Source organism: Callospermophilus lateralis, chromosome 7 (genome assembly GCF_048772815.1).
Source record: "Callospermophilus lateralis isolate mCalLat2 chromosome 7, mCalLat2.hap1, whole genome shotgun sequence".
Taxonomy (NCBI): Eukaryota; Metazoa; Chordata; class Mammalia; order Rodentia; family Sciuridae; genus Callospermophilus; species Callospermophilus lateralis.
The window spans coordinates 101648664-101713923 of NC_135311.1; the positions used below are offsets into that span (position 1 = coordinate 101648664).

At 48.5% G+C, this 65260-nt stretch overlaps 2 protein-coding genes across 2 annotated transcripts; one reads left to right on the top strand and one right to left on the bottom strand.

Annotated features, from left to right (window-relative positions):
- Window positions 1-595: 595 nt before the first annotated feature.
- On the bottom strand, window positions 596-23480 carry Cimap2 (ciliary microtubule associated protein 2). Its single transcript, XM_076862586.2, has 10 exons — window positions 23428-23480; window positions 22523-22610; window positions 21900-22064; window positions 21596-21718; window positions 18300-18437; window positions 18038-18181; window positions 16265-16426; window positions 15161-15286; window positions 13028-13161; window positions 596-668 (listed from the first exon to the last, which is right to left on the bottom strand). Exons 1-10 carry the CDS (start codon window positions 23478-23480, stop codon window positions 596-598), a joined length of 1206 nt encoding a protein of 401 aa, XP_076718701.2.
- A 5837-nt stretch (window positions 23481-29317) lies between these two features.
- On the top strand, window positions 29318-48121 carry Ttc22 (tetratricopeptide repeat domain 22). Its single transcript, XM_076862587.2, has 7 exons — window positions 29318-29884; window positions 42291-42346; window positions 42535-42650; window positions 43310-43428; window positions 44239-44400; window positions 46904-47056; window positions 47585-48121. The coding sequence occupies exons 1-7, from the start codon at window positions 29318-29320 to the stop codon at window positions 48119-48121; spliced, it is 1710 nt and encodes a 569-aa protein (XP_076718702.2).
- The last annotated feature ends 17139 nt before the right edge of the window (window positions 48122-65260 follow it).

Genomic DNA, 65260 nt, shown 5'->3' on the forward strand with positions numbered 1-65260 from the left:
GGAATGTTGTCACCAGCCCCCAGACACAGCTTTGGACTAAACCAGGGTGCGCACAGGGGGCACCTCTAGGAGAGAAGCAGGTCGTCCCCAGTGGATGGACATTGCCTGAAGGTCAGCAATCTCCTCCTGGCATGAAGCCCTGCTGAGTTTCCAGAAGCATCCAGGGATGGAGATGGGGTGCTCCTGGAGGGAGCCCAGGGCAGCCATAAGATATATGCCACACTCTCCCACCTCCTTTTGGACTTTGAAGAGCAGGAACCAGCAGTCTGGCTTTAGAATAAAAGGGGCTTCAGGGTTCACCCACATCCCCTCCTGGGGTCATTCTGCTGTGTGGTTCCCATATTCCTGTTACTGGTTGATTGGCATTTTTCAGGACAATTGATCTCTTGTAACAAAAGATAACTGGCCCTTGCTGTCCCAAAAGACATTGGGATATGGCTCCAGTGAAGGAGATCCCACCAGACCTCTCCCTTCTCCCAGGCATTCTCGTGTACCCTTTCTCCAAGACCCCTGATCCCACTCCCATGCTCCCACCCACCATCTGTCTTCAGGCTTTGGGCCCTCCAGTCACCATAGCTGTTCTTCCCATGTGGCTTTAAGGAGTAGGATTTGAATTATAATCCACAGTTGGAGGGCACCTGCCCTTTGTAAAAGGTGTGATCCTTTCCCTTTAAAAAGACAGAGAAAGACATAATGCAGTAATCCCTTGAAAGGGAGTGGGCCCCCCATCCCTAGGGGGGCACCCCAAGAAATGAATAGGTCCCTGTCGGTTGTTCTTCCCCGAGATCCCACACTGGATGAGGGGCCAAAATTGATGACCTTGAGACCTGTACCAATGAAAGGACCTGATCCTCAGGAGTCCCTCCACTTTGCACCTATTGGACTCACAGAGCACCGAGGTCTGTTTGTAAGAACTTCAAATTTACATAACCAAAAAAAAAAAAACAAAAAACCACCTTCAAATTAAAAAATCCATAGCATCTGAAAGAACATCAAGGCCAACCCTGAGAGGGAGACTAAGGGCCAGAGAGAAGAGGGAATTTGCCTGAGGTCACCTGCAGATCAGAGGGAAGGTCAGAATCCCGGCCCAGGGCTCCTGACCTCAGTCCCACATTTCTTTTTCTGCTTGGATTCTGTCCTGGGAGTGAACCTCTGAGGACTCTGGTCCATTTCCCATGAACCAATAGGAAGATGGCGTTCCCCCAGGAACCCCTGGCTGTGTGTCAAAGAGCATCCCGAGTGAGCCTTACACATCTATGTCCCTGTCTATTATCTGTCTTCCCCATCCAGAGGCAAACTCTGTGAAGGAAGGATGTGGATTCCTCCTTGGTATTTCCCCATGCCTAGATCATCACCTGATGCTTAGTAAGTGCTCCACAGATATTTACCAAAGGCAGGAAGTGAGAGGGTGAGAAGGAGAGAAGGAGGGTTCACCGGGGTAAGGGGGGCCTTTCCTGCTATCCAGTGGGTCTCCATCTCTTTGTCTCTTCACTCCTCCCTGACATCCCCACTTCCCCTGGCCTGGCCCATCTCCCCTTCTCTCTATTTCTCCCCACTCCATTCTCCACCCAATAATGCCACAGAGTAAACTTATTAAAGCACAGTATTACTTCTCATTAAAATCCTTCTGAATGGGAGAAAATATTTGCAAAACACATATCTGAGAAAGGACGAGTGTCCTGAATCTATAAAGAACTCTCAAAGCTTAATACAATCAAGCAACCCAATTTTAAAATGTGCACAAGATTTTAAAACACTTGAACAAAGAAGAGATGGGGAAGTGCATGAAAAGATGTTTAACATCTTGTCATTGGAGAAATGCAAATTTAAACCATAATGAGGCACATTATTAGAATGGTTAAAATTAGAAAAAAAAACCTATCAATACCAAGTGATGACAAGATGCAGAGCAATTAAAACCTTCAGACATTGCTGGTACAAATACAAGACAGTACAGCCATTTCAAAACAGTTTGGCAGTTTCTCACAAAGCTAGATATACACTTACCAAATGACCTAGAAATCCTACTCTGAGATATTTGCCAAAGAGAAACAAAAACATGTCTACATAAGGACCTGTACATAGCTATTTATTATTGTATCAACTTTATTAAAAATTGCCCAAGCTGGAAACACTGCAAATTCCCCTCTACTTGAGAGCATATAAATAAACCATGGCATATCCATTCATTGGACTCCAACTCAGCATGGAAAATATAAGCTACTGACACACACAACCTGGGCCAATTTCAAGAGCATCATGAAAAATGAAAGGAAAAGATACAAATGTCTACGTATGAATGATTCTACTTACATGACACTCTGAAAAAGGCAAAAATCTCTGGATAATTATGCTAGTAGTTGCCAGGGGCTGGGATAGGAGTAGGCTGACCACAGACAGCACAAGGGAGCTTCCTTCCATGTGGTAATGACAGGGCTCAATGCATTTGTCAAAATTTATAGGATTATATACCTTAAAAGGATAAATTTTATTGTATGTGAGTTATACTACTATAAGTTTGACTTTTAAAAAAATCCCATGGCTTCCCACAAAATATGCAGGATGAAGCCCAGGCAGCTTACCTTACGTTCAGGGTCAGACCTAACCAACCTCTCCTGCCTTTCTCTCCACTCTAGCCCTTCACACCTTCCACACAGCATTTATAAGGAATCGGGGAGTGTGTCCCAATCCTGAGCTTTGTGCTTCCTTTCCTTTCCTCATGCTCTTCTCTATGTCCTAAATGTTCTCCTTCTCCCTGGAAGAAGTGAACCCTTTCAGAAAGAAAGCTTGGAGCCAACTAGACCAGGGACCAACCCTGTTCTGCTATTGTACTAGACAGAGATCAAAAATGGTGCAGCCTGTACACCTCGTTGCACCAGTGTGTCCTTGGCAATGTGACTTCGCAGCTGCTGCCACTGAGAGGTAGAGTCCACTTCCCTTTCTCTGGAATCTGGGCTGGCCTTGTAACTTGCTTTGGCCAACAGAATGTGGAAGAAGTAATGATGTGGCATTCTGAGCCTAGGCTGAAGAAGGCCTTGCATATTTCCTACCAAGCCTGGCCTCCTCCATGAGAGCAAGCCTGGGCTACCCTCTGGAGGATGGGAGTCCACGTGGAAGTCTAGGTGTTCCATCCAAGACCATCCCAGACCAACCGACCCCCAACTGTCTCATAGGTCCATGAACAATAACAAATAGCTATTGTTCTGAGCCACTGAGTTTTGGGCTGGTTTATGACGCAGCAATAGCTCATTGATACAGTTAGTAACTCATTATAGCTCTGGGAAAGTCACTCAGTCTACATAATAGAAGTAATAACACATACCTCGTGGGACTTTGTGAGGCCCACAAGAGATGATGTACATATTGCCAAGTTCAGTGCCTGGCACATAGTCAGTCTTTGATCAGTGGTTATTATTGCTTTTCCAAGTCCAGGTCTTACCCAGTTTTTGAGGGCCAGCTCACATGCTGCTTCTTCGAAGCCACCCTCCCTGAATCTCTAGACTGCACATAGTCTATCCCCTCTCTGAACTCCCCTAGTACTTTCTCCATTCCTCTCCAGTACATTTCGTCCTCAACTCTGAGTCCTTTGGAAACATGGTCATGGCCTGAAACACAGGTGTCTGGTCCAGACGTAGACTCCAATCAGAGAAAGATTAAATGATTTTTGCAATCGTGGGACAGAAAGTCTATTTTCCTGTCTCCAGGACAGTGGCTGCTTCTACCATACAAATATCTCTGCTTTCAAGTGCAAACCTAGAGTGCCTCCTTGTACATCCTTGGCACTCAACAAATGTATCTCAAATTGAAACAGCTAAAGAGAGTGGTGTTTGCTCTCCTTAGGGAGCATTGAAAATGTGTAAGAGTTTGGGGACTTTCACAAAGACTTGAAGCCACCAAAGTGCAGGCACCAGGAACTCCTACTCCTGCCCGTGGGTAGCAGAGTTTGGCTAACTAGGAAGAAGTGACCTCCCCATCCCTTGCTGAGGGGTGCTGGCTAGAGGGAAGGAGCTGGTGGCAAGTCTTATTTCTTAACAGACAGTGGCCTGAGGGCAGGCTTCATTATTCCCATTCTACAGCTAGGAAAAGAGAGAGCCTTACTTAGTAGCCCATGGTTATTACGCAGCTAGGAGATGGCAAAGCCAGGACTGGAACCTGCATTTTGAACCTGAAGCCCCGTGAATGTGTCAGAGTTCTAACAGGCCAGCCTGGGTAGGAAGTACAGGCTGATCTGAGTGGGAGTCCCTGGATAGAGCAGAATCCAGGCCGCCTGCTGGGTCCCTGGTATAAATGCTGAGCTCTACAGAGGAACAGGTGTGCCTTGGGAAGTCAGGTGACTTGTCCAATGTTACATGGCTTGAAGGCAACAGAACCCCATTTAACTCCCCAAATTCTTTTTTTAGGGTCTATCATTATGTTTTATAATCCCCTGAGGGTTCCCTACCTGTAATTCAGACTCAGTGAGGCAAAAGGCAAGTCACACTCTGTCATGGTTTGAATATTAAATGTCTCCCAAAGGCCAGGTGCTAAATGCTTGATCACCAGTCTGTGGTGCTATTGGGGAGGGGTGGGGTGGAACCTTCAGGAGGTGGAGCCTAGCGGAAGGACCTTAGGTCATGACGGGAGTGGACCCTGAAGGGGATATTGAGACGCTGCTTGCTCACCCTTGAGCGCTCTCTCTCTTTCTCTCTCTCTCTCTCTCTCTCTCTCTCTCTCTCTCTCTCTCTCTCTTTCCTGGCCACCATGAGGTGAGCAGTTCTGCACTGCCACATGCTCCCCATCATAATGGACCCCCCTCACCACAGGCCCAAAAGCCACATAGCCAACTGATCATAGACTGAAACTATGATTCAAAATAAACCTTTCTTCCTTTTAAGTTGATTTTCTCAAAGCTTTTTTTTTTTTTTTTTTTTTTTTTTTTTGGTGCTGAGGATTGAACCCAAGGCCTTGTGCATGCAAGGCAAGCACTCTACCAACTGAGATATATCCCCAGCCCAAGTTGATTTTCTCTGGTATTTTTGTCAGAGTAACAGGAAGCTGACTAACACACCCTAATGTTGCATATCCCAGGTGGCCCTGTCCAAAGACTCCTTCTGTGTCAACTGCAGTTTTATTTGCAGGTATGTGTTGGCAAAGAGTCCAGATTCCTACATCCAGACGGCTGATCCCACCCAACTAATCCATCTTTCTTCATTCTTCCACACCCCTTCCCATGCCCACCCCCAGCTATTCAGCCATGCCTCAACAGGCCAAGCTTGCTCACCCCTCCATGCCCACAAGGGCAGCCTGCAGCATCTTCCGTCTCTACACCTCCTTTCCAGGCAGAGTGGGCATTTTTTTCTCTGTACTCCCATCATGCACCTGATGCTAAATCAATCACTTCCCTTTGCCCTACTTGCCTGTGACCTTCTAAGGACAAGGACCCCTGCCTCTAGCAGTGTTTACTAAATTTAATTGAATTATCAACCTTTCTGTCTCCGATGCCTCCATCCAAGGCCACCATTTCTCCTGGTGCTGAGAGACCACCCCTCCAACCCATGCAAGGAGTGTGTTCCTCCATCTCAAGATGCAATCTCCCACTCCCTTGCCCATCAGCTCAAATCTCCACCTCCACCCACTCTCACAAGAAATACAGAAAGGAAGGTGGAAGAAAAGGAAAGGAGGGAGAACTAGAGGGAGGGAGGGAAGGAGGGAGGAAAGAAGCAAGGGAAGAAATATGGCCTTCTCTGCACTCCACCCTCCCTTGAAGCTAAAGCCCTATCTTTCAGTTGTCTCTATGGCAACCACCTGGCTTCTGTGCTGCATAGTAATTGTGTAGTGGGAGTTGAGGGGAGGAGGAGGGGCACTCTGCAGGTTGAGCTTCCTAAGAGTCCCCTTTCCTACCCAGACTTCCAAATTTCTCACCAAAACAGCATGCACAAACATCCAGGAGGAAAAAGGAAAGTGCCCGGGTGAGGGCAGGTGGGATGAGGACAGGAAGATGGGTTAGGATGGAGGCCAACTCTGCCTCAGCCTTCCTGGGTTCAAAAATCCTTCCCCCCGGTCTCATCTTCCAGAACAGCTTAGGGGAAAGAGAGGGGTAGTTGTTGTGGCCATCAGCAGACAAGTTCTGTGTCCCACCTGCCCTCATCCCTCCTCTTGTGCGTTTCCTGTAACTATGTGGAGGGAAGGAGTGCATTTCCCCATGAAGCTGGGAGCCACTCTGGGGCAGAGCTGCTGTCTCCTCTACAATGTCCCAGGTGCCAGCATGGTGCCTGACATAAGAAGCGCTCATTCAGTTTTGAGGAATGTGTACGCCAATGCCACGTACTGTACTGACAGTGACTTGGGTAGTGATGGTCTCTCTCCAAACTTCAGTTGTCCCAACTAAGAAACATTAAAATTAATACCTATCCTTTAAAGTTACTGCATAGAATACATACATACAAAACCACTACATGTTGGGGATGTGGCTCCGTGGTCGAATGCTTGCCTAGCATGTGTGAGGCCCTGAGTTCAATCCCAGGTTCTGCAAAACTAAATAGACTAAAAGTGATTTTTCAAAAATCACTACATATCCACTCCAAGAATATTAGAATATATTATTATTACAGAGAATGAACATAGATTTCATTTTCAGATTTTGGAATAAAGAATATGGATTTTAGATTGAAATGCTAAAAAGCCAGTCTGCATGCTGTAGTATTTAAGAAATGTACTGATGTCTTCCATTTGTTTTGAAATTTTTCAAAAATAAAAGATCTTTAATTGATGAATAGAGTCCCGGGGATGTAGCTCAGTGGTAGAGCACCTGCCTAGCAGGAGCAAGGCCACAGGTTCAGTCACCAGAACTGCAAACAAACAAACAAACAAAAAGATGGATAGAAGGACAGATAGAAAGATATGTCACAAAGCAGGAAGAGTAAAATGTGCCAGGCGTGATGGTGCATGCTGTAATCCCAACAGCTCTGGAGTCTGAGACAAGAGAATCGTGAGTTCAAAGCCAGCCTCAGCAACATAGCAAGGCCCTAACCAGCTCAGTGAGACCCTGTCCTCTAAATAAAATATAAAAAAGGTTGGGGGCGTGGGGCTGGAGATGTAGTTCAGTGGTTAAGTGCCCCTGGGTTCAATCCCTGGTACCAAAAAAAAAAAGAGTAAAATGTTAATAATATAATTTAAGAAAGGTTATGCAGGTATACATTATATAATCCTTTCAAGTCTTTTGTGTTTGAAATTTTTCATGATAAAACATCAGACCAAAGATTTTTTTAAAGGAAAAACAACCTTCTGCCAAATCAAACTGGAAGTTTCTTATGTGCTCCTTTCAGGATTATCCGGACCCCGTCCCGTTGCATTAACGAATGCACTGACACATCATCTAACAGATATTCATTGAGTTCCTTCTATGAATGCCAGAAAGACACTGGAGCTGGAGAAAAGAGAAGTTTTTTGTTTAATAGGGACCAAAGTCATGTGAAGAATATAAAGGATGTATAAAGTGAGCTTAGAATAAAGAGCCAGGGGAAGCTTCACATTTAAGCAGAGGCCTGGTGGATAAACAAGAGTTTTCCAAATAGTCACCAAAGGAAGGTTGTTTCAAGTACAGATCAGAGTGTGGCCAATGGCCCAATGAGCTAGAAGAGCCAGGGAGTGGTGCAGAGCATGGTCAGGCTGGAGCAGGCTCTCCTGTCCATGTGGCCAGAGAGTAGGCAAGCTAGGATTAAGAGGACCTGGCTGGAAGATCCAGAAGGTCCAGAGAGGTGACCAGATGGAACACTTGGTTTACTGGAATATTCAGGAAAAGTAATAACCCTTAGCGATTAAGAATGTAGAATTGAAAATTTCAGTGAGTGAATAAGAGAATATTTCCGCTCACCTAAAAACAATCACCAGCTCAGATGTGCCTAAGAATGAAGCAATGAGCACCTTTGGCAAATGAATCAGTCCTTGAAACAGTGTATAAGGGACTCCTTCACACGGTGCCACCACTTATCTTCTGGGCCTCTTGGCTCAGTCCTAACTCAGAAGCCCAAGTGAGGTCAGGGGTTGGTAGAAATGAGGAACTTGAGCCCCAGGGAGCATCATTCACCAGCCTGACAGTCTGACACCCACCGGACCTATTGATTGGTTCCTGCTCCGAGCATTCACAAACCTCGATTATGCTTTACGGTGTCCCTGCAGGGCACAATTTATTCCCCTTTCACAGATGGGAAACTGAGGACTGAAAAACAAAGGATGACCCTTGGCTGGAGATGAGAACACTTAATTTGTGTAGTCTGTCTCAAGAACTCTTGTCCTCCTCTTTCTGTTTGCATTTTTTCTTGATTTTAAAGGTAATAAATATTTATTCTGAAAAAAAAATCCAACAATTCAGAAATAAACAAGGTAGAATGTGAAAGAACCTGGTGACCCTCCCCTCCAGAGGTAATCATGGTCAACAGTTTGGAGTTTATCTTCCCTGTTATGATTTCTCTGCTCTTGCATTTTTAAATAGTATCATTTTTTTAACTACTCATAGTTATATACTCTTTCAGATGATGTTCATAATCAATTTATCCAGTTCCCTTCTGCCAAGCTCTTTGGGATTTGATTTTAAAGGCATTAAATGTGTAAACCAAAGGAAATAATATTTTCCCAATATCAAGTCTTTCTTTCCATGAAAATGATATTCTCCTTAGTTATCCGGGCTTCTTTAACATCCTTTAGTAAAGGTTTATATTTTTCTTCATATGTGCCTTAAATGGACCTTTTTAAGCTTATTCCAATGCATTTTATCATTTGTTTTGCTAATGAGAATGGAACTCTCTTTTTCTCTCAATTCAGTTTTCTATTCGCTGTGCCTGTGGCATAGGAGGGAACTATTCATTCATACATTTCACTGCTCTTGCCTTCTAAGCTTTACAGCTTTAAAATTAACTGTCTTGGAATTTTTTAGCAAACACATATATCATTACAAACTGCAATGATTTTGCTCTTCCCTCCCAATATTTATATTTCTTATTTATTTTTCTTGTCTTACTGCATTTGCTAGAACCTCCGAAGCAATGCTGAATAATAGTGATACAAGAATCCGTGTCTTATTTATGACTTCAGGAAGAAGTGTCTAGTTATATTCAATGGGTTCCTCCTTCTCTTTCAAAGCCCTCCCTCCTCCCTCAGGATTTAAATGTCCCCCTCCATTTTTCCCTCTATTAAAAAATCTCTAACTTTTCCTTAGGTCTTTGACAACAAGAATAAGTTAAACTGCTAGGCACGGTGGCACAAGCCTGTAATCCTAGCACTTGGGAGGCTGAGGCAGGAGGATTGAGAGTTCAAAGCCAGCCTCAGCAAAATCGAGGTGCTTAGCAACTCAGTGAGACTCTGTCTCTAAATAAAATACAAAATAGGGCTGGGGATGTGGCCCAGTGGACAAGTGCCCCTGAATTCAATACCTGGTACCAAAAAAAAAAAAAAAAAAGAGTTAAACCACTGCAATTTCTTTCCCTAAATAATGTGCATTTCCAGCATCTATAAAGAACTTACCCGTGGAGAAAAAGGCACACTCATACACCGCTGGTAGGACTGCAAATTGGTGCAGCCAATATGGAAAGCAGTATGGAGATTTCTTGGAAAATTGGGAATGGAACCATCATTTAACCCAGCTATCTCTCTCGGTCTATACCCAAAGGACTTAAAAACAGCATACTACAGGGACACAGCCACATCAATGTTTATAGCAGCACAATTCACAATAGCTAAACTGTGGAACCAACCTAGATGCCCTTCAATAGATGAATGGATAAAAAAATGTGATATATATGTACACAATGGAACATTACTCAGCAATAAAAGAGAATATAATCATGGCATTTGCAGGTAAATGGATGGAGTTAGAAAAGATAATGCTACTAAGTGAAGTTAGCCAATCCCCAAAAACCCAAATGCCGAATGTTTTCTCTGATATAAGGAGACTGGTTCATAGTGGGGTAGGGAGCGGGAGCATGGGAGGAATAGACAAACTCTAGATAGGGCAGAGGGGTGAGAGGGGAAGGGAGGAGGCATGGGGTTAGAAATGATGGAGGAATGTGATGGACATTATTATCCAAAGTACATGTATGAAGATATGAATTGGTGTGAATATACTTTGTATACAATCAGAGATATGAAAAATTGTGCTCTACATGTGTAATAAGAATCATAATGCATTCTGCTTCACATATAAATTTAAAAAATTTAAAAAAGAACTTACCCCTTACATAAATAAATAAAACAAAATTCTGCCAAAGCATCAGCTGCTAAGGGGAGAGTTAGCTGACATTTGCAACATCCCTACAAAGAGAATCCACAGGATGGAGCACATTCTCACAATCATCTCATCTAATCCTCATAACAGAGTCTGCAGAGTAGTTATGACCATCTTTTTTCTGATAAAGTCTGTTTGGGAGGTCACAGAGCTAAGTGGCAGATGGAATTCTAAGCCAAGTTGTAAAGAAGAGACTCTCAGATGCCTGAGTGTGAGAATAGTGGTGATGGAGAATTTTAGCCCCAAGGGGGAAGAAGACAGAGGCCCCAGTGGGACACAGCATCCTTCCCTTCCTTAGAGTCCTTTGCAAAGCAAATGCTATGTCACCTAGAGCTTTGCTGAAACAGTGGCTGGGAAGGGGTGGCCTGTGGACAGCTGGGCATGGCCTCTTCCTGGCTCCCCCAAATCTTCACATAGGCACTGGTGTGTGGGAAGACACTGCCCTGGAAAGGAAGGACTGGATTCTAGTCCCTGCTCTCTCTGTCGCCAAGTATGACTGGGCAGGTTGCTCCCCTTGTTCCCTTCTCTGGTGTTGGTTCAACATCCATAAAAATAAGGCTGACCACCTCGGCTAGGAAGGGGGAAAGATCCTTTTGCACACTAACAGTACTCCTTATGAATTACCGTCAAGCAAGGCAGGTGAATGTACACATTGATCTCTGTTCCCTCTTGCAACCCACTAAAAGATGTACAAAGGGATTTAAATAAAATAGATGACAGAGGAAGAGAGAGGAGATATCAGGGGACAAGGACATAAACATGCTTTGGGGAAGGATCAGCAGACCTGAGAAGGCCGCAGGGAAGAAAACAAGAAGCTGGTACTCCTGCTACAAAACCCAGGGCAGGCCCAGGCACTGGAGGCACCAGTGTCTCAAAACACAGGTACCAGATCAATAGGAGAGAGAGCAAGCTACACACGACCCCACCAATCCCTCGCCCCCTCTCAGGGACTGGAGGGTTAGTGCGTGGAGAGGTGCCCCGTGGCCTAGTGGAACTAGGCAGATGGGCACCACAGCAGGAGTAGAGGGGTGAGGGGAGGTGCACAGACGGCAGGAGGCCCCCCAACCCTTCCCAGGACCAGCAGCCACACCTATCCCGACCCAGGATGGAGAAGTCTTTTCTAGTGGAACCAAATAGATCCAGAGAAAATCCCTAAAAACATTAGAGTGAATGACCAGATCCCCAGCCAGGCTTCTGGTATTGTTATGGTGCTGTTCTCTGACACCTGAACCGATGATGGAGGAAAAGGAACTTAGAGGAACAGGACCCAATGCAGGGAGCAGGACACACTGCGTACATGACACAGAACAGGGTGTTATTGAAAGAAGGAAAAAAAAAAAAGAGCAACCTGCAAGAGCAAAAGATCTCCTGGAAATTTAAAAAATATGAGAGTCAAAATTTTAAAAGGCAAGAATAGGGTTGGAAAACAAAGACAAGGAAATTTTACCAGAAAGAAGTAGAACAGAAAAGGCAGGGATGGAAAATGAGAAGCCGTGCCCCCCGGTGGCACACACCTGTAATTTCAGCAGCTCGGGGAGGCTGAGGCAGAAGGATCACAAGTTCAAAGCCGGCTTCAGCAATTTAGCAAAACCCAGTCCCAAATAAAAAGGGATGGGAATGTGGCTCAGTGGTTAAGTCCCCAGAAGGGAAGGTGCTGAGTTTCCAGATGGAGGATACCCACTAAATACCCAGCACAGTGGGTAAGAGCCGACCACACCGAGTCACATCACCATGGAATTCCAGAACTCAAGAGAAGGCCCTGGAAACTTCTAGAGGGGAGAAATGCAAGTCACAGAAAGCCAGAATGGCATCAGCCTTCTCCACAGCCATGCTGAAAATCAGGAATCAGGGAGCGAAGCCTTCAAAGTCCCGGTTTAGGATTTTACTTTCATCCAAATTATAGATCAGCTGTTGGGAATGGGAAAAATAAAGAACACTTTCAGGCATGCAGTCTGTCAAAAGAAAATCCTACCTTCCAAAGTTCTTTCTCAGGAACCCTCTGGAATAAGAGAGTGAATCAAGAAAGAGGAAGGCACAGGACTACTTTGATAAAAATAAAAGATTTTTTGAAATTGCACTCAACAGCTGTTCTTTTTTTTTCTTTTCCCTGAGCAATCTGGTCTCCAGGATCTGGTCCCTGAGCCTCACAATTTCTAGAAAACAAAACATTGAATTCTAAAGTGCATGTTTATTCACATTTGAACATTTCTGAAATTGAGATTATATTGCAACAGATGGCCTCTTAGGCCAACACAACACATTTAATATTTACAATCTCCTTTCTATTTTCTACGTCATTTTATGTACCTTTTCTTTCTTAGGTTTCACAATAACTTCCTGAAATGAGTTTAACAACCCCTTTGTGAGCACCAGGGAATTAAGACTCTGTGCAGTGGAGCTATCCAGGGCCGTGTGGGTCAGGGGTAGAGGATTTAGTGTTGAGTGGGTACCTTTTCCTTACCAAAAGTTTTAGATCATCATCTCATTTGAGCCTCCTCAGCCACCTGCTCATTTGACAGTTGAAGGAAGCGAGGCTCGAAGGAGTTAAGCAACACGCCCCCAACTCACACAGCCAGTAGTTGGCACGTAGGTGGTCACCATCTGAAGGTGACTGTCTCTGCACTGCCTCTGCTGTTTGGCTGGCTTAGAGGGAAGCAGTCATGTTCCATGGGAACCAAGCATGGGGAACCCCCAGTCCATCCCGGGGTCAACTCTCCCCCTCCCCTCCCTCCCCTTGCCCCTCTCTCCTGCAGCTCCAGTTGCACTCACTGCATGATCCTGTCCCGGTTCAGATCTGAGAGGTAGCGCTTGGGTTCACCCATGTACAGGGACCGGTATCGCTGCCGTGTGTCCTTGTTCTCCAACCGCGTGGTATTGAGGTAGCGGCCCACCCCTACTGGGTTCTGTGCCAGGGAGAAGATGGCAGGACATTAGCAAGCCTGCCTCAGACACGTGATCTCAGGCCTCCTCCTCTCCCCTCCGACCCTGCCTACCCCAGCTGTTATGAGTTGGATCACGCCCCCCAGAAAAGATATGCTGAAGTCCTAACCCCAGTACCTTGGAATGTGGCCTTTATGGGAATAGAGTGGTTTCAGATATAAGGGGCTAAGATCATTGGCATAGGGTGGGACCCTGATCCAAGGTGTCGGCCACCCTCAGAGGCAGAGATTAGAGAGTTGTATTCACAAGGTGGGAAACACTGAGGATCCCAAGGATCGCTGCCAGGAGCTACAAAGAGGCAAAGAAGGACCCTCCCCTACAGGTTTCAGAGGGAGTGTGTTCCTGCTGACACTTGATCTCAGTCATCTAGCCTCCATAGCTGCTCTTTCTGAGAGCTCATTTCTGGTTTTGAAGTGTGTCTGCAGTGCTCTGTCCTGCAGTCCTAGGAAGCGCATCCACCATCCCACCCAGATATCTGCCTACAGAGGTTCAGGCAGGAGACGAAATTTGCCAGGGTGACACAGCAAAGCAGAATAAAGGCAGGACAGGAATCCAGCCAACCACAGGCAGCAGTGCTGAGGGGAGACATGCAGACCCAGCATCTAGACCAGTCCAGTGGACTGCCTCCCACAGGACCACAGGAGAGGTCTACTCAGGAACATGGGCTCCCTGCTGGGGGTCCTGTCCCATCAGTGAAACCCATCACATGTCACCTCTTCCTACTTCAGATGATGCCCTTGAGGTGGCAGTGTGGTCATTTGGCTCCAGTCTAAACATTTAATTGGGGGGACCCCAAAAGCTCAGGTTGGGGAGTACAGGATAGGGAGGGGTGGAACCATAAGAAGATGAGTAAATTATAAGTAAGATATGCCCAGGGAGACTAGGACAGACCTTAAAAAACAGTCAATTCAGGGGCTGGGGATGTGGCTTAGCAGTAGAGCGCTCACCTAGCATGTGCGAGACCCTAGGTCCGATTCTCAGCACCACATAAAAATAAATAAAATAAAGGTATTGTGTCCAACTATAACCGAAAAATAAAATATTAAAAAAAAAAAAAAAACAGTCGTTAAAAGTCAGGCAGAACTCCCCTGTGCTACTAGAGTCAGGACAGGGCTACCCGAAGGGGACAGAATGCACAGGAGACCCTGGGGTGCACAGAATGTGCTCTTGAATGCTCTGGGGGTTGGTCACAGGACAGGAATCTAGCCAACCACAGGCTGGTCACAGGGCGAAGGCATTCTTTGGAGTTGTTCACTTAGGATTCCTGTGTCTTTCTGTGCAATCATTAGTCGCCAATAAAAGGTGCACTTAAAAACTGAAGGGAGGGAGGGAGGAACAGAATGAGGTCAGGCCTTTGGCCATGTGTGTACATGTACATGAAGGAGGCATGTGCAAAGCCCAAGAACTGGCCTTTTTTACAAGAACACTGCAAGCTTATAGGTTCCATCACACACATGGGGATGGCTGCCTCTGGGGACAAGGAAGAGAACAGGGTCAAGATGGGGGGACTTGCTGACCCAGGGATGAAAAGTGGGCCAACTCCAGCAGCTGCTCCTGAGGCCACAAGACAAATACAAAGAGAAAGTGAAAAAATCGTTTCCCTGGGAACCGAAGAGAATGGGCCAGGGTGGTCTGAGATGGCTTCGCTGGCTGCTTCTCAAAGTGTGGTCCCTGGAACAACTTCATCACCGTCATCTGAAAACTTGTTAGAAATGCCAATGCTTGGGCCCTACCAGGCCTGCTGTGTCAGCCACCTCTGTCCTAACAAGCCTGCGATGGTGCTGCTACCTGGAGTTAGCCAAAGCCTTGGGAGAAGGAAGACAGTGGGAGGGAGGGAGAGAGAGATGGCTTGCAGCTCCATCTGAGGATCAGTGCTCAGGGGCAAGGAGGGTTCAAGGCTGCCTATAGAGGCAGGGGGGTTCCCTGCCTGTCACACATATCCGCCACCCCAGGCCCACTCACCCAGCTTCCCAAAACTATCTGGTTGGTCTTTACACCTGAACGCTTAGAGGCCAGGAGGAATGGCGGCCGGTTGACGTGTTTGATCTCCGTCTCTTGAGGAAGCCATGAACCAGGGCCAGAGGTGTTCTAGGGGGAAGAAATGAAGGCCAAGCATTGAAGAGGTCCTGGCAGTACCCAGCCAGGGCAGGTGGGGGTTCCTGGCAGCAGTCTTACCTGCTCAGCAATGCTGGGCCTTGAGTCAAGGACAGGGGACATGAGGGGTCCCCTCATGACCCATGCATCCCATTTTAACCACCCCCACCCTGACATCTCTTCTCAGGTTCCTGAGAGACCTCATGGTTGGGCAGGGTCCAGAGAGATACTCCAGACAGCAGCCTGGGGAGAGACAGCACACAGGCCCGGAGCGGGGTGCCAGTCCAGCTCATTCCCTCCCCTGCTGGGGGAACCCGGCAAATCCCTTCCAGCAAATCCCTTCCCAGGTCTGGGCCTTGGTTTCCTTTTATAAAACACAAATGCTGACCCCTGGGGGTGTGGTGGAAAATGGCCAGCAGGGCTTCAGAAGCTGCCTGTGCCTTGTTTTCCTCTGCCCATTCTACTCCAGGTCCATGCCCTTCCAGACAGACCCAGCCTGGGGGGCCTGAAGAAAGCCCAGGGCCTATGCAGAGCACTGACTGTCCCCTTCAAGTCCCTCACCCCAGAGAACACTGCCTTGAACCAGGCAGAGCCTGCTAGACCCTGGATGGAGCAGGTGGGCAGACCTCTGAAGGTGGACCCCTTACAATCTGCCCGATCCAGTCTCCCTTTGCCCTCTCTCCAGCTCTGGAGGGCCAGTGGGGGAGGGCAGGGTGGATATCAACACTGGCTGAGCCTGACCAGGGAATCAGGCACGGCAGGCTCTAAGCTTCTAGAAAAATCTAATGCTCACAGCCGCCTCTCTGTCCTCAGAGGGCAGGTGTATAATGAGGCTGGCAGAAGAAGAAGAGAAGTGTAAGGCCAGGATTGGAAACAGGTGGGTCTGTCCCTAAAAATGAGCTTCTCCCTGCCACAAACAAGCCACCACACCCCATCTCCCCAGCCCATAGGGAGCTGCCTTTGGACACTGACTAGTTTTCGGGGGCACTGGCTAAGGGTAGACCAGTAAATCCTCTCTGGAGGGGTTTTCGGGTCACGGGGAATTTCTGAAAAAACTCCATGCTTCTTATTGTGACGTGAGTTAAGTTCATCCACGAAGCTCTTGAAATTCACCAGTTCCCTGGGCCTTTTTTTCTGAGAGAGAGAGAGAGAGAGATGTTACTGCAGAAAAGTCAAGAGCCCACCCTCTTCTTGACCCTCACACACCAGTAATCCAAGAAAAGCAAGTGGTGTCATTTACTACCCCACTGGACATCCCTGGGTCAAACTATGCAAGGGCCAGGCCAGCCCCAAGGCCCATTATGGCCCCAGGTTGGGGTGGGGTCAGTCTTTTTCACCCTCCACCTCTGGGTTACACCCTGAGACCCAGCTTGCCTTTATCCATTCTTTCTTTTCCTGATTTATTGGACATATTTTGAGGCAGGCACTGGTCTAAGCAGGAGCCATATTTTGAATATATAAAAACCAGTGTAACTGGCAGAAAGCAGAGAATTTTTAGGGCCACAAAACTATGCTGTAGGATATGAAAACAGTGGATACAGTCATGTGTGTCAAAACCCACAAAAAGAACACCACCAAGAGTGAGCCATCTTGCAGACTTTAGGCTTGGTTGACAAAGGTGTATCACTGTAGGTCCACTGATCATAACAAATGGACCACTCTGGTACAGGATCTTGACAGGGGTGGGAGAGGCAGAAGATCCATAGAAACTCTACTTGCCACTCAATTTTGCTGTGAACCTAAAATTGCTCTAAAAAGTAAAGTCTATGAGGACAGAACAAACAAGCACAGGCAGTGTGGCCTGGCACCTGCCAATCAGAGTCGACTGGCTGCAGCATCAGCAGAGGGTCCCGGAAGCCCCTGTGGCAGGATGGTAGTTTCCATGACTGGTCAGTGAAGGTCTGAGGGATTCCAGGGGAGCAGGCAGGTCTCAGGGCAGAGGCTCTTAACCAAGTGGCCCAGATGTATTTACACATTAACTACCACTCTTCTAGCTCTGACACCCTCTTCACCTGCTAACACTCCAAAATTTCTTTCCTAGTCATTGATGATTGTTTCTCTTTCATTAGGATATGGACTCCCCAGGGCTGGCCTCCCGCACCTAGATTGATAGTAGACAGGGGGTGAACACGCACTGGAGGCTGTATGAACAGGTAGGTGGACAGTGACTCAGTCCCAACTGCTATGAGCGCAAGGAAAGCAGAGCCCAGTGAGCTGTGGAATCCCGTGACAGGAACGTGATGGGGGCAGGAAAGGTAGCGGCAAGCTGGAATCCTACCCCAGCTTCCCCTCCCGCCTGTCAGTTCTCTGCCTCATTAGCAGAGCACTGGCACTAGCCCAGCCCCTGTGCTGGGTCTGTGAAGCCTGGGAAATGCTTCTGAAATAGTGGCACACCCACACTTGTGTCTTCAAGAGCCCTGCAGGTCCCACAGCTAGTCACCCACACAACCCTGACATCATGGGTCACCTGAGCCCCAGTGCAGCACCTGCTGGTGCAGAGAAGAGAACTGGCCACAGGATCAGACAGTCTACCCAGAGTCCAACTCCAGCTCTGCTGTGTGGCCAGCCTCAGTCTCCTCATTCAATACAGGAGCCGTGTCCCTCCCTGGCTCTGGGGGTAAGGGAAGCAGGGTGTGGGAAGGGCACTGGGCAGCATTTGGCACATAAAGCAGTGGTCCTAGGATAGGCGAGTGAGGGGCTGTCATCTGCTGGGGAAGGAACCCTATGAGCTACCCAGGTACACACCTGCACAGAGTAATGTCCAAAAGGCAGGGGCTTGCTTCGGTCACCAGAGAAGATGTCATAGGGGCCGCGGGTGCCAGTAGATCGTGCCAGGTAGGTCTCGATGCCAGTTTTGAAGGAGTAGGTGCCAGGTCCTAAACCACTCCCCTAGAGCACAGCATTGTGACAGTGTCTGGTGGGGAGCCTCTCAGGCCCTCAGTTTCCCCATCAACCCTGGGAACCCCCTCCAGAACCACGTGAAAGAGCCTGGCCAGGCTGGGGGTACCTGAGGAGCCTCAGGTGGCGACTTGTTTGACATCCTGCACATGATGCCCTCGGAATGGGACCGGTTCCAGGCATTCTCCTCCAGCCGTGTGTATGGGTTGCCCTTCTCCCCATAATTCCCGGGGCCTGGATAATAGTTCTGTGGGACACAAAGTGGGGACATATAGGCCACCAGTCCTGCTCTCATTGTTCGTGCATCTGAGGAAAAGGCTTGTCAGATCTCCACCCCCCACATGGGGAACAGGATTTTCAGGCTGCCCGAGTGTCCCCACCCCCAACGCACACCACATCACCCATGAGCCTCCACAGCTCACGCCTTCACCTCTGTCTTCGTCATGAGGACCCGCTGTCCTGTCCAAGGCCTGCCTTACCATTTGCTTTCTACATGCCATGCTTCAGCCAGCACCGCTCCTTGCTGCAGCCTGAGCACATGACATTCTGCCAAACCTCCCTGCCCTGGCTCACTTGTGCCTCACGCCACCTCAAATGCCTGTCCTTATCTCTTCACCTTGGGAAATTCTACTAATCCTGCAAAGCCAGCAGGAACATCACCTCTCCTGAGAATGAAGGCTTCCTTCTTTTGTCACCCCAGGGAGTTGTCTGCTTCATGGTCTTAGCAGTTTCGTCCTTGGCACCTGCACCTGCGTGAATGGCTTTCTCACTGTGTGGTGAACAGTGCCGGGGAACAGAAACAACTAGAGTCCTGGTTCAGATCCGGGCACAGCTGCTTCCTAGCTGAATGAGCTCAGGCTTCCTGAGCTTCACGGTGCATATTGATAACAAGGGGATGGCAATACCTTCCTCCAGGGTAACAACTACCAAGCTCAATAAGGTCTGAAAGTCCCCTGAACAGTGCCTGGCACATAGTGAGCATCCACACATAAGCCAGGCAGAGTGACTGACAGTCCTGGGGGGCAGGAGGAGTTAAGAACTGTGCCTGGAATGACCATCTGGAGCCTGGACTGCCAGGGACAAAGGGTGGCCTTTGTGGGGAGAATCTACCTGCAGTGTAGGGGATGGGTGGGCAACCTTAGGTAGAAACCTGGCAGGACTTTTGCAGCCAGTCTGCACCTTTTAGCCACATGGGGTCACTGCTGCTCCACAGATGGTCCAGCCCTGTCTACCTCTGGGTCCTGGAAGCTGGCCCTGGGGAAGCCAGGCTGGGTGGAGACATCAGGGACTTGGGGAGCTCAACCTACTGTGGGCATCAGATTGTTTGTCCCCAGAAGAATGAGACTATACCTTGCCTCCCTCCAAAGCTCAGGTGCCCTGATGTGTTCTAGAGAAAATCCCTAAGGGTAGGAAGGAAGCTGGGCCCCTAAATTGTGTGCTAGATGTGTCAAAAGCCTTAGTATCTTGGTCCTGGTGGCAACCTGATGAGATCATGTCGACACCATCCACAGTTAACAGAAAGGGACCCTGAATCTCAGAGAGGCAAGCCACATGTCCAGATTCCTCCCACATCCAGAAACAGGCAGCATGAGGGCTCCGGCTCTAAGACCCTGTCCTTCCTGAGCCCATACAGTTTGCCTGGCACTGGGATGGGGGGCAGGGTGCACTACAAGTCCTGGGGTGGGCCCTGACTCAGGAGTTCACGGATGGAGCTAAGCTCAGTGTTGGGTTTGTCAGCATAATCTCATTTCTTCCATAAGATCTTCAAGTTTAGAAGTTTTATATCACATTGGGCTGGTGTGAAAGCCTGATTTTAACTAGAATGTGATGCTGTCAGAGCTTTTAGGACCCAGGCAGGATTAATTGAAGAAGAGAGTTGAGGAATGAATGGTCACTAATAAGAAATATATGTAATATATATAAATATATGTAATTTACATTATATATGTATTTACATAACATATAATTTTTAAAATTTATATGTGTGTGTATATGTGTGTGTGTGTGTGTGTGTGTGTGTGTGTGTATACACACACATACATATATATAAAATCTGGAGCTTGAAGAATGAGAAGGATCCCCAAAGAAAGGTATGGGAGAAAGTGGGAAGTTCCCCCAAGCAGAAGGACCAAAAGCAGATTCTCCAGTGTTGGAGACACTCTCAGACTTGTCCCCCAACTTCTCTGCTATCAGCTGGGTTGAACCCCACAGAGACTCTCTCCTGGACAGAAAAGGGACAAAATCCAAGAACTGAGGGAACCAAGCCTCTGGGCTTTGTTTATATGATGGACACCTTGGATTCCAATTCTGCTACTGTCACCTAGTAGCTCTGTGACCTTTGAGTGGTTTGACCACTCACCCTCTCTACTCCAGTTTTGTTACCTGTGAACACAATAGTGGTGCCTCCTTCATAGGGCTGTTGTGAGGATTAAATTAATTAGTACATGGCAAGTGCTGGCGGGTATCGGTTATTATTATTTGGATTGGAAGGCAGTGACTCACTTCAAAGGCCTCCAGGCACTCTGCTCCCTGGGGGAGGGGGAGCTTCTGCACCTGGAAATGTATCCATTTGCTCTCTGTCCACTGGTCTAATTTGCCAAGCGTGCTGGCACCCGGGGCCTTAGCCTCTGCTGTTCCCACTGTCTGGAATGTTCTAACACAGATATCATAAGTCTCCATTGCTCATGCCCTGCAAGTTATGCTCAAATGGCACTTCCGCCCAGAGACCTTTCCTCACTGTGTTCTATAAACTGCCCTGCTGGCACTCTCTAGCTCTTCCCTGTGTCATTTGTCCTCTTAGCCCCGATTAAACATGTACTTCCTTCTTTGAACTATTGTTTTTACCACTAGGATGTCTGCTCTATGACAGGAACCTTGTCTTTGTTGTTGTTGTTATTATTATTATTATTAGTGTTAGTGTAGTTGGACACAATCCTTTATTTATTTTTATGTGCTGGTGAGGATCAAACCCAGGGCCTTGCACATGCTAGGCGAGCGCTCTATTGTTGAGCCACAACCCCAGTCCCTTATCTTTGTTATTTCCAGATCCCCAAGGCCTAAGACAGCACTTAGTAGGCACTTACTGGTGATTTACTGGTTGACTGACTGGGTACATAAATGGATGAATTCATTGAGCACCTAATATATGCTGGGTTCTTTCCTGGGAACCTAAAAATGAACCAGACCCATCCCTGCTGAAATCGTGACAGCCAGTGGGCTGAAGATTGAGGCACAGGGAAGCAGAGGGACTGTGGAGACCCAGGGGAGAGTCTGGCCAAGCCTGGGGAAGAGACAGGTACAAGGAAGGGCATTTCCAGAACCACCAGGCTGCATAGTCTGCCACAGACCGCATGGTGGGGTGGAAGGACTCCTCTGCAGACAGCAAGAGGAGCTCAGAACACGTACCCCAATGAGACCTCGGAAGCGGATCTCCCCAGAGCTAAGCAGCCCCCGCTTGCTGCCCGGCTTCTGCTGCAACTGTTGTAAGAAGTCTTTGAAGTTGTAAGAGCCAGGTCCCAGCTTTTGCTCCTGCACCAAAAGAACATAAGAGGAAAACTATTAACTAGGGAATGTCCACACAGGACAGAGCCCAAGGGATGATGTTGCTCCCTCAAGAATGAGCTCTGCCTGGCCCTGCTCTGAGCTATGCTTGGAGCAGCCGTAATAAATTAGGAGACATGCCCCAGTGGGCACGGTACAAAGCCCTCACCTGCAACTTCCTCTCTCTCACAATGGTCTGGTACCGGAAGTGGGGCAGCTGGGTCAGCCGGATGGCTTGCTGGGCCAGAGCCCAGCCTGTGTCCACTTCCTTCTTCAGCTTCTTTTTGCTGAAGCAGGTCTCCTTGGAGCTATAGGTTCCAGGTCCTATGTGGGACTGAGAGGGAGTGTGGTCAGAGTGGGATAGTCACATCCACCCAGGCCAACCCCAGAGCAAGTCCTCCCCAAGCTGCCCTTGACCTGGGACTGGGCCAGAGTAACAATCTGGCCCAGTCACAGGTAAGTTATCCCCAGCAGTAACCCGGCACCCAGAGGTTGGCCCTCAAGGGGCTCTCACGACCTCCTCTGTCACTGGGAGGCACAGTGAGTCCTTGAGAGCCTGCCGCTGGACAGAACAGGAGCTAGGAAAGGAAGCCAGGTCACCTGTGGCCCCCAGCATGCTGTTTCACCTACCGTCCTGCATTTATCAAACCCATCAGAAGCCTGACTCAGAGGCAGGCTCAGTGCTGGGGGATGTGACACAGCTGACACAGCTCAGCTGCCACCAGGGTGGGCCTCTCAGAGGAGCAGTGGCCAGACCACGTGGGAGGCGGCAGGGAGGCAGTGCCCACTCACCACTTCCACAGAATGATGTGTGGAGTACGGGGTCTCTGTGAAGGTGCTGTATTTCTTCTGGTTGGGATAAACAGCAGACACATCAAATCTAGGAGGGACAGAGGCCCAGTAAGAGCCCAAAGCCTGGCACCTGGCTCTGCCCTGGGTGGTCCTCAGGACGGGAGGAATTGGCTTCCTAGAGAAGGTGACCTTGGAACCAGTCCATGAAGAACAGAAGGGTTGTAGTGGCTTTGACCATCAGGGGTGCTGCTCCACCCGAACCATCCCACCCACACCCACCCTCCTGCTCCTTCTTCCAGCTTGGTGTTTCTCCAAAGATCTTAGCACTCCCCAACATATCTACCCCCTACTACACCACACACACACACACACACACACACACACAATCCCACAAGAATGCAAACTCCTTAAGTGTACAGTACTGTTTTGCTCACTGCTGTAGCCCACAGATCCTAGGAGTAGGTCATACAGAGAGAGAGAGAGAGAGAGATGGAGGGAAGGAAGGAAGAAATATAGGAAATCTGGACTGAAATCCCAACCATGACTTTAAAAGCTGGGCCTACTATAGGCCAGGCCTGTGGCCTTTCTAAACCTTGCAGAGAAGTTCTGTGGTCATGTTTTTTAAGAACTTACTAAGGAAGTGGAAAAGAAAGAACAAAGGAAAGGAAAAGAAGCAAAGCTCAGGATGGTGACAGCTTGAAAGAAGCTTAGGAAGGGAACAGCCTGGGCCAGGAGGTGCTGCAGATGTGCAGGGGGGTGGGGAGGGCCAGCCCCCAGTGCTGGCCTCTCCTGGGCTCTAGCCCACCCCGGGGCCTCTGCCCCTCCCTCCCAGGGAGAGTGGCTGCGACGGGCCCCTCGGGCCGCCTTGGACATAGGTGCCAACGCAGGATGCGGGTGGGCCCCACCTGTGGCTCTGCACCCCGAAGGGCGCCCCTTGGAACCACTTGGCCGCATACATGGCGCTGGCGTGGCCCGGGCCGCGAGTCCTGCGGGCGCCTGGCTTCCACTGCTGGCAGCGCCTCCCGCGCCTGCTGGGCGGGCTGGCGGCCACCGCCGCTGCCACGGCAACCCGGCCTTGTGATCCGCGGAGCCCCGGCCGCGTCGGTGCCCGCGTGGCGCCCCGCCGAGGAGCCCGTGCCGCCTCCTGGAGATTTCATTTTGATTTTTTCGACGCCCCCTGGCCACAGCACCGTCCCAAGCCCCAGCAGATATAGGAGACCCAGCTGGTGTTGAAAGAGGGTGGCCGCCCCTGGGTGGGGCTTTAGAGTCACCCGCTGAGGAACTGTTTCTGATTTCTGCAGGGCTCCTCCAAGAGAGGCGCGAACGTTCAGAGTGCCGCCTGTAGTTGACCTCCTGCCGACGGGACCCTGAACCCCGCCAGAGGGCAGACTAGGGCAAAGTGCACCCTGGCCTTCCCCATGTGGCAGAAGGAAGGAGGAGAAAGGGGACAGTCAGGGAGGGCGGAGCAGGGAGAGCAGGGGTAAGGCTGGACTGACAAGTGGAGGGATGCAGGGATGCTGGGTGATAAGGTACCTCCAGACACCCTGACAACCACTCTGGGTAGACACTGTGCAGAGTTCCTGGGACGCAAATGTGGTCCCTGCCCTGAATCTAGTGGGAAAACAATGACCGCACAGTATGGTCAGGCCAAAGAGAGAGGAAAGCCTCAGACCCAGCCTGTGGGTTGGCAAGTCAGGGAAGGCTTTTGGAGAAAATTCCAGACTTCACAATATTGAAGCATGTTTGACTTGTCAGTCCACAAAAAGAGTTGAGGGTGTGTCTACACACAACAGGCACAGATTAGCCCTCTCTTCCTTTCTCCTACCTCACCTGCCACCTGTGTCCCGTGGTTGTGCTAAGAGATTGTCTATTATTGTCTCCATACCTTAGGCAAGGACTTGGCAGAGATCTACACCCCATTCCATGGTGACAAAAACAAAGCCCAAGAGAGGTAGGATGTGCACCAGGTCCTGCATCCAGTCCCTGGCAAAATAAACAAGAGGCACAGTGGGTCTCCTTCCAGGCCCAAGCTGGTATTTAAATAAAGGTGGCCCTCAACCACAGCCCACAGATGGACATTTGAGCTCCAGGCCTGGTGGGCATATGGCCACAGCTGGTAGAACTGCACTGCTGGGCTGATAGTTAGAGGCAACAGGCCTCAGGAATACACCCAAAAATGAGTCACCTGGGCTCAGCCTTTGCTCCTCCCCAGCAGTGGAACTTTAGGTAAGTCACTTCCTTCTCTGTATTTCTGCATTCTTATCTGCAAAATGAAGCTGATAAATCTGTCTCTACAGGCTGCTATGAAAAATAAGTGACCTAATTTAGGTAACACTCCTAGTATACTGCAGGAGCTCAATAAGGTCATTCCCAGTTCTTGGAAAGAGATCTTGCAGAAGCCTCCATCTAACAGACAGACTATCTCATCCACTCCTGGCACAATTCACACCACAGAGTAAATGTTCAATAAATATCTGTTGAGTGACAAGTGAATGGATAAATGAACGTAGTCCAACTTCCCCGAAGCATACAAATCCTCAGCAACTGACTGCTTCCTAGCTGGTGGCTTTAGGCAAAATACCCTCACCAAGCTTCAATTTCCTCACCTGGGACAGGTACATAGGGCTGGCGCTTCCTGGAGGAGCTGTTTGGAGGTATCCAGGAGGTGTGTACACTGTCAAGCCCTGTCCACCAGCTGGGGTCTGTTCACATGTGCTCACGGAGGCACAGACCTGCCCGCAAAGGCTCTGCAGCTTCTCTTTGGGCCTGATCTGTGGTTCAGGGACTCATGGAGTAGTGACAGAAGAGGAAAGCCAAGGTGCACTGGGCTGGGAATCCCCCTGCCAGGCAAGCCGGAACAGGCAGGTTGAGTCAGCTCTTCAGCAAGACAGCCGGCCGGAGGCAACCCCCTGCGTCCCCAGCACAGCAACTTCCCTATCCAACAACTAACTCATTCCCTCCTGTAGGCACTATTCTAACATCGCCTGACTCTTACTGTACAGAAAAGGAAACTGTCCTTGGCCCATTTGTTGATTGGGTTATTTGTTATCTTATTGTCTAATTTTTTGTATATTCTGGATATTAGGGCTCTGTCTGAAGTGTGAGGAGTAAAGATTTGTTCCCAGGATGTAGGCTCCCTATTTACCTCTCTTATTGTTTCTTTTGCTGAGAAAAAACTTTTTAGTTTGAGTAAGTCCCATTTGTTGATTCTAGTTATTAACTCTTGTGCTATGGGTGTCCTATTGAGGAATTTGGAGCCCGACCCCACAGTATGTAGATCGTAGCCAACTTTTTCTTCTATCAGATGCCAGACATTTCTCAGAGGAGGACATACAATCAATCAACAAGTACATGAAAAAATGCTCTCCATCTCTAGCAGTCAGAGAAATGCAAATCAAAACCACCCTAAGATACCATCTCACTCCAGTAAGATTGGCAGCCATTAGGAAGTCAAACAACAAGTGCTGGCGAGGATGTGGGGAAAAGGGTTCACTTGTACATTGCTGGTGGGACTGCAAATTGGTGCGGCCAATTTGGAAAGCAGCATGGAGATTTCTTGGAAAGCTGGGAATGGAACCACCATTTGACCCAGCTATTCCCCTTCTCGGTCTATTCCCTAGAGACCTAAAAAGAGCATACTACAGGGACACTGCTACATCCATGTTCATAGCAGCACAATTCACAATAGCAAGACTGTGGAACCAACCTAGATGCCCTTCAATAGACGAATGGATAAAAAAAAAATGTGGCATTTATACACAATGGAGTATTACTCTGCATTAAAAAATGACAAAATCATAGAATTTGCAGGGAAATGGATGGCATTAGAGCAGATTATGCTAAGTGAAGCTAGCCAATCCCTTAAAAACAAATGCCAAATGTCTTCTTTGATATAAGGAGAGTAACTAAGAACAGAGTAGGGATGAAGAGCATGAGAAGAAGATTAACATTAAACAAGGATGAGAGGTGGGAGGGAAAGGGAGAAGGGAAATTGCATGGAAACAGAAGGAGACCCTCAGGGGTATACAAAATTACATACAAGAGGAAGTGAGGGGAAAGGGAAAAAAATATAAGGGGGAGAAATGAATTACAGTAGAGGGGGTAGAGAGAGAAGGGGGGAGGGGGGATAGTAGAGGATAGGAAAGGCAGCAGAATACAACAGACACTAGTATGGCAATATGTAAATCAATGGATGTGTAACTGATGTGATTCTGCAATCTGTATATGGGGTAAAAATGGGAGTTCATATCCCACTTGAATCAAAGTGTGAAATATGATATATCAAGAACTATGTAATGTTTTGAACAACCAACAATAAAAATTAATAAAAAAAAGAAAGAAAAGGAAACTGAAGCTCAAACACAGAATAAATTGTCCTGGTCATATCCGGTCAATTATATAGGTCACATAGCGGACATGGGACTCTAGGACATTTGAGAGCTTCCTGGCTGCAAGGCTTAACCACCCAGACACGGGAGCCCTGTGTCCTGTCACTGGATGTAACCCAGCCTTCCAGGCAGGACTGAGGGTTCTGAGTGGGCTTTGGCTGCTGCCTTTGGTCCTCATTTCCTATCACCTCTTCCCCAGGTTCTATGAGGTACAGCCACTGGGGCTGTTCTGTCCCTAGGACACACCAGGCACAAGAGGAACCTCTGACATTTTCAAACCTTTTCTGCTTCTAAAAACACACACAACTAACCTCCTTCTCCTCCCAACTCCTACTCATCATCTCAAAGTCAGATCAAAAGCTGAGCCCACCCATCAGGATGGTTATTAGAAAAAGAAATAGAACAAGACACATGTGGACAAGGATGTTGAGAAATTGGAACTTTTGTGCATTGCTGGGGTGGGGAAAATAAAAGATGCAGCTGCTTTGAAAACCAGCATGGGGGATTCTCAAATAATTAAACATAGAATTACCATGTGATCCAGCAATTCCATTTCTAGATATATATCCAGAAGAATTAAAGGCAGGAACCCAAACATCTATTTGCATAATATACCTCTGTTCAAAGCAGCATTGACCACAATAACCATAAGGTAGAAGCAACTCAAGTGTATACCAACAGATGAATGGCTCAACAAAGTGTGTCATATACAGGCAATGGACTATTACTCAGCCTTGAAAAGGAAGGAAATTCTGACTCATGCATTATGCTAAGTGATCTAAGCCAAACACAAAAGAACAAATATTGTATAATTCTACCTACATGAAGTACTAGGGTGGTCAAATATATAGGATGTGGGGACCCAGGCACTGGGGGAAGGAGGGAATGAGGGGGTATTCTTTAATGGATATGGAGTTTCAACTTGGGGAGATGAAAAAGTTCCAGAGATGAAAGGGTGATGGCTGCACAATGATGTGAATGTACTTAATGACCTTGAACTATACCCTTAAATGATAAATTTTATGTTAAGTATATGTAGCCACAATTTAAAAAAAAAAAAAAAAAAAAAAAAAAAAAAAAAAAGCTAAACCCTCTGGGAATCCATCTCTGATACCCCAAGCAGTTGAAGTAAGATTCATCTCATGATTGCCAGAAATTTATAGTAACAACTCCTTACTAAAAAATATTAAATGTACTAAATACAATTCCTAAAAATCAACAGGTTAAAAAATCGTACCAAAATGTTGATTTGATTTACCTTTCTATTGCCAAGGTCAAATATTTCCCCTAACTTCACTGAACTGGCTCTATTTCCTCTTTTGAGAAGACTGGTGTATTTTTCAAGAAGATGAGGCAGCAGCCGGTGATGGGAGCCCAGTCTCAGATGGAATGAGGAGGGATCCAAAGTCCAGACCTGAGTCTGTAAGACTCAGCCTCTAGAAGACTCCACCCTGCGGCAGGGAGCACCACTGCCCAGCCTGCAGGCTAGAGGTCAGGGGATCTCTCCAGACTTGAGAGGAAGACTGGCCAGAGCAAAAAAATTAGGGCTATAAGTGGGGTGCAGGACCGGATTGGGGCCAAAGGGAAAAGAATAGAACAGAGTTTTATCCAGAGAGGCCAAGTATCAGGTTTACTCCTCTGGTAACTCCCTGCCCCTGGGGTAGAAACTGTCATCCTCATGTCACAGAGAAGGAAAGTAGAAAGAATGACCAATGATGTGTTATTAGGGTTGGAGAAATGGGGTTAGAACCAGCACATGGAAGCCATAGTCTTTCCACAGGGGCCACTGCTGAGCAGAGAGCAGGCAGAGAAAGCCCAATGGTGAATAGTGGCCAAAGGAAAAGAGGAGGGAGGTGGCAGGCTCTATAGAGAGGAAGAGCACAGAGGAGCTGCGGAAAGGATGGGACAACATCAGGATCCAGGACGGCTTCCGCAGTTGGAAGGGCCAGTCCTGACAGCTCAGCTCACACAGGGAAGGCGGAGCAGCGCCCCCGGAAGAAAGGCCAGGCCAGCCTTGGGCAAACTGGGTTCCACGCCTCTTTGGGCACGCCCCACTTCTGTGACCTGGGCAAGTCCTCTCCTCCTCTCAGCTTGTTTCCTCTTCTGCTGGGTAAAAAGTGAGAATTTGCCTTTTGGCTCCCACCAGGGTTTGCGCGTCCCGCATTTGGCGATGCACCTGTTTTTCTGGCACACCTGGTTGTGCAATGCCAACGTCTAGCTGAGCAGCGAAAGCAGAAACAACTGCAGGGAATTCCCCAGCCAGCGCTGGGACCCACCCACCGGCGGGAGGCGCTGGAGAAGGGCGTGCGCTGGGCCACCGCGACTCACTCTCTTCGGGGGAGACCCCGTCCACTACCCTCTTCATCCTCGGGGACCAGCGCGCGGCCAGAGGAGCAGCGAGGCAGCCATGTCTGAGCCCGAGGTCGCGGCCGACGACCTGGACGCCTTCATCGACGACCTGGACTACCTCCCGGGCCACTTCCACCTGGAGATGCAGCTGAACTTCGAACCGCGTTCGCCGGCCCCGCTGCGCGCCCGGGACCTGAAACTGCAGCGGGAGGCTGTGCAGCAGGAGCTCGAGCTGGCGGCCGTCTCACAGCGGTCGGCCGTGTGTCACCTGCTGGGTGCGTTCGCCTTCTACCTGGAGGAGCTGGACGAGGCCCGCGAGCGCTTTCTCGAGGTGGTCCGCGAGGACCCGGGCAACCTCAATGCCTGGGCCAATCTGGCACATGTGTACGGGCACCTGGGCCAGGAGGAAGAGGAGGAGGCTTGCGCCGCGCGACTGGCTGGCCTCATGGGCCTGGCGGCGGACCCAGAGGCACCCGCGGACCCCCAGCTCCGCGCTGCACGCTGCCTGGCGGAGCAGGGATACGCGCACGGCTTCGACGTGGGCTGCGCCAGCCTGAAAGAACGCGCACGGGTACTGGCAGCTGGCATAGCGCTCTATGACAAGGCGCTGGGCTACGGGCAGCAGGTGGGTGACACCCCCTCCTTCGGCTGGAAGGGCTGTGGTCATGGTCTTTTGATCTGTAGGGTTGTCCCCTGCCCCAAAATCAACCTTGACCCTGGCCTTTGGCCTGTGGAATACCTTTCCAATGTGCATCCCCCATTTCCGTCCCAGAATAAAACCAAAGCTTTGCTTTTTTGGCTAGGGAAAAGACGCTAGCAAGGCTGCTAGTCTAAGTCCCTCCTAAACACCACAAACCCTACCTGGCCAATCCAACCCTCTCCCTTGCTCCTTCCAGCAAGTACCTGTCCCCGTGCCTGTTCACACCCACCTAATTAAAGGCATGGCAAGACAGCCTGCCAGAAACTCAGGCATTCCTGCCTCTTCTTTGCCACCTGCACATCTATTCATTCAGACCCCAAAGCTTGTCCACTCCACTTTTAAGGTCCACCCACTCCTCCCCAGCTGCCCTCAGCCAGTCTAGCCTCCATAATTGCCCACCTGGACCTGTGTAGCTGCCTTCCTCCTCTGTGGGCTTCTGCCCTCCAGCTTGACCCTTCTCATCTATGCTACCAGGGTGGTGTTGCTCCACCTTGCTGGCCAAGTCCCTCAGCCCACTCCCCACTGGTGGGCAGAAGAATCCTAGGCTCTTGAGTGTGTTTTGATGCCCACCCCCACCCTGGTGATTCCCCTCTGTCCTTCCTCTGCAAGTCAGGCTTTTGCTATATTTTAGTTCCCTTCACTCCCCTCTAGGGAGCGACTCACCTTGTTTTCTCAGCCCCTTCCCCGGGTGCTCTTCTGCTCCACCTCTCCAGTCTTGGGTTTGTCTCTAGAAAGCCTCTGCTGGCTCCCCAGGCAGGGTCAGAATCTCCCCTGGGCTCCCATAGCACTCCCTCTATTGTCTGTTTACAAGTCTACCTCTCTGACTCAATCTTGAGGCTTTGAAAGAGGGAACAACATCCATCTGGTTAACCACTGTAAACCCAGTAACTGGAACATGGTAGCATTTGATAAGCATATCTTCAGTGGATGGATGTACAGCATACGGCCTGCTACTGAATACGTACTAGGAATACTAGTCATCTACTGCTGAAAAAAAAAAAAAACCTACCAAATTTAGCAGCTTAAAGCAATAAGATTTTATTCTGATACAGTTTGGGGTGGGGGTGTCAGCTATCTAGGCCTGGCTTAGCTCAGGACCCTTAGGCTGTGATCTCATCTAAAGTCTTGCCTGACTGGGGGACCATTTGCTACCAAGCTAGCTCTCATGATTGTGAGTAGGATTTAGTTCTTCCTTGGTGACTGGCTGACATCCATGGCCTTTGTCATATTCTGTTCTTTAGAAGCTAGTCAATAGGTCAATCCCACATTCACAGGATTACAGAAGGTCATGAACCCCAGGAGGTGGGGATCTCTGGGGTCCATTTCAGAAGCTGCCTGCCACATGAAGCATCAGATGATGGATAAATGGTATGGAGGGCATTATCCTCTTTTATGAAAGAGGCCATGCTAGTTCAGAGGGGCACCATGACTTTTCCATGAAGGCCAGTATAGTTTTAATTTTGTGATATTTAAATAATTAGACCAGGCATGGTGGTGCATGCCTGTAATCCCAGCAGCTCAGGAAGCTGAGGCAGGAGGATCTCGAGTTCAAAGCCAACCTCAGCAACTGAAGTAATGACAAATTTTCACACATGGGTAGCACAGCTCAATTCACAAAACCTCTGAACTCCCCCCACAAGTGCCTTTTTCTCCAAAGTTCATAGCTTCTCTGAGGGGAAATGTGGCTGTTACATTTTCAGAGAGTACGGGTTAGAGGACAGGGACTTGATTTAAGGACAACAGTGCAGGAAGGAGCCTCAGAGAGGAGACTCCAGGTCAGACAGTCCAGGTTCAAATCCCAGCTCCCCCATGCTGACACCTCTAACCTGTGCTTAACATCTCTAAGGTCCTTTCCGTCTCTGAGATGGGGATAACGATGGTATGTCTGCCAAAGCTTTCTCATCAGTAATATGGAGGTACTGCTCATTTGGTCCATGTCATAATTAAGAGTTTCTACTTGTAAAGCTCCAAGAGGGAGCCTGTGCAGAAATGGGCAGGGTCACAGGCAACCCACCCATCTCCCCAGCTAGGAAGCCTCCCCTGGCCTGAGCTGGATGTTGATGTGACCATCACCTAGGGCCACGTCTCCAGTTTCACACTGTAGGTGCTGAGTGTGGTTGTTGCTGCAGGTTACAGCAGCAGAGCAGGGTCTGAAGAGCTCTGGTCTAGGAGCCAACAGGCTCCCCTCTCAGCCACCGCACAACCCACAGAGAAGACCTCACTGCACTGTGTTTTCCCCATCTGCAAAATGGGTGCAGAAAGTGGGGGACCATATGGACCCTGAGCTCCATTTCTGCTCTCTGGAGGTATTCAGTGTGGGGAGGTTTCCTGGAGGAGGTGAGTGGCAAGGCAAATATTTAGGAATAGTGAGCAAAGGCCAGCTGCCCCCCACCCCTGCATAGTCAGCACAGCCACAGTAGGAACCGCCCAGTGAGTGAACACCCAGAGGGAGTGGGAAGCAGGGCACCCAGCACTCCAGGGAGGGAGTCATTGCTTCTGGAGGTGTGGCACCAGGCTCTGGGCTGCATTCCTGGGCTTGGCAGCTGCTCCTCGGTTCTGCAGAAAGCAGCTGTGACCAGGAGAGAGTTGGGGATGCAGAGCCCCCATTTGTCCTCTGAGGAGTACACAAGGTCACACCTATAAAAATCACCACAGTCAGGGCAATGAGGGTGATTTTGGCAGTCAAGAGGCTCAGGAGCGTCCAACTCTGTTATTATTTTCTTGTGTGGCTTTGGACAAGTCACTTGTCATCTCTGGTCTCAGGGTCTACTTCTCAAGCATTTGTCAGTAGTGATCTCGGCCAAATGATGAAGTGAAAGTGCCCATAAGTAATTCTGGGGACATCCAAGAGGCATTTATTGAACTTCTTTACATTTGTTGAGCACCTAGTATGCGCCAGGCCCTATCTTTTAAGAGGTTCTTGCTGTGAAGAAGCTTCTGGACAAAAGGTGAAGGAAGCATGCATTCCTTCATTAGCTTGTCTTACCTGAGCCCTTCCTTGGGAAACAGAAACCAAAGGGGGAAATCAGAGATGTGTCCGCAACTGGCTGAGGTCACACGCCTGTGTCATGTGACAGTCATCTCTTAAGTATTATACAACCCGAGATGGCACTTTCTGAACCAAAATTGGGGTCCCAGAGGCTGACGATGAAAATGCACTTCGGGGACACAGGGACAAAAGTGTTGGCACCAGCAGTCCCTGTGGATGGAGTGGCAGTGAGGGACTGTAGACAATGAATCCTCCTCTTGAGCAAAAGTGACTGAAGGGAAGCTTCTGGAAGAGGCAAGTGCACTGGTCCCAGGAGGCCCTGGTGTGTGCAGAGGCAGGAGGGCTTGGCCAGGAGCAGGAGAGGAGGCCTGGAAGAAGGCAGTGCAGGCCTGCACAGGAGGAGCACAGCAGCTCTGCAGAACAGCTGGCGTGGTCTCCCTAAGTGAAGCAGGGTCCCGCCTTCCTCAGCCCCCATTTCCTCTTACGGAAGTCCAGAGAATTGGACCCTGCTTCACAGCAATTATAATCTACTTGAGGTTCCTAAACATACGGCGCTGGCTGTCATCTCCCTCTGCCTAGAAAGAAAACTCCACCCGTTAAAACTCAGTTCAAATGTCGCCGCCTCCTCCTGAACACCTTCTGAGTCCTCTGGGCCCCTTCCATACATGAACCCTGGGGTCCCCATTTACAGACATAGGAACTGAGGCACGTTCGTCTGCTCCCCCACACCTGCCTTCAAAGCTTTGCTCTTTTGAAAGATGTCAAAGAAATGGGGATGGGATGAAGAGATCAGGGGACACATCTCGCACGGGGCTCCAGGAAACCCAGGGCAGATCAGTGTCAGAGAGAAGAGGTGGGTAGGTTGCCATGGGTGAGGGAGGCCAGGGAGGATGAGGCAGGAGGTGGAGTCAGCGTTGGGGCTGTTAGAGCAAGAGTTCTGCACTTGAACTGACCAGGTTAAAATTCTGCCTCTGTCACCAGGTGGCTACAGGCAGGTCACCTCACTTCCTGAGGCTTTTTTTCCTCATCTGCAAAATGGGGTTGTAATGTGGATCCTCCCAAGGCTGCTGGGAGGATCAAGGGAATGTGAAGGTGCCAGGCAGGTGGGGGTAGGAGCACACCTGGTCCACCTGCCCCCTGGGCCCTATGCTTCACTTTGCCATTGTTCTTTAGCATTGCCAGTCTCTGGCTTATCTTCAGGTGAGTTTTGTCTTGTCCCCTAGAAGGTGAGCCCTCAGTCTTGGGCCTCTCTCCGTTGCCCGTGCCCCCACACCCAGGAGCAGTTTGGACCATTGTTAATGTAATTTAGTTGAATAACTCAATTCTAAGTCTTAAAGACCTCTACAATTTTTAAATAAAAGATAGTTTGAACTACCTCCCCTCAACAACAACAACAAAAACACATGTCCCAAGCCAGTTTAGTTATTGGATTTTCCATCCCCCTTTTCCCAGAAAATTGGGGACTTAACAACATGTGTGCATGCACACATGCCTGCATGCAGGTCTCTCGCCCCTGCTTCTATCCCAGGGCAGGTCCTTGGTAATGACAAGGATGGGCCCAGGGCCATGCGTGTGTGCTGGACATCGAGGCCCCTTTGATTTGTATTCACATCTCCCAGACCCCCTGCTAGCTGGGCCTGGGGATCCCCTTCCCCACAGAGGTGCAGTGACTTGCTCAGTTTGACCGAGCCCCCCCACCCCACACTGTCCAGATTTCACTCCGCAGCCAGGCAGGAGAGGAGGGAGGTGGCCTTGGTAGGCCAGCCTCACATACGAGGGTGTAGGCCTTGTAAGGCGAGCGCACTCAGCACTGTGGGGACTGGCAAGACTTGAGAGTATCCTGGGTCAGCGACCTCAGGGTCCCTGGTTTGTGTATATTTGGATACACCACAAGTGCACACGCATGCACACACACTACTACAGTGCCCAGTGGTTTGACTTAGTTAGTTCAGCTAGCAAAGGAAGTAGATTAATTGAATGGTGAAAGTGCCACCAGGCTATCTCGCTTGATCTTCACAGAAATGCTGGGAAATTGGATCCGTCATTGGTCCATATTACAGATGAGCAAAGAAAGGCTCAGAGAGGTATAGTGACATGCCCAAGGGCACGCAGCCATGAGTGGCTGGCAGGAACTAAACTCAGGTCTGTTGAACTTCTAAGGCCTGGCTGGGGAACAACATTCCTGAGGCTCTGGCTCCAGACTTCTCTTGGCCTCAAGGCCATTCACCTTTGCATATCAGTGCTTCTGCAGTGAGTTTGCGTCTGGCTTCTCTCCCCATTTACCTCATCAATTTGAGAGCCCTGAATGCTGGGTCTCCCCCTTCTAATGGGTACAAGATCCCAGAGCCAAAGCATCGTTCGGCCCAAGTACCTCTGAGAGGGGAAAATGGTCAGTCATTACCTGAGCACAGCATAGCATCGACCCCTGGTGGCACTGCAGAGTAGGGTCACACTGTTGTTACTCCAGAAGGCAGGGGACTTCTTCAGACCCACCCAGCAGCGGCCAGCCCTGGGGTTGGACTTGGACCAGAACTAGACAGGAGATGCCTGATGAGGAGGACAATGGGGTAGACAAGTGACTCAGTGCGGCTCAGCCAGCCTGGGAGCCAAAGCAAAGATGAGCCACAGGACCTGCGTCCTAGACAGACCTGAGACCAGGAAGAAGTGGCAACAGGGGGCTGCCATCCACCTACGCAGCGGAAGTTCACGCGGAACCATACAAGGAACCCAAGACAGGGCCGAACTTAGCACCCAGTAGCACCCAACCCCCGAAGTCCCTCTGACTGGTCACACCTACCACCCCCAGCAACAGTTGTAGGGGCAGAAGCTGAACCAGTGGCCTTTCCCAGATCCCTGGGGGGCGAGGGGATCCGCAGTAATCCCTGCGAGGCAGGAGCAGGAGTGCAGGAGCATGGCAGTGGGGGTGGGAAGAGCTCCCTCCTGGCTGCTCTGTGTGCCCCTCAGGTGGCAGGCGCACCAGGCAGGCGGCTCCCTGTGCTGTGTGTGCATCTCAGAGGAAGATCCAGTCATGCAGGAAGGACGGAATTCCAGGCCTGCCCTTGTGACTCTGACTTGTGCAGCGTCAGCCTTCTCAGGGTCGGCCTGATGAGGTGGAGGGAGGCAGATCTGAACTTGACTCTAGACACCGGGTTGGGGGCTGGGCCAGTGGCTTTTTTCTTAGTCTATTTCCTCATCTGTACCAGGAAGAAGATGCTATATACCTTCTAAGGCTGCTGTGAGGACCCAGTGTCACTAAAATGCCCAGTGACCCTAGAGAAGTGTTCATTCTTGTCATTTCCTCTCCTTGAGAGAATTAGTCAGCTCCCAGGAACCAACTCTGGAATGTGGAGTGTAACCATTAAGGGCAAAGCTCAAACTGCTAGGCAAATACTTGCCCCAGGAACAAACAGGATGTCTGTACTGCCTGTCTGATGCATGGAGATGTATAAGCCCTTGGTATGGGAAAGATTTTTTATTGAAAAACTTTAAAATAGCCAAGCCCCAAAATGTTCCCTTCTTTCGAGCCCAACCTTTTAAAAATTTTTTAGTACCAGGGATTAAACCCAGGGATGTTAACCATGGAGCCACATCCCCAGCCCTTTTTTATATTTTATTTAGAGACAGGGTCTCGCTGAGTTTCTTAGGGCCTCGCTAAGTTGCTGAGGCTGGCTTTGAACTCATGATCCTCCTGCCTCAGCCTCCCAAGCCACTGGGATTACAGGTGTGCGCCACCACACCCTGCTTGGGGCCATCTTTTGAAGAAAATGAATGTTTAAGATTCATCCTAGAACCAGAGTTAACACAAACCTGCTCCTGTAATGGCTTATCCAAATCCCACCATTTCTGTCAGGTCACCAGCCATTGTCACTTACCCACCCAGTTATAGAAGCTGGTGTCTTCAGACTTCCCTGTGGACTGTGATCCTTTGATTCATTTAAAAAATGAGGCACCTGCCGGATATTGTGGCGCACACCTGAAATCCCAGCGGCTCAGGAGGCTAAGGCAAGAGCATCCAGAGTTTGAAACCAGCCTCAGCAACTGTGAGGCACTAAGCAACTCAGTGAGACTGTCTCTTAAAAAAAATACAAAATACAAGAAAAATGAGGCACCTGCTAGCTGCATTTATTCCACTGTCCAAAGAGAGAGCCTAGCACAGTGGTTTTCTTCACCATGCAGTAGAGGGCCTGTGAGCTGCTGGCTGGGCCACCGCCCCAGCAAGTTTCAGAGTGATGGGTCAAGAATTTGCATTTCTGTCAAATTCCCAGGCAACATCCATGCGCTGGTCTGGGGCCCGTGCTTTCAGCACCATTATTCTGCGGTAGTTACATGTAGGGACCATGGAGTTAAAGTTGCTGGGTTCAAGTTCTCCTAGCTTCCAGCTGTGTCACTCTCACTCTGGGCACATGACCTGACTACTGTGTGCCTCAGCTGCTTCATCTGTAAAATTAGAATAATAATAGTCCCTGCCTCAGAGGTAACACTTGAGAGAGTCAAATGGGTTAATATACATAATGGTGTGTCTAGTGTATAATATGTGCTCCATAAAATTTCCTCGTATTTGTATAGCAGAAAGGGGATCCTCCCCAGCTTTCAGTCCATGGTTACCGGAGCCATGGGGCTTTTTACCATCTTGCCTCAGTTTTCCCATCTGTACTAAACATTCCACACAGGACATTCTGAGAATCACATGGAATCATGCAAAAGCACTTTGTAAATAGTAAACACTGAACAAACACTAGCTCTCTGCAAGCTAGATGTTATGGGAAGAACATGAACTTGAAGTCAGAGAGAACTAGCCTAAAATATCAGGACAAGTAGTCAGATCTCTGCTTCTTTTGGTCTTGGTTTTCCCATCTCTGAAATAAAGAAAATAATGACAAGGACCTCAGAGGACCTGGGAAATGACCTGAGAACCCCTCACTGGGGTCTGCGCTTCACTCTCACCTCAGTCAGTATCAGGGTTGCAGATTTCACTCCAGGGGCATCATGGGCCTCACCAGTTCCCTCCCACAAATTTGCCAGAGGACAGCCGCCTTCTCGGAGACCCCTCCAGCTGAAGCCTGGACTCCCATGCTGGCCTCACACAGAAACCCCAGCTCAGGGACTAAGGAGATCATGAGGTGTCCTCCAAGAGCCCACACCAGGCAAATCCTGGAGAAATACCTCTTTCCCAGAAGCCAGCCTGTGAGCCTCCTCTCATTCAGCCTCCAACCCCTGGCCTCTGGGAGTCATAAACCCTGTAGCAGCATTCCTTGCAGGCAACTTTATTCTCCAGGAGAGGTGAACAGCTCCTCCCTTCTGCAGGAGGGAGGGGCAGCCAGAGGCCTGTTTAATTTAATTTAACGCACTGTGGCTTGCCAGGTTGCCCCGGTAACCGCTGCAGCTGCTGCTTCTGCAAAAACCAGAAGAATTTTTAAAGAGACAGCCCATTTACAGGCAGGCCAGAGTTGCACGGCAGAGCGAACAGCCTCCACCACTGCTGCATCACAGGGGTAGAAGACGAAAGCCCCAGCACATCAAGGTCTCCAACTAGATCTGTTTACTCCATTAACTCCATTCCAGTTCCACTGACCTCATCTGTAACTCCACAAGCCCTCCTGCAAACAGCACTCTCAAGTGGGATCTGTTGAGGGAATTTGGGATTTGTCACACAGATGTCACGCAGCTAGATCCTTTTTTGAAAATCAAGTTTTCCAAAAGATTCTTGAAAGTTCGGAAGGCGTTCACTTCTGGGCTCTACCCCTGCAATTCAAGCACACAGCCACCAGGTGGTGATATTGCTTGCTTAGTGAAAACCATAAGGAAGCTGAACTGTTGGAAGATTTTCAACAGTGACCAGTGAGGTGTCCTCCAAGAGCCCACACCAGGCAAATCCTGGGGAAATACCTTTTTCCCAGAAGCCGGCCTCTGAGCCTCCTCTCATTCTGCCTCCAGTCCCTGGCCTCTGGGAGTCATAAACCCTGTAGCAGCATTCCTTGCAGGCAACTTTATTCTCCAGGAGAGGTGAACAGCTCCTCCCTTCTGCAGGAGGGAGGGGCAGCCACTGGGTTCTAAGTTCTGATGCTAACAAGTGTAGAACCTTGGGTAAGTCACTTCACCACTCTAGTCTCAGTGTTCTCAAATACATAATGAGATTGATAAGACAACTGAGTGTTGTGGACTACGCTTGGGGCTAGAACTATGGGAGGCACAGGTTAAGTCCTAGTTCAATCATGCAAAAACTGTCTGGCTTGGGCACAAAATTTAATTTATTTTGGTTTGAATACCAAACGAGAGTGACTATGAACCAGGAAGAGCCCCGGGGACAACAGAGCACTCAACTTAAACACTGAGAAAGTTACCTGGGACCCCACGGGGTCCTGCAGTCCTGGGAGACATGAGGTACGGAGAATGGGATGAGGCAGGGGGTCTCCAGACTCTGGAGCCTGGGACCTCATTGCCCCATAGGGCACCAAAACAGGTCTCAGTGGACAAAGCAACTAACTTAGAAACTAGAGAAACTAACTCGGTTTGGCTCCAACCCAAAACAGGAGAAAGGGAATAAACATTTCTTCTGGGCCTGGCACTGCCCTTGGAACTTCCTGGAAGCCCATAGTGTCACCCTACTTTGCAGATGAGGGCATAGCCTTCAGGGGCAACTCATCCCCAGGGTCATACCTCAGGCCAGGCCTGTGGGACACCCAGGCCTCTGCCCTGAATATCAGAAGCCAAAGTCCACTCCACCTACTCCAACTTGGCCTCACCCCTTGCCAGGAGCACTGAGGACAGGTCAGGGCCTCTCCTGCTATGACTATTCGGCCAGCCACAAAGCAGGCTGTGGCCAGAGTCCTGAGATCACACCAACAAGTGGCCAGGTAACCAAGGCCCCACTACCTTTTGCGCTAACCGTGGTCAGGCCTTGACTTTATGTCCAGGTCTTTGGTTAGTGTGGCCCACAGAGGGTGCTCCATAAATCCAAGCCCCTTCTTCCTTCCCACATCCCCTGTAAGGAAAGCTGACAAGATGATCCAGCATCCTACCCCCTCTTTTTGCCCTGGGAAATGTTCCCCACTTCTGAAAGATGCCTTGACCCTCAGGGCCTGCCCTCTCCCCTCCAGAGAGCACTATTCTCAGCTAAAGCCCCGGTGCACTTATTCCCATCTATGTGACAGGATGACCCTTCAAGGTGATGTGAATATAAAATCACACTGGATCTTGGCACTCCCCAGCTCACACTCCTTCTATGACTCCCCATTGCCCTGAAGATGAGCTCCTGGCATGGGAATCCCTCCTAATATGCTCCTGCTGACTTTTCCCCTGCCCCTTACCACCGGGGTCTATCCTCAGGGCTGCCTGCGGATCCTGCCATTCACACTCGTTTTCCTCTGAGTCTGGGCACAGGGTGGCCTCCGGGAGTGCCTTTCCTCGTGGTATCCACCTGGGTGATTCCTCTCATCCTTGAGGACCTGCTCCAGGTTGCTTCCTCTGGGAAGCCCCAGGGAACTCCTGGATTGGGCAGATACCTCCTCTGGGCTCCCAGGGCACCTGTGTCCCTTCTATTCTAACTGTATCTTTCGGACTGATAGACCAAGGGCCTCTCGAGATGGGCCTCACCTTTCCTCTCCTGTCCCCATTGCCCAGCCTAGGGACACACAGAACAGAGAGCAGGGAAGAGTAGGCTAAGACATGCTGTCGGTGGGTCCTCCTCTGCGTGCTCTAGCTGGGGCCAGGGCTCTCAACCTGATGGGCAGGCACCACTCAAGTGAGTCTCACGCATGGGGTCTCCTCTCTGCATCCCTCCCCACACCTAGTTCATCCAAGGTCTCCTTGCCAGTGTTGACTCCCCCCACCCAATCACACATACAGCTCCAGGGTGTCTGTTTCCACACAACCCCGTGTCTCTGTTCATGCCAGGCCCTCCGTTTGCGGGTGCCCTGGTCTCCATCCCACATGAGGATCCCTCTGAAGTGCTACTGCCCACCTTAAATCCACAGCCTCGGGCTGGGGATGTGGCTCAAGCGGTAGCGCGCTCGCCTGGCATGCGTGCGGCCCGGGTTTGATCCTCAGCACCACATACAAACAAAGATGTTGTGTCCGCCGAAAACTAAAAAATAAATATTTTTTTTAAAAAATTCCCCGCCCCCCCCCCACTCTCTCTCTCTCTCTCTTTAAAAAAAAAAAAAAAAATCCACAGCCTCTAACTGGGAGTCTTTTTCCATCCTGCTGCATCCTGGTCCATATTGCTCTCATGACCTTGATCCGACTTTACTTCCTACTACAGTTTTTGGCAATTCATGTGGCAAAGGGAGCATGGGCTTTAGAGCCAAAAGGCATTGGATGCCCAGCTCTGATGCTCTCAAATTCTGTGACCTGGGGCAAGTCACTTTACCTTTCCAGGCCTCAATATGTTCACCCATAAAATGGGGCTAACACCTCCCTCCTGGATTGTGGGATTGAGGTGATGGTATCAAGATCCTGGCCCATGGCAGGCACTGAGTCGAATCCTGTTACTGATACCTGCATCTGTTTCCTGAGCTAGCTTGGGAGCCTGTTCAAGTCAGGGTGCAGCTGCTGTTCACTGTCACGTCCCCAGAGCACCCGCCCAGCACACCCTGCTGGAGGTGTTTGGAATGTTGCTGGGGCGGAGTGGATGGATGATGGGGGTCTTGAGCTGGGGAGGCCACAGTGGGGGCAGGAAGTGCAGAAGATCAACTGTGGGCGATGAACGTGGAAGGAGGGGCTGGAGCCTGAGGCAGAGCTGCCGATATGCACTAGGGGTTTTATTGGTTTTCATTAAAATTCCTTCTCGAGGCAGGAGCAGCTACTCCCATAAATAACGGCATAAATATTTTATCTGGTGCCCAAGTTGGTCTAAATGCACAGCAAGGCTGGCAAGAATAATAATGGGAAACAGTCCAGGGGCGTCCTGGGCTTGGGCTGAGCCGGACTCACTTAACATGCCTGAGGGGCTTTCTCAGGAAAGCGGGGGCTGAGGGAAAGCACCCCAGGGGAGAAGTAAGGAGAGCAGGGGAGAGAGAAGGCAACCCGTGGGGGGTGAGACCCCAGTGGGCAGCCAGAGCCTGGTGGGGGAGCCAGGGCCAGGAGAGAAAGGGATTCCACACCTACTCTGTGACAGGCACCTCAGTAGGGGTCACACAGCTTATCTTGTCAAATCCTATGTGGTCAGGGAGGTGAAGCAACTTGTCCAAGGACACCCAGCCAGACATTGGCAGAGCCAAGATTATCATCAAGGGCGTGTTAGGCTAAGGCCCTTCGACTGTGTCTGCTGCCTCTTGGGGTTCAAGGTGGACAATGGCCTGAGCACCTCCATAACAGCAGCATGGGTATTCTCTGCTTTCCCAGATCCCGGTGGAGGAGAAAAGGGGCTGGTACTTCACCATGGCAACCCTCCTCATCAGGTCAGGCCAGGGGTAGGAGGGGGTGCAGGATGGGGGGAGGTGTGGCTCGGTCGCCTGGGCCTGGAACCAGGCAGCGGGTGGGGGCAGAGGTGGTGGAGCCCATTCCAGGCAAGGGCTTCTGGAGGGCTGCTCACCTGGGGGTGGCTAGGAGGGGGCGCCGACCAGCCACAGCCCCTTCTCGGCCACAGGCTGGATGGCATCTTCCTGGAGCAGGGCAGCGAGGAGCAGAAGAGGCTGCCTGCCTTCAACCGCACGCTGGCCCTGCTGCGGCAGGTCCTCAAGTCCTCGGACCCCCGACACCGAGGTAGGGACCCCAGGGGGTGGGCGGGGTGACAGCCTCTGCCCCGCTGTCCTTGCACCCGTCACTGGCACAACTGCTGGCCTGTGGCACTGTCCCCACGTCTGGCACTGTGTCCCTTTTCTTTCTCCCTCCCTGTTTGTGTCACATGCTCATTTCTTTACCTCAGGAGACCTCCCACCTGGCCCAAGGGAACACCCAATTACAAATCACTACAGTGACACGCTCCCAAAGTTCCCAATTGGTCTCAGGACCTGGAGGGAGATCTTGTCCTGCTCCAGCCCACCACCCTCACTCTATGGTGGGAGATGAAAGTCTGCTTGATCGGGTGTGTGTGAAAGTGTGTGTGTGTGTGTGTGTGTGTGGAAGGGAGCCATCTTCTCTACGGCCAGAAGCCAGAACAGGCGCTGCACCCACCCGGAGAAGTCAGAAGAGACCCTGAAATGAGGTTCCCTAGGTGACACATTAGACTCAGAATGGACACCAAAACCTGTTCATTCACTCCCTCCCATGTCCCTTTGTTCCGCCTTTCTTTCTCTCTGCCACTGTCCCTTCCTTTGTCATCATGGGTGCCTTGAGTGGAGCTGTCCCTGCCCCACCCCGGCTCCCCTTCCCCTCCTCCCCCACCGCTGCTTCCTAGAGTCCCTCTCCCACCCTCCTCCCAGCGCTGGCCTGGTGCTATCTTGGGATGCTGCTGGAGAGGAAGGACACCTTCTCCACCACCCCTATGGGCATCCACGACTGCGGGTACTCGGGGACTGACCCCCTGGACTGCTTCGGCAAGGTATGTCCCCAAACCGCATCCCCTCTGCAAACTGGAGGGGGGGCTCTCCTCCAGGACCCATGGCTTCTCTGGGTGTCATTCCCCCACCATGTGACCTACAAGAAGGCACTTACTCCACACCCCTCTCCACCCTTCCCCTAGTTCTAAACAAAAAGGGCTCCTTTGTGGCTCTTTTCCTCTGCCTAAGACTAAGTCCTTCCCCATATTCAAGCTGGCCCAAGCTCATTTCTCCAGCCTTGACATAGACTTCTCCCCTGAGGCCAGTGTCCACATTGTTCCTCTGCGGGGATCCCTCCCTCCCCAGCCATAGTGGCACAGTGGAAAGAAGATCTCTAGCTGGGGTTTTCTTACCAGTTCTGCTTACAAACTGTGTGGCCCTAGGGCAAGCCACTTAAGTCAAGCAGCAGTCAATGCCAACATAGGGGGAAGTGCTGAGGCCCAGCTAGAAACGTCGTAAATATGGGAAGGGGCTGACTCTGGCCCCTCCTCTCACTTACCCTGGGATATGGCAGAGCACATATGGGAAGGAGGGTTTACCTGGGGTCTAGAAGGGTTTGCTGGCCATGACCAGGGAACAGGGCAATGAGCTGGGCTCTGGGAGCTGAGTATCAGTGGATGTACCCCAAAGGTGTTGGATTCCATGATATGACTGACATACAACAGGTAGGTGTGGGTAGATATGAGGAGTTAGCACATGTGGTGACAGGACTCTGTGCAGAGGTGGGGTCCCTATGGTTTAGGCACCATTTATCCAGGCTGGCAGACAAGCAAACAATACATGGTTTGTCTCTACCCTCCTCTCTTACCTAGGCCATTGAGATTGCCAAGGACCAACCTCCTATCCTGAATCACCTGGCCAAAATCTTCCACTTCCTAGGAAAGCAGGATATGGCCATTGGAACCTGTAACATGGCCCTGGATGTCCTACGAGATCCAGAGCTCAACTGGCAAGCATACTGCACAAGGGCCAAGGTGGGTCACCCGCAGCCCCTCCCATTGGGAATCAGGGACCAAGGACCAGGGGCCATGACCCTATTGCAAAAGCCCAAAGGACCTGGAGCCTTCATGGTGGAGGGCCATTTAGGGGTCATCAGGGCACACAGTTGTGGTCAGTAAGGTTGCTGAGGTCAAGAATAGAGGAGCCTCTTCCTACGGCAGGGATCCCTTCTGCAGCACCTGGTCAGGAGCCTCCAGACTCCAGTGGAATTAGACCGTTGAAATCTGGTCTCTCCAGCTATGATTGTGGAACCTGTGGCAAGCCACCTTCAAACCTCCGTTCCCAAATCTGTAAGAAAAGCTAATAACACGCATCTTAAAAAGCTCTCAGAGGCTGAAGCACAGCACCTGGGCATGGCAGGTTCTTTTGGAAAGTGGGAGATTCCACTTTAAGTGGAAGTAGATTCGTCTGGTGGCTCAGAGCTTTGGTCATGGACACAGAAAGTCTTGATTCAAATCCCACATCACCACTGACATGCCGTGGGACCTCTGACAAAATACTGGGGCCCAATTCCTAAACCTTGGTTTCTTTATCTGACCCGAGATGGTAGTACCTGCCTCACAGAGTGGTTCTGAAAAGTGAATTAGATTCTATGTAAAACTCAGCACCAAGCATGTGGTAAGAGTTCAGAGGTGACTGATGGCTATTATTAGGTATATTTTTAGCTGATCAGCTGTCTCTTGTGACAGTCCCCTGCATAGTATTTTAGGGCTGCAAGTTACACATTCAGGTGAGAGCTGCCTCCTCCCATCTTTCCCCTCTGGGCCCACATCTGCCCTCTGGAGCCTCACAAAGGTCATTTGCCTGGGGACAGCCCTGGAGCTCCAAGTTTACTATGTGCCAAGCGAATAAGCAACCCCCTTCCCCCTATTTTTTCCACTACCTTTCACATGACCTAATGGCAAATCTGCTCCTGGTCTTGGTCTCAACGGCTTAATTTCCTGCTCCTAGTGCCATCAGGGACTAGGGTCAGCACATTCCTTCACTGTAGTTGATATGGTTAATATTATGAATAATAAGAATATTAATCATAATACACCATAAAACATTTCTATAAAACTCTGCATTTCTGCATTTCACCAAGCACTTTCATGATTGTGGTCTGATTTAATCCTTATAAGAATCTGAGAAAGACCAGACCTATGTCAGTCTACAAATGAGGCCACCAAGGCGCAGTGAACATTCCCAGCAATCTGCATTCAAATAGCCAGAACCCTGGGGCTATGGCTGTGACTCAGTGGTACAGCTCTTGTCTCACATATGTGAGGCACTGGGTTCGATTCTCAGCACCACATATAAATAAGTGAATAAAATAAAGGTCCATCAACAACTAAAATATATATTAAAAAAATAGCCAGAACCCCAGCCTTACTTTCTCACTCTCTTGCCTTGTGTCTTAAGCTTACTGCTTCCCTATAGTTCTAAAGGTCACTTGTTATTTAGATGTCCAGAGGAGGAAGGAGCAGGAGGGAGGGACTCACATGATCTATGTAGAACCCTTGGACCACACTGTGGCCCATAAACTCAGACCTGGTCATGATGGCCTCACCCCTCCCTCTACTGATGTCTCTCATTCTTTTCCAGCCCCACTGGCCTGAGCCTCCATCTAGAATGCTCTTCTCCCAGATCTGTGATTGACTTCCTCCCTCACTTCTTGCAGGCCTGATAAAAGGCAGTTTCTAGGTCAACCCCCTGCCAATACTTTCTATCCTTTTCAGGTTTGCTTTTTTTTTTAATATTTATTTTTTAGGTGTAGATGGACACAAAACAATGCTTTTATTTTTATGTGGTGCTGAGGATCGAACCCAGGTCCCACCCATGCTAGGGGAGCGCTCTACCGCTGAGCCATAATCCCAGCTCCAGGGTTGCTTTTTCTTAATGCCAATTACTCCCGAACACGCTATTTAACCATTTATTATGTTTATTGTCTTCCTCCCTCAGTAATAACACATGAGTTCCATGAAGGCAGGATTTTTGACATTTTGCTCTGCACTGTATCCTTGGGCCTGGAACAGTGCCTGGCTCGTGATGAATATCTGTTGAAGACAAGAACAAGGGTTCATGTGCTAGGCCTAACTAAAATATGATCTCTCAGTCATCAGGGTAACTCCCAAGGGAGGTATCAGTGTACTAACTTTTCAGAGATAGAAAATGGGGCTCACAGAGGTTGTGTGACATCCTCCAGGTTACATGGCTAATATGGGGGGGGGCACTCAATATATGTTGAATGAATGAGGGCCACTTACTTCACCCAGTCCCCTCATTGTACAGAAGAGAAACAGGCCCAGAAAGAGGAGCAGCTAGCCCAAGTGGCCACAGGACCAGAACCTAGGATTCCTGGGTCCCAGCCTTAGGAGCTTCCTGCTACCCCACAGAATATCCCTGTTTGCTATTGATAAAGGGACAGTCTTCTTGTAGGGCAGAAAGAAGGGAGGTCCTTACTTGAGCACTTTCCCTGAGCTAATCCTCTGCCTGCAGATCCACATCAGAGCCTACCTGCACGACCTGACACGGGCCAAGATGGGGCTTGGGGGCATGCCGGACAGGAAACACCTGGCCTGCGCCAAAGCTGACCTTGAGGAAGTAGTTAAGGTGTGCCCAGGCCTCAGGACATACCTGGACATTGGCCAGGTAAGGCTGCCTCTTGGCTTGATTACCGAAAAGATCATTTATAACCTACTGACTCCCTGCCAGGCTAGGCCTGAGTATGAGGACATGGATAGGAATAAGGGGCATCCCCCTACCCACCTCCTCCAGCCATGTGGAAGATGAAATGAGATAATGTGTGTACCGTGTTTAGAAGAGGGCCTGGCTCTCTGAGCACTCAATAAGTATTCTTTACCCAAAAGTGACTACTATGCTCAGGGGATAGTTACCAAGAGGTGATAATATCATAATTTTACATTTGAGAAAACCTGGGTCTAGAGATTGACTTGCTCAAGGTTATATTTGGCCAAGAGTGGGCGGGCTGGAACTGGAATCCCTGTACTGCCTCTCCTTTTCCAGGGGCGGGGGCAGCTACAGAGTTTAAGAATTGCTGCTGTAGGGAGGTAGGGAGGGTGGACCAAATGAAGGAAGTTTTTTTGAACCAGCTTGAGGGTGGTATGACCCTGAGGGCGGTGTTACTGGAAGGAAGGCTCAGCGGCCCCCCAACCTCAGGTCTACTACTACATGGGCGTGGACGCCATGCGGGAGCTGCTGGCGGTGGACGAAGCGGCGCTCAACCAGGCGCTGGTCTTCCTGGCCAAGGCCGGCGAATTCGAGCTGGGCGCCACGCTGCCCGAGCTGCAGCTGCTACGAGGCAAGTGCCTGCGCATCAAGGGCGAGGAGGCCAACGCGGCGGCTTGCTTCAAGCGCGCCGTGGAGCTGGACGACATGGGCTCCAGCCACACCGAGGGCTTCGGATGCCTGCTTGAGGCGCTGCTGGTGCAGTGGAGCCAGGCGCAGCTGAGCGACGGCGAGCTGGGACTCGAGGTGGACGCCTGGCTGCGCCGCGCCCGGGGCAAGTACCCGGAGGCGTGTCTGCGCCAGGAACTGCAACGCGTGTGGCGCGGCCACACGGACGAGATGCTGGGGGTGGCCGGGGCCTTGGTGGCCCAGGGACGGCCCGCGCTAGTGCGGATGCTTTTCGAAACCATGGAAGTAGAGGGTGAGAGTGGTGGAGATGCGCGCAGGCGCCGTGCGTTCTCCTTCTGAGTCGCCGAAGTCCAGGCCCCGTCCCGCAAAGGCCCGGTCCCGCAAAGGCCCCGTCCCGCAAAGGCCCGGCCCCGCAGAGTATCTGAGGCTGTTCCAAGCACTGAAGTTGGGCACCCCTGCCACCCACAGGCTGCTTGCGGTAGCCAATCAGACTCCTTTTCCGAAACTGAGAGGTGGACATTGAGACTAAAGCAGTTCGAACTGCCCACTAAGGCCGGACTGCCAGTTTGGGGACTCTCAAGAGCCATTCTCTATAAGAAGATAAGGGATTGCCGGGTGTGGGAGTGCACACCCGTGATTCCCAAGTGCTGAGGCAGGAGGACTGCGATTTCAAGCCCGCGCTGGGCAAATTTAGCTAGACCCTGTCTCAAAAAACAAAAGACTAACGTTGACTGTTGACTGCAGTCTCGGGTCCTGCAGCCGGAAAAAGTTCAGAGTGGAATCAAGGGCAAGGTGGCACAGTGAGTGAGCTAAGGCAGGGCCTTAACTTAAACCTGGGTGCTCAGTCCTTTCTCCACCTCCTACCAGTTTTCCAGCAGGTGTCATTCTTGGTCTGCTTGGTCCCAAAGTCCTCTGGAATTCCTTGAAATAGAACTTGTCAATAGAACCTTTTCTTGACTTCTCTATTCTGGAGAAAATCTAGGGGCCCCACCCATTAGGAAATGCCACACCTACTTTCAATCTTGAATCTTCTATGAGAGAATGAGGGAGAACTTGGACCTTTATGTTCTGGAATCATCATCACAGAATCTTAGATGTGGAATTTTGTCAAAGACTTAGTAGACCTGATAGCCACTAAATTGTACAAGGGTTGAGCTAGATTCTGTGGTCTCCCACACAGGAGCTACTTTAACCCCAAATCCCAGATTAAGTTTTTGCCAGACACCAGAAATGCTGGTTGTACATATTGCAAGAATGAGACTCTGCAAGATTTATGATTTCTTTTCATCTTTTCCTTTCTTTGAAGAGCTATCCTCCCTGCATTGTTCATGTCCATGGTCCTCATTTTTGTTCATGTCCATGTCCCTGTCTCCACCAGGGACAGGGTGGCAGCCTTGCACTGCAGCTCTGTATTGCTTTTTGAAACCGTGGAACTAGAGGGTGAGAGTGGTAGAGTGGCACCACTCTGAAGTGCAACACCATCTGACCCCTTCACTATGCAGATGGGAAACTGAGAGTCACAGAAGCGAAGCATTTGCCCAAAGTCCCACTTCCTGTGCTCCTTGCCCTGAATCTGAAGCTTACTTTCAGCATTTTTAAGGTTTGGAAAAATAATACTAAACTGATCAATGCTAAAACATTATTATGTGTTAAAGGTTTGTGTGTCACTTGTCCCATGGTGCACTCTGATAGTCAATGTTTTTAACGCCACTGATGCTTTCCAGATACCTAGAAATCAGACAAGGAGGCCACCTTGAGGTTGCTGAATTCCACCTCGGGCTCACCATGGCTCACCATTTGGGACTGTGGTATTCTCTCCCCACCTCCTTCTCCTCTCATCACCATTGCATGAGAGGCCAGGAGGTGACTCATCAGTGGGCAGTACTTGTGGCCCTTTTCTCCCTTCACCCTGCCCACTCCCATCCTTTCTCCACCAAGACCATGACTATGACCTTCCTTCAGATGGAGATGCATTTCCTTCCACTTCCCTACTGGCAAGATTTAAAAAGTTGCTGAAGTTGGTGCCCCCACCTCCAGTGTTTCCTTCCTTGCATTTCTTGTCCCCAAGTTCATGCATTTCTCCCTCCATTGTCCCTGCCTCCTGTCATAACCTTTTTTTTTTTTTTGGTATCAGAGATTGAACTCAGGGGCACTTGACCCGGAGCCACATCCCCAGCCCCATTTTTTATTTTATTTAGAGACAGGGTCTCACTGAGTTTCTTAGTGCCTTGCCATTGCTGAGGCTAGCTTTGAACTTCCAGTCTTCCTGTCTCAGCCTCCTGAGCCGCTGGGGTTACAGGTGTGCGCCACAGCGCCCAACTATCATAACCTTTTGAATAAAATTTCTTTCTGATAACTTCGTTCACACTGATCATTTAAATGGTTAACAAACACCCGTTCTAGTTTCTCTCAGGGCCATCTGCATATTAACCGAAAGCCAAAAAGAGGTAAGAAATCCCATTCCCCAGACTGCCTACTATGTGCTAGGCACTTCATGTGTGTAACCTCACTGAATTCTCTCACCCACCCTGAAGGGTAGGCATTTTACAGAAATGAGGACACTGCGACACAAACAAGGCCATAGGTAAGTGTGTGAAGAGCCAGGACTTGAAGTGAACCACCCTGTTCTGTGCCTCCTCCTGAACACAGCCCATGTGTCATCTTCCCTCCAGAGTTGGCTTTCCCAGGGTCCTGTGAGCACTAGCCCTACCTGTTACTCTTCCCCCAACTCCATTCCTAAACTGCCTTGCCTTTGGGTCTTTCCACATTTTGTTCCTCCACTGGCTTTTTTTTTCTGGTCATTTCTATCCCAAGTGCTCAGCTCCAAGGCACCTCGTCCAGGAAGCCCTGCACTGAGCTTTACATATAAGAAAGTATTAGTTTTTGAGGTTGAACTGAGCAAACCCACAGCAATGAACTGGCACCTCAATTCCAAACAGGTGTCACTATTGCCAGGTCCACAGGACTCAGGTTTGAGGGCAGGTCTGCAGCCTAAGGTCCCTTAAGGTCTGAAGATCAGACAGACAATGATTTTTCTTCCTACCTCCTATCCAGCCTCACACCAATCTCCTAGTTCTGTGATTGGGAAACTGAGGCCCAATGGGCAGAGACTTTCCTAAGGTCAGGCTCAAAACTGCCTCCAGACCTGTAGTCCACTGCTCTCTGTCCTCCTTGCCAAGTCGGCTTCTGTCAGACCCAGGAGGATGACAGTCCTTCCATTCATTTACTCAACAAATACTTACCAAGTGCTGGCCAATGCCAAACTCTGGGGCTACAGTAGGGAACAAAACAGAGCTTGTCCTTGACTTCAGGGAGTTCACAGCTTAGACCATGAGGAACAGTTATTGGGGTCTTATGGGTCATCAGAGGAACTTTGGAAGACTTATGGGAAGCTATCGATGGTTTTAGATGGCAAAGCACTGTTCCTCCTCCAATCCAGCCATCCTCAGCTAGGGTGAGTAGCCTTTCCAAAGTCCGGCAGGGTTGGGGAGGAGAATGTGGCTGTCCCTGGGGCCCAGGACCTGGTTCTTGACCCCACTTTTCAGCAAGCCACTGCTCAGGCCAGGCCTGACAGTCCTCTCAAATTGTGGTCTCAGCTGCTTGGGGAGGCAGCTTACAGCTTTAAGCCCAAGGGACACCTCTGCCCACTACGGTGCTGGGAGAACAGCTGTCATGCAACTGAAGTGGCTTCTCAGGGAGCACTGCAGAGTGAAAGCCTTAGTGGCCACACAATCAGAGCAATGAGAATGGAGCCTTCCTCAGGGTCCAGCAGCCATCATTAGGCAGCCTAGCACTGGGGTTCAGCCGGCACGAGCGAGGCTTGTTACAGATGGTGAACATAGCCGAGATCCCCCAGTTACAGGTCCCCAGGGTCTCAGAATTGGAAAGAACCTTAGACATCACCTGTCTCAGCCTCCCACAGTGAGTGTTCTAGAAGAGGGTCTACACAATTGCATGCCTTTGGAAGAGAAGCAGCTCTGGACTTCATAGAGGAATCAATTCATTTTCCAGCAGATCTACATCTTCTGAGTTCATCCCTCTATTGAGTTGAAGTCGTCTTCTCTGCAATTTCTTTCCTCATTTCAAATTTATCTTCTGAGGCTATGCAGACCCTAATAAGCACTTGGTCTGAACACTTGGTCCTTGGCCCCTATTCTCGCTTTCTATCATGGCACCTGGTATGGTATTGGAGTTGTTCAGAGGGTGGCTGGCTACTCTGCAGCTGAGCTCTGGCCTGGCCTCCAGCTTCCAGCCCCAGCCGGGTGCTTGCTGCTGAAAGCAGAACAGAGCAGGGCTTCTCCCTGTCTCCAATCAGACCCCAAGAGAGCATCCTGTGTGGATGATGGTGGCTAGACGCCAAATGAAGTGAAATATCTCCTTTTCTGAGGCTGTTAACTTTTTTCTTGTTTAAGGAAGGGGAGGATAATGACATTTAGCACTTTACAACTCAGCAGTAAAATGAGCAGATGGAAACAGATCCCCTGCATGGTGGGCATGCTTCCAGCAGGAAACCCTACTCTGCTCCATGGGCCAAAGTCACCGTCGGGCTTGCTGGTGGGCACAGAATCATAGTGGTTCCTCTTCCTCCTGCCCCAATTCCTCCCCACACCCAGCTGCTCTGGGCCTCACACACACCTGGCCCTACATCTGCCCCTGATAACACTTCTTTGCCTTTGCTTGCTCTGTCCCACCTAGCTAGAGCACTTGTCATCCCAGGTCTGGTTGGAACACAATCTCTCTGTTAGATGAAAAAGTGTGTTCGTTAGCTTTTCATTGCTGTCACAAAATACCTGTGAAAAACACCTTATCAGAGGAAAGACTGATTTTGGCTCACTGTTTCAGAGGTTTCAATTCATAGTTGGTCAACTGCATTGCTTTAGGCCTGAGATGTGGCAGAATATCACTGTGGAAAGGCATGGTGAAGGGAAGTTGCTCACCTCATAGTAGTAAGGAAGCAGAGAGAGATAGGAAAGGGCCACAGACAGGACACAGTCAGAGAGCATGCCCCCTAGGACTTCTGCCCTTCAGCTAGGCCCCACCTCTAGTCTTCTCCCAATAGTCCATTCGGCTCTGAATCCCTCAGTGGGCTCATCCATGGTGAGGTCAGAGCCCTCATAATCCAATCACTTCCCCAAAGCCCCACCTCGGGACACTGGTGCGGTGGAGACCTGGTCTTCCACACCTGAGCCTTTGGGGGACATTCTAGATCTAAATCATGACAGGGATGAGGAAGAGGGAGGTGATCCTCATGACAGAGTAGGAAACAGACTTCTGAAGAAGTTTGGGGAAATTCCAGCTGGTCACAAAAGAAAAATTGAACTAGGCAGGGTTGGCCCCCCAGGGAAGTCATAGAGAATCATTGCTGTCGTCACCATCAAAACGATTTGCTAAAAACATGCCATGGCCAGGCAGTGAGCATGTGCTCCTGTGCCTCAGCCCCTGAGAGGTTTAATTAGCTTTCCTGAGGTCCCTTCACTCTGCACAGAATGGCAGGCAAGCTAAAGAGTACTAATGAATGGCTTTTTAACTCTGGGGGCTTTAGATTACTTTCTCTTCTAGCACATATGTTGCTCTGTAAACTGAACACATAAAATTCAGATGGATTTTCCCGTTTCTGTTTTCGAGCCAGTCAATAGCTCTGTGGTGGGGCTTGTTCTCTTTGGGCATGTAAATTGTTGCATTAAACTGCAGTTCCTCTTCGGGTTTTGTTGAAAGAAAGAAAGAAAGGAAGGAAGGAAGGAAGGAAGGAAGGAAGGGAGGGAGGGAGGAAGGAAGGAAGGGAAAGAAAGAAAACAGGCTCAAGAGCTCCTACTGTGGTGGATGGAGCTCTATGGTCTCAACTGCCCAGCACCCCTCCCTGCTAGGAACACTGCACCCCCCTATTTGGGTGGGCTTCTAATTGCTCCTTCCCTCACTGTGAGTGGTGATGAAGACTGTCAATCATAATACCCTGCTTCCTTGATCACAAAAGCAAACATGTGACTCAATTTCGGCCAATCAGTGTTCTTTCCATAAGATTTTTTTAAATTCCCAACAGGAACAGGAGGGAAAGAAAAATGCCCTTTGCCTCTCTGCTGGCATAGGTATTAGGATATGTCCCCACTAGGATTAGGTTTATCTTGGGGCTCAAAGACCCAAAAAGCAGTATCTTTAGCAAGATGGCAGTTTCTTTATCCTGCAAGGTGGGCTCAAGTATCACCTCCCTGTCCTGCACATAGCCCCTCTGCCCTCATCCACCAGGCACATGCGCAAGCAACTGCCACTCTCAGCCCAAGCATGTGGCAGAGTGGACACACTGGAGATTCCCCCCGGGAGCAGCTCTCAACCAATGGTAAGTAGAAACTGAGGATAAATACCTCGCCTCCTAAGCTCTGGGAGCAGGCTAATTCTGGGGCAGGTTCTGCACTGTCTCCAGAGGTCCCCAGTAAGATGGAGGCCCAGTTCCCCACACAGCAACCCATTCATCAGCACACCCAGCCTTCATTCCCCCCCTGCCTATCTCACATGCCCACTACCCTACCAATGCTTCCTGGAATCTACTGCCAAATAAATAACTTTCCCTGGATGCCTTGATTCGGTGTCTGCTTCTCTGGGGAGCAACTTTACACTCTGTGCTGTTCACTTTCTGTGTCAATCTGGCCTGACCACTGCTGCGTGTTTCCCTCCAAAATCAATATGTCATAATGTAAGCCTCAAAGGTAAAGAATTGGGGCCTTTTGGGAAGTGATTAAATCAGGAGAGCTCTGCCCTCATAAATGAATTAGTGCCCTTTAAAAGAGGCTTCAGAGAGCTGCCTGACCTTTTATGCCCTTCCATCATTTTTGCTGTGTGAGGACAGTGTCTGTCCCTTTTGGTTTCCTTTTACCATGGGAGAATGCAACAAGAAGGGATCATCTTGCAAGCAGAGAGTACCCCTCAGGGAACATCAAATTCTAGTACCTTAATATTAGCCACCAGAACTGTAACTCATGTATCAATTTGTTATAGGTTACCAGGCCTCAGATATTTTGTTACAGTAGTTCAAATGGACCAAGATAGAGAGAGTGCCCAGATATTTGGTCAAATGTTATTCTGAATGTTTCTGTGAGGGTATTTTTGGTTTTTGTTTGTTGTTTGTTTTTGTTTTTTGGATAAGATTAACATTTAGGGGCTGGGGTTGTGGCTCAGTGGTAGAGCATTTGCCTAGCATGTGTGAGGCACTAGGTTCAATTCTCAGCACCACATATAAATAAATAAAATAAAGGTCTATTGACAACTAAAAAAAAAAAATTAACATTTAAAATCTTTGTAGACTTTGAGTAAAGCAGTTTGCCATCCCTCATGATGAAGTGGCACCCCCTTTCTCCACAGAAAAGCCCTCTTCACCATGGCTGATTTTAGGACTGTCAGCAAAAGAGTCCATTGTAGATAAACATCCTATTTTCATGTCACCCTGTTTACTTGGTCACTGGCCGAGAAGATACCAGCACTCTAGGTGCTGAACAACCCCTTACTAATTTTTCACAAACGTATCCAGTATAGTACTTTGAAGAAATGTGCAAACAAGGCCTCTGGCCTTGAGCTGGGCTTCACAGAGATGTCTACATTTTTAAGGTAAGTTACAAATGGACTCCATGGTAACAGCTGGCAGGGGGAGGAAAGAAAGGGGAGCAGAAGCTCCCCCCCTCTCAGGTGTTGTCCTTGAAGGGTTAACTTGCCCAGAACAGTGAAAGAAAAAGCTGCTTTTATGTGAACTTCTGCAGACTGTGAACTTCTGAGCCCCTCCCCTTACACACTGGGTATAAAAGTCTGAAACTCCCTGAACTCGGGGGTTCAGGGGATTGATTGATTACAGCAAAGGCTGTGCCCTCTGAACCTGGCTGCAGCCAAATAAAACTGTTTCCTGCTACCTTCTGTGCCTTGCCTTGTTTGTCCCTACAACAATGAGAGTAGGTCTCATCCAACCAGTTGAAGCCCTGAACAAACAAAGACTGACCTCCCTGGAGCAACTTTGTGACCTGAAAGTGCTGTATAAATAATAGTGATAGAAATATGGCCCTCTCATCTTTTTTTAATTTTTTGGTAAAGAGTCCCTGGGTTCAATCCCCAGTACCCAAAAAAAAAAAAAAGGAAGGAGGAGGAGAGAAAGAGGGAGGGGAAGGGGGAGGGGAGGAAGAGGGGGAGGGAAGGGGGAGGGAGAAGAGGAAGGGTGTCTGGGAAGTTCTGGCTGCACAGGTGATACTGTAGCAAAGACCTGAAGGAGTGAACCGTGGGGATGGAAGTTGGGGAGCTACCAGGTAGAGAAATGACAGATGAGAGGGAGGGCCATGCTGGAGCAGAGTCCATAGTTAAGACTAGAGTGACCACTAGGTAAGACGCCCTTCAACTGCTTCATATAATAACCCCACTTGATTGCTTACAAATCACTATCTCATTGCACAAGTCTTCTTACAAAAAAATGAGCTCCATATGTTTCTGTCACTATTATCTATAGAGCATTTTCAGGTCACAAAGTTTTCTAATGTTTGTTGCACTTCACAACATTTCAAAGAGGCTGCTGGCCCCATTATAGAGTAGCTAAAGGCCAGAAAGGTCTAGTTACATGCCCCAGGTAACATAGCCAGTAAGTGCTGAAGCTGGATCCTGGTGTGTGTGTAAACTCCTTTGGGTTAGGTATGAGTGGGGTTGATGGATAAAATGTTAAAGGAGCTATGATCCCCACCCAGTGGTACTCGCTTGTAATCCCAGCAGCTCAGGAGGCTGAGGCAGGAGGATTGTGAGCCAGCCTCAGCAACAGTGAGGCACTAACAACTCAGCAAGAACCTGTCTCTAGATAAAAAACAGAAAACGGCTGGGGATGTGGCTTAGTGGTTAAGAGCCCCTGGTTTCAATCCCCAGTACCAAAAAATAGAATCCATGCCCTCCCAAGTTTGTTATTAAAATATAATTAGTACCTTTTCCAAAAAATATTTTAAAATATGACAAAAGATTTTTAAAATCTTTTTTTTTTTCTACAACCTCTGAGTTGTAGAAAACCCATATTCAGGCTGGAGTTGTGGCTCAGTGATAGAGCACTTGCCTAGCATGTGTGAGGCACTGGGTTCAATTCTCAGCACTGCATATATGTAAATAAAATGAAGGAATGTGTGCATCTACAACAAAAAATAAATAAATAAAAAATAACAAATTCAAGGACAACTTGGCTAGCTAAGGAGAGAATACACAAGAACTGTCTATTTAATAAGCACTTTGAAGATTTAGACAAAATTTTTGTTATGTGCCACATGACCTAACATATGCCAGCCAGGGGCACTGTCAATACATTAACAAGAGTAATAGGAAACAGTATCTAACCCAGATTATGTGCCAGTGTATTGTCCCTAAAGCAAAGGGGGACATTTAAATATCATGTCCCTGTATGTCCCTTTTCTATTCCCCAAAACCTAGCCAAGCTAAGGGAACAATGAGGGCAAGCTTGGGTCAGAAAGTACAGATACATATTGGGTTGAAGGACACTGGCTCTCCAGCACACTGGGAACGAGGGCAAGTTAGTGTTATCGGCAGAAAGCTGCTTTCTTGCATGTACACTGCAACAGTCACTCCTTGGGATGTTGGTCATACAAGCAAGCTAAGGCTGTGATGTCACTGTTCTTGCAGCCTTACACATAAACCCCTCTCTGAATAGGGACTGGTGTGGAACTGAGGGTATAAACCACATGTCTCCTGTGCTGTCTGTCTCTAGGCATTTTCTTTGACCTTTCTGCAACTTACCCCACTGCCCTGATGCAACTAGGCTATGGACGAGACAGACACCGAGCTAAGCCCTTTACATGCCTAGCTCACTTCATCTTCATCACAGCTCCACAAGGGAGATGGCACTACTGTTTTAAGGATGAGGAATTTAGGCTCAGGGAGGTCAAGTAGTTCACCCATGAGTGTGTAGGAAATGAGTAATGAAACAAGGATTTGCACTTAAGGACATATGCAACTGTGATATCCCCAGGCCAGATGAGGGACTCAACAAAATCATAAGTGATGTCCAGAGAGGGAGAGTCCCTGCTAGTGGGACTTCAAGGAAGTCCAATACTGTAGCAAAATACCTGAGACAGCTTAAAAAGAGGAACTGTTTATTTGACTCATAGTTTTGGAGGTTCCAGTCATTGCTTTTGGGCCTATGGCAAGACAGCACATCATGGTGGGAAGCATGTGGTAGAACAATCTGCTTACCTCATAGCAGGAAAGCAAAAGACAGAAGCAAAAGAGAGACATGAAACTGGGGTCCCACAACCCCTTCAAGAGCATACCCCCCAATAACCTAAAACCTCCCAAACTCTTAAAGACTCACCCTGTCAGAGCTAGGGACCAAGTTTTTAACACTGGCACCTTTCGGAGACATTCCAGATCCAAACTATAGCAGAAGGGGTCCTAAAGAGGGTACCACTGCGCTGGAATCTGAAGTGCAGGCTTCTAGACAGAGGGACCAATTCAGATGACAGGGTCTGTTTGGGTTGTGCTCACACAACATTGGTTATGAGTTAAGATGTGCTTGATACAAGTAAGCTGCTATTGGAAGCTGTGAGTGCAGACATGGGGCTGTATGTCTGGTGGACCTGAGCATGCCTCCTTTCTTCCCTTTTTAGTAATTTTGTTGGTTGTGGATAAGCTAACCAATCTTGTGAACTTTGATTGCTTCATCTTTAAAAGGGATATCACAATGATATTTATACTTAATGAAGTGTTGTAAGGATATAATTGGATACAGGTGGAAAGTATTTAATACTGCTCCTGTACATAGGGACAATACATAGCAAGGACTCTGTAAATTCAAATGACCCTCCCTGCTTCCGTCCCTCCCTCTCTTCCTTCCTTCCTTCCTTCCTTCCTTCCTTCCTTCCTTCCTTCCTTCCTTCCTTTCTTTCTTCAGTATTGGAGATTGAACTCCAGGGTGCTCTAGCACTGAGCTACATCCCCAGCTCACTCCCTTTTTATGTTTTATTTTAAGACAGGTTCTCACTAAGTTGCCCAGGCTGGCTTCAAACTTGCAATCCTGTTACCTTCACCTCCAAAGTGGCTGGGATTGCAGGTGTGTGCCATGGCGCCCTGCTCATTTTCCTCTTTGATAACTAATATATGAGTGAATTTTTTCTGGTTTTCTTTTTTTTAAACTTGTGGGGCTTTAATCATGAGTGAACTCTGTAAACCAAGACATCCAATAAATAGCTGAGCAACTGATGGCTTGAAATGTCAGGCAGGGGGCTGGGGTTGGGACTCAGTGGTAGAGCAGTTGCCAAGCATGTATGAGGCACTGGGTTTGATTCTGAGCACTGCACATAAATAAATAAAATAAAGGTCCATCAACAACTAAAAAATATATATTTACATATGTGTGTGTGTGTGTGTGTGTGTGTGTGTGTGTGTATGAAATATCACACAGGAAGTTGCTAGCAGTGACAGGGCCGGATGCTGGGTCTCGACCACTCTGGACTTTCTCAGCAGGGAGGAAATCTACTTTTGACTATGGCTGTCTTGACCAGGTTCTGCGGCTCCAGGCTGAGAGCTTTCTGCAAACTCTCAGTAAAATGCAGCTTTTCTTGGTCTGCCTCCCAAGAGGGTCGTGAGCATTAATTAGTTACCACTAGTAAGTGCTCTGAAGATGTGGGGGTTTATAAACACAGCAAGTCATTAGGCCTCTCCACACCACTATGCTGTACAGCCTGGGAACTGCTAATTGAGAAATAATTAACACCTCAGGGTACAGAAGACGGCTGCCTGGCTTTTCCAGGATTGGAAGGGATGTAATAACATGTAAGGGAGCATGGAGAAATAAAAGGCTACTTTAGAAGTGTGAATCGCGGGAAATTCTGAAGCTGATTTGGCCTTGCATTCCCTGAGGAAGAGTGGGGAATGTTTCCCCAGTACATCCCTTCAAAGCCTAGGAAAAGCCCCACCCCTAGTCCTGGGCTACAGAGGACAAGCAGGGCTCCCAGAGACAGAGCTCAGGTCCACCCAGCTCTGCCTGGCCTCCTAGTGCCACTGGTATTTTTCCAGCCCAGCTGCATTTTGCTAATCTGTGATTGTAATGATACTGCACACCCACCGTCCCCCTGAATTCTCCTCACTAGGCTGTCTAGGGACTTTTCTGTAGACCAGTTGCCTGTGCATTGAACTCATTCTGGGGAAGACTATAAAATATTGCTGCCCAGGCTCACCTCAGATTGATAGCTAGTGTAATGCCAGATCCGTGGGACCCCAATAGACCTCCAGGAGCCGAATCGGATGCAATCACACAAGAGTCTTTATTGCAAGCTCGAGCGTGGACCCACAACCATTCCTGATGTAGTGGTCCCAGGGAGTGAGTCCTGGTCCTTTGCCCAGTGAGATTTTATAGGTTTTGGGGGGGATACTCTGCCGCAGTCTGGCTGGGCACAATTCAGGAGCCACTTGTCAAAAGAAACTAACTTTATTTTTAGAACCACACAAGATAAACAAAACAGCTCCTCAGGAAAAAACCCTCAGAGCCCAACTGCCACCACCGGCTTCCCACAAGCCACACACCCCAACAACCTCTTCCTCCCACAATCCTCCTGCTCTTGAGGCCGATTGGCTGGGTCGCATGGGCGGAGCCAAAAAAGTCCCCCAATGAGCAGCTCCGTGGTCTGAAAGGGCAGGGAAACAGCCCAATGAGCATCACTGCAGAGGAGCCAATCAGCTAGATGTTGCTGGGGCCGCTGTGAGCCAATCATCAGCTGGCAGTCTGAAAGTTTGCTGGGGCCCCTTCAGCTCATCAGCTGGCAGTCTGAAAGTTTGCTGGGGCCCCTTCGGCTGTGGCTCTCAACATCTCCCCCTCTCTGTTTAAACAACAAGCATGTGGCTTAGGGACCGTGCCTGCCTTAGGTTGTCCAATAGTACATATGGTCCTTACCCGTTATTGGATGAGCTGACCTCAAGGCGTCAGCCTCCTGTCTTAGGTTGGTACCATAGTAATTGGATCTTACCCGTCATTGACTACCAGTCCAGTATACAGCCACACCTGTGTAGAGGTCTTCGTACCAGCGGGGGGGGTGAGGTTCTTTGCCTCACCTCTGTTGGCCCCCAAATTTTAGCTGAACGATCATGACAAACAGAAGGGAGGAAGATACACCAAGCCAGCTGACGGCTCCTTTTGGAAAAATTGTACCACCGATGACACCATCAGCATAAATACCCCAACACTACCAGAAGTTGCTGCACCAACAGATAGTTCACAATGCATACAAGTGAGTTCACAATGCATATAAGTGATACATAGTCCAGGCAAGTTCTGCAAGCAGTTCAGTGATGGCTATTGCAGAAGCTGTAGATTGGTTTTATCTTTGTCTTCATGCACTGGGATGAAGATAGGAATTCTGGCAATAATGGCTAAAGAAAAATTATATAACATTATATAACATTCCAGAAGGCACTAAAAGAAAACAATTTTCTTAACAATTTACATTGTCTTCACTGAAGATAGGAATTCTGGCAATAATGGCTAAAGAAAAAATTATGTAACATTCCAGAAGGCACTAAAAGAAAACAATTTTCTTAACAATTTACATTATCTTTAAGAGAATTATTAAATATAATGAAAAGGAAAGGTGAAAGTAAACAAACAGATCTGTTAACCTCCTTTTTTGTTCACATTATAAAACAATCTTCAACAGCTGTTTACCCAATTTAAATTAAACCATTTAAATCACGTGAATAAAAAAAAATTATTTGGATCCATTTTTTCATGAGCGCTCATCATATATGACATATGGACATACGTACATTCAAACACAAAACACAAGTGTGCACACATAATACATACGACACATAACATAATAGTAAAGGCCTTATAACTTTTTACAGGTGAAATCTCCATTGCAATGTTTAAAAACTCTATAGTCAAAAAATAGAACTGATCAGCAAAACATTAACCTAGGTCTGTATGAGCTCAAAAAAAAAAATATGGGAAAGGGCAATAATAAAATAGATATTGAAAAAAGCATTCTGGTTCTGTCGCAGATGTAAGAATACCAAACTGGAGTTCTGGATATCACATCTTCTTTTTGGTCTGTAGAAATCGCTTTAGTTAATCTGTCTGGAATCCAAATCAGCTGCTGTTCTCCCTGTGGAAACACATAAACAGACCCCCGATTCCAGGCAATCACTGGGTCAGGACCTTAGTTAATCTCTCTGGAATCCAAATCGGCTGCTGTTCTCCCTGTGGAAACACACAAACAGACCCCCGACTCCAGACAATTACTGGGTCAGGACCTTTCCATTGTCCTGTTAGAATATCCTTCCAAAGTACCTTGGGCTTATATACATTTTTTGGACACATATGCCTTTCCGCAGCACTAAGCCCTGATGAATCCAAATTTAAAAAGTTTAGAGTAAAAAGGGTTATTTTAAGTTTATCTTTGGGGAATATATACCCCTTCCCAATTCCTTCTTTTTGCTTTAATAAGTACATTTTAATAGTTTGATGAGCTCTTTCAACTATGCCTTGTCCCTGTGGATTGTATGGGATTCCTGTTATATGAGTAATGCCAAATGATGAGCAAAATTGTTTAAAAGAGGTAGAAGTATAACCAGGGGCATTATCTGTTTTTAACTGTTTTGGAACGCCCACAGTGGCAAAATTTTGTAAGCAATGAGCTATAACATCTTTAGTTTTTTTCTCCGGCATGAAGGGAGCCCATCAAAAATCCAGAAGAAGTATCAACTGTAACATGCAAATATTTTAATTTTCCAAATTCTGGCAAGTGTGTGACGTCCATCTGCCAAATATGGTTAGGTATCAATCCTTTAGGATTGACTCCAAGATTAACTTGTGGTAAAAAGGTCACACAATTTTGACATTGTTTTATTATTTGTCTAGCTTGTTCCTTAGTTATTTTAAAACGCTTTTGTAAAGTATTAGCATTGACATGGAACTTTTTATGAAAATTTATAGCTTCTTCTAGTGTAGAGAAAATATGTATGTCATGTGTAGTTTTATCTGCTAAATCATTGCCCAAACTAAGGGCTCCAGGCAATCCTGTATGTGCCCTGATAAGTCCTATAAAGAATGGATCTTTTCTGTCCCAGATTAGACTTTGTATAGTGGAAAGCAAAAAGAAAATAGTAGAGGAAGGGGAAATCCTACCAGCATCTTCAAGGGATACTATAGCATTAACTATATACTGACTATCGGAAAATAAATTAAATACAGAATTTTTAAACATCACAAAAGCCTGTAATACTGCCTTAAGCTCTACCTTTTGAGCTGATTGTTTGGGTACTAAAAATGTAAAAGTTTGATCAGGTGTAACTATTGCTGCTGTACCATTATTTGATCCATCAGTGAATATATTTGGAGCATTCCCGATAGGTGTTTTTCTTGTCATTTTTGGAAAAATTACAGGATGCGATGACCAAAAAGACAATAAAGGATTAGATGGTAAGTGGTTATCAAATGAAACATTAGATTTGCACATGATTATTGCCCAAGTATTTAACTCATTAGCTAACTCATCAATTTGATTCATAGTATATGGAGTAATAATTTTATTGGGAGAAATTCCAAACACTCCCTTTGCTGCTTTTATTCCTTTGAGTATTAATTGTCCTACAGCCTCAGGATACCTAGTAAGAATAGTGTTAGGAGAATAAGATAAATGTATCCATAATAATGGGCCTTCTTGCCAAAATACTCCTATAGGAATATTTTTTGTTGGTAGTACAATAAATAATAAAGGCAAACTTATATCAATTCTATCCAAATGCATATTTTCCATATATGTTTCAATGATTTTTAATGCCTTTCTTGCTTCAGGCGTTAACATTCGGGGTGAATTTGGATCTGATGGACCTTTTAGGATATCAAATAAAGGTCCCAACTCTCCTGTTGGTATACCTAGATAAGGCCTTATCCAATTTATGTCTCCTAATAACTTTTGAAAGTCATTAAGTGATTTGAGTTGATCTACTCGTATTTGAATTTTTGGTGGACGGACCATGGTTGAGGATAATAGAACTCCTAAATAATTAATTGGAAAATTTAATTGCACTTTATCTATTGCTATCTCTAGATTATAATTTTTTAATAAGTTTGTAAGTGTGGCATAACAGTCTAGCAATGTGTTTTTAGCTTTGTGTGCTAATAATACATCATCCATATAGTGAAATATTTGTAGTTCAGGATTTTGATTTCTAAGTGGCTGGATTGCTTTGTTAACATAAATTTGACACATAGTTGGGCTGTTAGCCATCCCTTGAGGGAGTACTTTCCATTCATATCTCTGATCAGGACCTTCATGATTCAGTGCAGGGATAGTAAATGCAAAACGTGGACTATCCTCAGGATGAATTGGAATTGAAAAAAAACAATCTTTAATATCTATAACTAAAACATACCAAGTTTTTGGCAAAGCAGACAATTGAGGAATCCCCGATTGAGCAGGTCCCATAATAACCATCTCATTATTAATGGCTCTTAAATCTTGCAATAATCTCCATTTACCAGATTTCTTTTTGATGACAAAAATGGGAGTATTATGGGGAGATACAGAAGGTTGTATATGTCCTTCTGCTAATTGTTGTTTGACCAGATCATGGGCTGCTAGTATCTTTTCTTTAGTCAGGGGCCACTGAGGAACCCATAATGGTCTTTCTGATTTCCAAGTAATTTTTATTGTCTCAGTGGCCCTTTCTGAAAATCCAACCCATGTCTGTCTGTTCCTTGATCTATTTGTATTGGTGCTACTATACCTTGTTCTTGTTTTCCTAATCTTTTTCCTTTCCTAAAACCTTGTCTAGTCATAATAGCGGGTGCATTTTGGTTGATGTTATTTGTTAATGTCAAACCTAATTGATCTAGGACATCTCGTCCCCATAAATTTATAGGAAGATGATCCAATACATATGGCTGTATAGTTCCTTCACATCCTTCAGGATCCTTCCAATCTAATACCATTGCACTTCTATGGGGATTAGTCGCCACTCCTAGGCCTCGAAGCGTTTGAGTGGCTTGTTGTAATGGCCAATGTTTTGGCCATTCTTGACGAGAGATGATGCTAAGGTCTGCACCTGTATCCAGTAGCCCATTAAATTCATGTCCTTGAATATTTAGTTTTAGCATGGGGCGAGAATCTAAATTTAAAGACAGCATAGCCCAATCTACACCTGTGGAGCCTAATCCCTTGGAACCTCTTTCTGTAGCACGACTGGAAAATTTATCATGTAGGCTTGGTATTATTAGTAACTGTGCTATTCTATCTCCTGGTGAAATTACTGATATACCATTTGGAGAACTGGCTATAATTTTTATTTCACCTTCATAATCGGGATCAATTACCCCAGGACTTATCATAAGTCCTTTTAGAGTAGAAGAGCTGCGTCCCAATAATAAGCCTACTGTTCCTTCGGGAAGAGGTCCTTTCACCCCTGTGGGAATGATTTGAACTCCCATCTCTGGAGTTAGTACTGATCTGGCGGAGGCGCAGATGTCCA

Bases quoted from the DNA above. Each gene is read 5' to 3' on its own strand.
- Cimap2 (XM_076862586.2), bottom strand. From the start codon at position 23,480: ATGTATGCGGCCAAGTGGTTCCAAGGGGCGCCCTTCGGGGTGCAGAGC. The intron at 21,719-21,899 runs GTGAGGGCTTTG...CTTTTGGTGCAG, and splicing joins TGAGAGAGAGGAAGTTGCAG to GAGCAAAAGCTGGGACCTGG. The intron at 16,427-18,037 runs GTGTGTACCTGG...TCTCTCTCTCAG, and splicing joins TTGGACATTACTCTGTGCAG to AAAAAAAGGCCCAGGGAACT.
- Ttc22 (XM_076862587.2), top strand. From the start codon at position 29,318: ATGTCTGAGCCCGAGGTCGCGGCCGACGACCTGGACGCCTTCATCGAC. The intron at 43,429-44,238 runs GTATGTCCCCAA...TCTCTTACCTAG, and splicing joins CCCTGGACTGCTTCGGCAAG to GCCATTGAGATTGCCAAGGA. The intron at 47,057-47,584 runs GTAAGGCTGCCT...CCCCAACCTCAG, and splicing joins CATACCTGGACATTGGCCAG to GTCTACTACTACATGGGCGT.